Source organism: Phoca vitulina, unplaced genomic scaffold (assembly GCF_004348235.1).
Source record: "Phoca vitulina isolate PV1807 unplaced genomic scaffold, GSC_HSeal_1.0 scaffold40, whole genome shotgun sequence".
Taxonomy (NCBI): Eukaryota; Metazoa; Chordata; class Mammalia; order Carnivora; family Phocidae; genus Phoca; species Phoca vitulina.
Genome location: NW_022589743.1, coordinates 3,961,888 through 4,031,648, shown reverse-complemented (window position 1 = coordinate 4,031,648; position 69,761 = coordinate 3,961,888). Strand labels below are relative to the sequence as shown.

Sequence of the window (69,761 nt, the reverse complement as noted above, 5' to 3'; positions counted from 1 at the left end):
GCAGAGGGAGAGGGAGAAGCAGACTGGCTGCTGAGCCAGGAGCTTGACATGGGGCTTGATCCCAGGACCCTGGGATCATGACCTGAGCTGAAGGCTGAGGCCCAACCAACTGAGCCCCCCAGGCGCCCCAACACTAAATAAGCTTTGAGAAAATAAGACATCCTTAATCTCACTGCTGCCACAAAGCTACTTTTCTTTTTTGCAGAGTACCTTCCAATTTTTCACCACATGAGCACATTTTATTATTGTGGATATTTTTGTATAGATGTGCCCATTGTTTACATGAAATTTCATATTTTTACATATTCTCAACATGCGCCATGTTTCTCTATGGTCTTCATAATTGTGATTATAATCATTGTGTGACGTTGCATTGTGGTACTGTGACATAATGTGCTCACTCCCCTATGTGGGATTATTGAGGATCTTTTACGTAAGATAACGCGGCAGCAAGCGTCCGTGTGCCTCTGCAGGTCTCTTCTCTGTTTATGTCTGCCCCTTATATATCACTTTTTGTCTTTCCCCAAAGACTTACCCAAATGTAAAGTGTCACCATCATCATGTGAGGGTGCCAATTTTAAGACATTATTCCCAGAAGTGAGTGTTACCACTTAAAAAAATCCTGCAATTTGGGGCGCCTGGCTGGCTCAGTCTGTAGAGCATGTGACTCTTGATCTTGCAGTTGTGAGTTTGAGCCCCACCTTGTGTGTGGAGATTACTTAAAAATAAAAATCTTTAAAAAAAAAAAAGATCTTGCAATTTTAGTCAAAATGAAAACTGTGCCTCCAATGTGCTTTGGATTTGATTTCTGGTAAGGATTTACTTCAGTCTGCCGTATGTTTCTTTACTAGTTCTGTTTCCTCTTCCATGAAATCCTCATTACCCATTTCTCTACGGGGGTCTTGATGATTTTCTTTTTAAGTCTGAACGAGGGTCAGATAGATAGATGGATAGATAGATAGATAGATAGGTAGATAGATAGATAGTCAGATGCTTCATGTGAGCCACATTCGGTTCCGGAGTCAGTGTTATTTAAGAAGGCAGAACATCCGCTTTGTAATTCTTGCCCTAGTATTTTCTCCTCACTGTTTCGCTCTGGCTTTCCAGTGACCTCTAGGGGTAAACTCTTAGTCAAGAATGCACACTACTAGGGGCGCCTGGGTGGTTCAGGTGTTAAGCATCTGCCTCCGGCTCAGGTCATGATCTCAGGGTCCTGGGATCGATTCCTGCATCGGGCTCCCTGCTCAGCAGGAAGCCTGCTTCTTCCTCTCCCACTCCCCCTGCTTATGTTCCTTCTCTTGCTGTGTCTCTTTCTGTCAAATAAATAAAATCTTTAAAAAAAAGAATGCACGCTACTGAGAGAGAATGGCCCCGTGAACAGAATGTGGAGGTGACAGGCATGAAAGCAGTGAGGAGGCAGGCTCCCTTTTACCTCAGCAAGAGGTGTGGGGCCACTTTAAAAGCTGTAGTCACGCTTGCCCCCTACAGGAACCTTGAAGATGGTTCTATAGACAGTATTTTCCCAGGGACCTAGAAGAAACCGAGTCCCAGAAAGAAAAAGAATTCCAAAACCAGTCAAGCTTCAGGAGGATGAAAAATGACCCTGAATTTTGCCATTTGTAAACTGTGGGTCTTTTTATTTTGTTGGGAGATGCTTTCCCAGGAATGGGGGCTAGGAATGGGTCCCTGAGTCATTTACACATGCTTACCCAGTCTCCCTTGTGACTAACTGTAGCCAAACGTAGTCAACTGGCCGAAGTTAAGGATGCAAGCTGCAACTAGAAAAAACATTTCTCTATTTAAGGCAAACCAGCACATATATGGTCCAAACCCACAACCGTGGGCTTCTTACTCTTGCTCTAACCAACATCAGGGGCTTAGGATGATTTTTTTTTTCACTAGTCCAAAAATTACTTGAGGGTAAGTGGGCATCTGGTCATTTGCTTACCTGCCTTGCTTTGCCAGTAGATGTCACTACACCAAACCACATTCTCCAAAAATAGGATCAGAAAGAAGGAGAGGCCTTCAGAAAGGCTAAGTCCAACCATCATGACCCTCTTATCCCATGGTTTCCAGTAATACCAGTGCAGAGCTATCAAGGATATGTACCTGGTTCCAGACAGTACTGAGGCCTGAACTCAGCAGGTCAAAACCCCAGGTTCTGGGCAGTCAAGAGTTCTTATCCAGGGGCCTTCCCCAGATTGGGTGGGGAGAACAGCTGTACAGGAAGGGCAGCAGGGTGAGCGGGCCATTTAAATGGGGGGCATACATGATAGAGTTATCTGGGAACAAGAGCCATAGTCTTGGGACTGTTCCAAATGTCACTGTGGAGCCGATACCTCAGGCAAAGCACTCCACCCACCCTCCACCCCTGCTCCTCTGTCCACATGAGCAGGGGCCATCCCTTGCCTGAGGGCTGCCAGGGTGGGGCTGGCTCATGAGTCCTGGGCCTCCCCAGTGCCAGGCAAACATAGCCACACCATGCCAGGACACTGGGAAAGTTCCTAGCACTTCAGGCCATCATTACCATTCTCCTTCAAGATAAGTATAAGCAACTTAGTAATCTGGGGAAAAGAGCCATTATTAACTCTTCTGTAGATTTTTGTTTCATATGCTTCTGGAGAATAATGACTGGAATCCTTACCTGGCCTCTAGGGTCCTGCATGGTCTGTCTTCTGTTTAACATTCCAGCTCATCCCACACCACCTCATTCTCTGTGTTGTAGCCTCATTGGCCTCCCTGCAATTCTTCTGGAGTGCCCTGGTTCCTTCTACCTCAGGACCTTTGCACTTTACTCTGCCTGGAATGTTCTTCCTCATACACTTCTTCACCTATTTCCACTAATCCTTCAGATCTCAGATCACATGTCACTTCCTCAGGGAACTCTTTCCTAAAGCTTCCAAACTAGATCCAGACCTCCATTTCTATACCTTTAGGCACCCTGCACATTTCTTCATAGCTCTCGTCTTGTTTGTAGTTATAAATGTACTTGTGTGACTTCTGGATTCTTTATCTTCCATACCTTAACATATACCCCAGACCACAGCATCCTCAGTATCGAGCATGGTGCTTCGTAGGCACTCAGTTAACTATTGGATGTTTGAAAACACGGCCAACAGTTAAATGAAGGAAGTTAGAAAACATTGTGTTACCCATATACACATATGCATATAGCATTCGTATACAAAATATAGTGCCTAATTCCAGTCACTCGGCTCCCAAAGAAGACCTATCAGAGTCCAGAGAAAGGTCATGTAAATTATTAGCCAAGGGAAAAGTGGGGGTCACCCTATGAGGCAAACTTTAAAAGACTGTGGAAAGGGGCGCCTGGGTGGCTCAGTCGTTAAGCGTCTGCCTTTGGCTCAGGTCATGATCCCAGGGTCCTGGGATCAAGCCCCGCATCGGGCTCCCTGCTCAGCGGGAAGCCTGCTTCTCCCTCTCCTACTCCCCCTGCTTGTGTTCCCTCTCTCGTTGTGTCTCTCTCTGTTGAATAAATAAATAAAATCTTTAAAAAAAATAAAATAAAAAATAAAAGACTGTGGAAAGATGGAGGCTGAGGATCTGAGCCCCGCATATGAAAATGTAAGGGGGTTACCTGCCCATTGGATTACTAAATCCCAAAGCACAAAGGAAAATCTTTTGATAACTAGACCATGGACTCGGCAGAGAAGTGAACCCTGTGTGTTGTTCACCTCTATATCCCCACACAGAGTGTGATGCCTGGTACATAGTAGGAGTTTAAGAAATGCATGTGGAAATCTTTTGTTAAAGCTTAAAGGCGGTAGACTCGTAGACTCGGGTCTGGGGACAGGGTAGCGTGCAGTTATTCACTTGGGAAACCCCAGAGGCAAGAAAAAGAGAAAAGTACGAATAGGGTCAAGAAGGGTTCCTTTACATCTAGAGACAATAGCCATACAATAGACTGTTTCAGGGACATTAGGGCTATTCAAGGCCCATCCCTTGACCTTTTGAGATCACACTTATGAAGGGCAATTACCAGGCACTCTCATGGAAGGCATCTTCTTTCCCCCAGCCAGGACCAAACTGTAAACTATATAAAGCATGGGTCTCACCCTACCTCACGTTGTTATCTCCTTCAGTGCCCTCCAGACTGTTGGGCACGTGCCCTGTTGGTCCTCGGGGCATATTCTACTCTGGTTTTTGACCAGAGAAGGGAAAATCCCAGAAGGTGGTGCCCTTCAATCAGAAGTAAAAATGGCTGCATCTCTCAGGGCAACCAAAGCCTGGGCCTGGTATTCCCAAGCCCACAGCAGGGAGGCCATTAGCCCCGATCCCAAGAATCCCTGCAACCAGCATCTCTGGCTTTTAGCCTTCCATCCCTGGCACTTAACCCCCTGGCCCCTTAAGCAGGGACATTTCAAATAGTTTTTCTTGGAGCCGTGGAGGGTTCAAAAGAATTCTTGTACATGAAAAAAAATAAATCCTCCAAAAACACATATTGAGCTGCTCGACCTCACTGATTTCTTCCCTCGCCCAGCAGTATGAGGCTTACAGAACAGGCTGCAGATTTGGATGTATGTCCATTAGTCTCATTCCAGCCAGTTCCACGGGTCTCAACCTAGATGGTACCCGAGCCTTGGGCCCCAGGAGGGGTGAGGGCTGTCTCTTGAAACTGAAGGCACAGGCATCAGGAAAATACTTTGACTCTTGTCAGTGGTGTACTGATGCGTCATGGAAACTAGTCCCTAATCCCAGGGGCTTCCCCTCTCTGGCTCCCCCCCCTTCCTTCCAGCAGCCTATAAATCACAGAGTATTAAATACTGTCTGGAGGACCCTTTTTACCCCACCCCTCTCTGGGGCTCCCTGCCAGGCAGAAGTTTGCAGCAAACTAAGCAGAGAGAAAAGAGAATGGGCAACAGGCAGGGGTGCTCATCATTTATCAGCCAAACAGGGCCGTCGGTCAGGCACTCTTCCCTGCCCTCCCCCGCCCCCTGTGTTTTCTGGCCTCGGAGAGCACAATCCAGCAAGAGCACACCTTATTTGGCTGCCCCGCCCCAGAGTGGGGAGATAGAGTCAAGGGGTGAGTCCCTTCCTTTGGTGATTATAGTGGTTTCAGAATTAAAATACACTTTCGGTCCCGGATCAGTTCTTACCTCCTTGCCACCCTGCTCTGCCGAGTCTTCCCTAGAGCCTCCTCTTGTTGCCTCTCTTTTGACCCCACGAAGAGCTTTCTCACTTTATCTGCCACACTACAGAAATTTCTTGAGTCTTGGTTCCAGAGCTCTGGCTGTCTTGCTTAGAGAGCAGCACTAACCCTTCTACCTCCTTTCATTTTGCTCTCGTTTCTCCCAATGGAAATCCCCCAGCTTCCCCATCTCTCTCTCCTCCCCCAAGCTGGGAAGCTTGGAGGAAGCAAATGGATTTGATCCTAGGCTAGTCCGCTGAAGGAAAGACATGCTTTTGCCAAGGAGAAGTTCCAAAAACTGTTCAACTCCCACACCAGGAACAGCTGGAACCTGCCAGACTCACCTCCACAATTTCTGAGCACCGCTTCCTGCAATATAAACAAAGTCAGAATTCTAGAGAGTTTAGGGCTGGGGAGGTGGCAGGGAGGCAGGGGAGTGGGTGGTCTGATGGGTGGCATGACGGGTCTGGCCTGTATTCCTAACTCTGACCTTCGACCTCTGGGTAAGGGGTGGTGACCCCCCCAACCCCATAGTGGTTATACATACAGTCTTTGAAAGCAGGTGAACCTGTCACTTCTAGCTATATAATCTTCAGCCCATTTCCTAACCTCTCGGAGCCTCAGTCTTCTCAACCTGTGAAATGGGGATAATTATACCTACTGTATAGGGTATAATAACTATGACTGAGGATTAAATGAGATTACGTGTGCAAATTGCATAGCCTATAGTAAGCACCCAGTAAGTGGATGTTTTCTTCTAATGCTGTGTAGCCGGGGCACATGGCCTTTAGCATCCTGATTATATCACTTCTTTCCTGGGGGGGTTGGAGGGGCTGATGTTATTGTCTGCACAGGTGGTGCAGACTTCTTGGGAATTTTGAGGAATGCAGGCCCATTACTGGGTTCAGGGATCCCAGAATTTCTAGTCTGTCTTGGGAAGAATTCAGAGTTGAGTGTATAGGGCCAAGAAGTTGACAGGGCTAGTTTCTAAACCCTGGCTTGACATTCTGGGCAAACACCCAGGAGGTCAAAGAATTGGATAGAGCTTCTGGGTGGGACTTCCAAGGAAGGTGCCAACTTGTGTGATATTATCAGAGTGGCATGGAAGAAGCAAGGCCGAACTGCTTCCTACCCCAGCAGAATACAGGCTACTTTGTAGACTACCAGGCCTTTGCCTAAGTTGATTGGAAGCAGGGGTCACAAAGGCCACTGGTGGAATGTACTGGAACATTCCAGCCCCTTCCGCTGTACAACACAACTCCTCAAGTCTTTGAGCCATCGGGGGCTTCCAGGATTGAGCACAAGCTTCCCCCTCCCCTCCATGATGCACATCAGGAGAAACCACCTGCTCTGAAAGAACGGTTCTAAGTGCCATGAAGTTACTAAATGGGAGGAGTGTCAATTCAGCACTTTGGGACTTTCTCATGAGATAGACAGACTAGGCTGCCAAAGCCATTTTGTTGAGCCAGAGCCATCTTGTGGAATAAATGTGTTGGGTACAGGATATCCACAGGAAAAAGGAATAGACACCTCATTCAGTCAGGGCTGAAGAGTTGGACGGGATATAATTGGACTTCATTCTTTCAGTCAGAAACAGGCTTACCATGAAGCTAATGAAACTTTAAGAGTCTGAGCCCCTCACTTGCAGAGAACACTTCTAGGGCCTTGTACCTAATTCTATAATTTCTTTACTCTTTAACTTAAAGAGGAACCCCCAGATGATAAGCATTAGTCCTCACAAAACCTGGAGCCTTCCTTCCCTCCTTTCAGTTGTCAGGACTTTTAGCCCCAACTTCCAAGAGTGATCAGAAACATTCAAGAGCGATCAGTTGGAGAAACAGTCAGTTACTTAAATAACCAACACCGACTCACCACTGCCCAGTGCAGTGGGTCATGTTAGGTACTGACAGGAAATACGAGAGCAAGGGGCGCCTGGCTGGCTCAGTCAGTTAAGCATCCAACGCTTGGTTTCGGCTCAGGTCGTGATCTCCAGGTCGGTCATGGATTAAGCCCCACGTCGGGCTCCACTCTCAGCGCGGAGTCTGCTTCGGGTTCTCTCTCTCTCTCTCCCTCTCAAATGAATAAACTTAAAAAAAAAAAAGTACAAGAGCAAATGGTTCCCTTTGCTCAGAACTGGGGAGAAGGGACAAACATACATAAAATGACTTAGGAGAAGCAAGAAAGCTACCCATAAGCTAGTACAAAATAATGGGCTGCAAGCCGAACACTGAAGCTGAAGACCTAAGTCCTCAGGGAATCATCAGTGCCTGACCAGGTCAGTTGAGGAATGTTTGGAGGAAATGAGGTCTAACTGGAAGTGGAAGTTGAAGCAGATGGTGAAGAAGACAGAGTTGCCAGGAGGCTGGCGGGGCGGGGGGGGGAGGGGGAGGGCCAATCTCATATACCAAGGCCCAGAGAATAAAAGTGAGGAAGAATCTGTGGTGATATTTTGCAGTTATCTATCACAAAAGATACCTTTAGAGATAATATTTTGAGCTCTGAAAATAAGCTCTGGAGCCTATGCCCTGGGTCTAAAGGAAATCAGACTGCAGACCAACTTTCCAATCATACATTCCTTCTGTTATATTTAGAATCTTTTTCAATTGGATCTCATGATACTTGATGCCTGATTTGGTGCATGGTGTGAGAGGAAGGGAGAGGGATTGGATATGGAATCAGATGGAGAATGTTTAGGGTGTTGTAGCTTATTTGCTCCCAGGTAATTGTATTTTTGAGGCCAACTTAAGGTAAATGGGAAAGGAAGAGGGAAGTCAAAGGGGCTGAGTGTCGCCTGGTTGGCTCAGTAGGCGGAGCATGTAACTCTTGATCTCGGAGTTGTGAGTTTGAGCCTCACGATGGGTATAAAGATGACTTAAAAAATACAAATCTTTAAAAATTTATTTATTTTAGAGAGAGGGAGAGAGAGAGCTCAAGCGGGGGGAGGAGCAGAGGGAGAGGGAAAATCTCCAGCAGACTCCACGCTGAGCATGGAGCCTGGCGCGGGGCTCAATCTCACAACCCTGAGATCATGACCTGAGCCAAAACCAAGAGTCAGACGCTCAACTGACTGAGCCACCCAGGGGCCCCCCAAAATACAAATCTTTAAAAAAAAAAAAGGGAGCTGAGACTCTGCAGTCTCCTGGGAGGGTACATAACCCAATCCGTCCTCTGCAAAGACTCTGATCTCTGAGAAGGCCTGGTGTGGGGGTACACAAACTGTTCCCACCAAGGCACTGCTCTAGTTACCAAATGGTTCCTCAAGGCACCTGTGATCACGTGACCTGACAGAATTCAAGTTCATTTTTGTGAGGCACCACCAGGCATGCCAGGCACAGAGCTCACTGAGTAATGAGAGCGATGACCAAGACACACCTGTTCTCCTGAGGAAACTTCTCTATTTTAGAGAGGAGGACATGTGTAACAATTGAAAAATGCCAGCCTGGGTGTTCCATAGGCCAAAGAGCCAAATCTTCTGTCTCTCACAGTGACCTTTTAAAAGGGAGATCACGGAAGTAGCTCTCTTTGTTTCCTGAGACATTCCCTTAAAAGAATAGCAGGGCTTGCCACACATCCGAGATCCCTCATTCGTACACATATCTAACTCCTTTTTTTGGGAAACAGCTTGATTGAGGTATAAATTACATACCACAAAATTCACTTATACATGTGTAACTGTGTGATTTTTTTTTTTTTTTTTTTTTTGGTGAATTTCTAGAGTTATGCAACCATCACCACATTCCAGTTGTGGGTCCTTTCTTTCTTTCTTTCTTTTTTTTTTTTTTTAAAGATTTTATTTATTTATTTGACAGAGAGAGACATAGCCAGAGAGGGAGCACAAGCAGGGGGAGTGGGAGAGGGAGAAGCAGGCTTCCCACAGAGCAGGGAGCCCGATGTGGGACTCGATCCCAGGACCCTGGGATCATGACCTGAGCTGAAGGCAGACGCTTAACGACTGAGCCACCCAGGCACCCGTTGTGGGTCCTTTCTATCCCCCCAAAAAGTCAGTGTGCCTGTTTCCAGGTAATCCTTGTTCCCTGTCCCAACCCTAGGCAAGCACTGATCTGCTTTCTGTCTCTATAAATTTGCCTTTTCTGGACATTTCATATAAATGGAATCCTATACTATGTGGTCTTTTGCGTCTGGCTTCTTTCACCTAGCATCATGTGTTTGAGGTCTAGGCATGCTGCAGCACATATCAATAGTTGTTTGTTTTCATTGCTGAATAGTATTCCATATAAATTCTTTTAGAAGTTATTTATGTTTTGAGGCAACACTGAATAGGATGCAGGAGTCCTGGTCTCCTACCCTGTCTCTGATGTTCTGAGTGGCCTCTGACCAGCCCTTCTCGTTTGGGCATCCATTTCCCCATCTGTAAAATCAGAGGGCTGATCAGGTAGAGTCTCTAACATCTGTATCAATTCTTTTTTTTTTTCTAAAGATTTTATTTATTTATTTGAGAGAGAGAGCATGAATGGGGGGAGGGGCAGAGGGAGAGGGAGAAGCAGACCCCCCTTTGAGCAGGGATCCCAACGCGGACGGAGCTCAATCCCAGGACCCTGAGATCATGACCCAAGCCAAAGGCAGACGCTTCACTGCTGAACCACCCAGGTGCCCCTCAATTCTTAAAAAAAAAAAAAAAAATCTATTTTCTATTTTTCATGGAGTGCCAGCAGGACCGGTATACCAATATTTTGATGTCTCTGATCCCACATTTACCCTTTACCTGTTTTAGAACTTCCACCATACCCCATATTGTTAAGGATAAGGAATCTTCATTTTTAAAAGGCTGCAGTTCAGCAGGAAAGTTTGATTCCCACTGAGAGGAAACGAAGAGTGAAGGAGGGAACGTCATCCGGTCTGAAAGAAGGAAAATGAGCACGTGAGATAAGTAAGCCAGAAGACAGGAAGCGGTGGGCTGCAGCAAGGGATGGAATGTGTCAGACACAGACCCGAAGGTCGAAATCCAGGCCATCTAGTTACCTTGGGAGTAAGAGGGAAGGAATAGAGGGAGAGAGAGGCCACCAGCGTGGGAGAGATGTTGAGGGCTGGGACCCCTCCCTACTCTGTTCCCATAACCTCATTCATTCCCTCAACCCTCCTTCCCAATCCCTCTCCGGCTGCTCTGCTCCTTCAGTTCTGACCCCATTTCCTCAGGATCTCGTTCCCTGAGGAGCCGGGCCTGACATTTCAGACAGAGGCTGAGGAAAGGAGGTAGGTCGGAAAGAGACACTGTGTGTCTGCGTCATCTTATTTTCTGTTTTGTTATTTTGGAACCTGAGGGCCAAAGACGTGAGCACTTGGACATTTACCTGGAAGTACAGAGACAGTCCCCCAGGTACCAAGGAATATCAAGAGCTCTCTATTCTCTGAACAATTGCTATTGAGGGTCAGGTTTGGGAGAGTAAGAATGGTGATCTGGAATTCCCGTGCTTGTTGGTAATTGTGGCAAAAACGCATAGAGTGAGGGTCAAGGTGCCCTGGAAATAGGGCCGGACATCACCTTCAGAACTAGAAGGCCCTTCTTAGCTATGAGGACCCCAGCCTTCTCCTAATTCAGTAGCCAGTAGGATAAGACGTCCTTGTTGATCCTCTGATCTGCCAGAATTCCCTACAGCCTTTTGTCCGTGGTACTCCGTCTGACTCCTGCAAAGTATTGACATACTTTGTGTATGTACTCTTCCACTTTTGCTGTTTCTGAGTGCCTGCCTCTGACCCAAACTCCCTGAAGGCAGGAACCACTTCATGTCTCAATCAGAATGGCATCTAGCCCGGTACCATTTCTGCATACAGGCTTCAAGGCCCGCTGGGCTATGAATTCCAGGGTAGGGAGCATGTCTCTGAACGTTAGTGTCATTCCTTAGTGCCTAGCTCTCTGTCCAGTACATAGTGGTCATCTGAATAAATTTGTGCTGAATGAATGAATTAATGACAACCATGGTGATAAGGATGACAGGGGGAACAGTAACAAAGGTTTTTGTTTGTTTGTTTGTTGTTTTGCAAGCTACAAGATGCTTTGTAAGGCAAGGCATCTCCCTTAGCAGCACACAGCCTCCCCAAAGCCATGGTTTTCTTTCAGTGGAGGAAAAAGACAAGAGTTTATCTTCAGATGAGGCCTTTATCCCCACCATCAAGCCCGTGCCAGGAGAAGCTATCGGTGATAGAGAAGGGAATAAGAGACAGCTGCTTGGGCATGATACCTGTGTAAGGAGAAGACAGGGATCTCCTATGCATGCTTGCCTTCTCACTCCTCCGGCTAGGTCAATTCGAGTGTCTCCTGCCAACAACTTATCAGGAAGGACCATGACTCTCTGGACTCAGAAGATCCAATTCTTCAGCTGTGCCACCTCCACTGGCTCTTCTTCCACTGTCCAGGTCCTCGATTCCTGGTACCTTGGCTTTAGAACAAAATTTATTTTTTTTTTTTAAAGATTTTATTTATTTATTTGAGAGAGAGAATGAGATAGAGAGAGAGCATGAGAGGGGGGAGGGTCAGAGGGAGAAGCAGACTCCCTGCTGAGCAGGGAGCCCGATGCGGGACTCGATCCCGGGACTCCAGGATCATGACCTGAGCCGAAGGCAGTCGCTTAACCAACTGAGCCACCCAGGCGCCCCTAGAACAAAATTTAAACACCATGTCCTTGAGGCTACCCACATTACCCTTCTCTCCAATGGAAGAATGCTGCTATCTAATACTGTGCCATTTTATCTTTAGAACCACTCTGTGAGATTAATGGAGGTGACTCTTGCATAGAGAAAGGAAGCCACCTGCCCAAAGTATTTCAAGATTCCTCATTCCAGGGCTTTTACCTCTAACACACGCCGTATGGCTTAACCAATAACAATTACCCATCATCTCCTAAGAATGCCTGAGAATTTACATGTTGAGGGGTCCTAAAATGGAATATGTTGTCAGGCAAGAACAGATTTCAAGAGATCAACTAGCCATCCTTTGGCTCTTAGGTAGGCCAATTGTCTAGAAGTTGAGTGTTGGTTGGGAAAGTACTTGAATTTGGAGTCCAAAGACCTCCGATGTAAGTCCTGGGTCTGCCATTTACTGAGTGGATGATTTGGAGCAAGTCACCTAACATCTGTGACTTAGCCTTCTATAAAATAGGGACAATAATGTCTGCGTTTTTGTTTTTGGGGACTTTTTTGTTTGTTTGTTTTTACTTTACATGCCTATTGTGAAAATTAAATGAGATGATGTATGTGTACTAGGCAGTGTTAACATCTCAGGCAAAGTTGCATCTTTGGAGACTCTTTATGTAAAATATAAATAGTAATCCTTCTGTGTTCATAACAAAGTTTTACAAGAATAGGAGTTCAGCTCTGGTGTCAGGCTGCCTGAATAACCTTGGTCATGTTATTTCTTTCTGAAACCTCATTGAAGAGGAGATAATACCCATCTCATAGGTGTGGTCATGAGCATTAAATGAGCGAATGTACACACAGTACTTAACATGTACCTGGCATAGAGAAAGGAACTCAGTGAATGTTAGTTGCTACCATCACTGATTTTATTAATGGAGAGGTGGGGCAGGGTGGTCCAATAAGATCTGATAGAGATCTGAGCTACAGATCAAAAGGACTCACTTTCTTGGCCTCGGTTTTCCTACTTGCTCTATAATAAAAATCTATGGTTTTCTTCTTCCAGATTGTCATGAAAATTTTTAAAAAAAGCATATGAAGACTTTGAACTAATTGGACTTGAGGAACATAAGTTGCAAGATATTTTTGAAAAAAACTGAGTTAAGTTTATAAAGACTCTGACTTTTTATCAGTTCATCAGTTTTTGTTCATCCCTATCTGCCTGTGTTAAAGTTGTTCTCTTCATGGAAAAGGAATACAGCATTTCCCAGCCAATAAAAAAGATTTCAAATGTCAGATCTTGACATAAACCCTTCAAATCTGCTAGAGTACATACACTCTTCACAAAGAAAACCATACTTTAGGATGTTCCATTGCCTCAAATTTGTTCTGTGTATGTAGGGTGATTTTAATATTCAACCAATTCTTGAATTTCCACTTTGGGTATTATCTGCTTTCAATACGTAATCACAGAATGACCTCTCCTTGCCTTGCAGGATGCTCCCAGATTACCTCCTTTTCTCTGATTAACTAGGATGGCTTCAGGGAATACCTTCATTTTAACATTAAAGTGGGCAAAAACAGAAATAGAAAGATAAATCTGTAGCAAGATCAAAAATAGAATTCATAGCTAAATATAAATCTGGAGGGAATTATCCAATTATTTGTATGGTCCCTTATCGCAGACGATCCAGGGTTGATTGCCTTCTGCTTTTTCCTTATGTGGAACAAAATGGTTAATAAATGCCAAGAGTAATTTTTTTTTCTTTTGAAGAGTAATAGTTTTTAATAGTAACTTAAATGCTGTTTTCTTTCCCAGATGTCCTCATATATATTATAGCATGTGATTTTTACTGCATGCATTCTCTTTGGGGACCATCTCATCTCATTTTGACTTGTAGGTCAGAGAGCTTTGAACTGGGAAGACCAGGAGTTGTTAATGGAGTCACTGTACAAATTTGGGCAAGTTTCTCAGTCACTTTGTTCTTCCACTCTGCTGAGCTAGACTTGGAATGGACGGCTCTGAAGGGAAATTCCCTGCTCCTTTTCAGTCGCAATATAATTTACAGGCTAGCAGCTGGGTTGTTTTTTTGTGGTTTTTTTGGGGGGGGGGTTGGACCCACACCAGCTAGGGACTTGGAAGCGTGGAGAAAGACAAATGTGGGTGTCACATGAGGCACGGTAGCCATTAAGTGCAGGAATATAATGCAAATCGCATGCAAATATATGCAAACTTTGCATTAATTTGTAGAATCTTACGTTGGAGCTTGCGAGCAGCAGTGAGATCCTATGAGGGTTCACAACTAATATTTTTAGGTTAAATCAAAAGTAGTGCTTTTTTGAAGTTCTCGCTTTCTCGATGCTTGCCGGGCTCAACTGCCGAAAGTTTGACACTCCTCCCTACCCCCCATAATGATTCCACTAGTGCTTGATTCCATCTTACACCCGGCCCCACCCCCGCTTAGCCTGACGTCACGTGACAGTTTATTTGCATACTACCTGGGACTGGGTGTGACGCTCCCCTTTTCTGCGTCTTCTCATTGGCGGCACCGGAGAACCGGCCCTCTTCCGGACGGACCAATCGGCGGCTCCTCGGACGGAGGAAAGCGGGAGGGGGCGGGATGAGGGTGGGGTCTTGGGTTGGATCGCTAGGCATATCGACCAATCATCCTCTGGAGTGGGAAGAACAAGCCGTGGATTGGTTGGGGGGAGGGGTCTGGGGCTCTGTAGGCCAATGAGAGTTCTGGGCTGAGGGGGCCGGTCTCCGCCCCGCACAGCAGATAAGCAGCCGCAGCGGGGGTTGGGGGGCTGTGTGGGGCTCGCTGTGGGGCCGAGGCAGGCAGGCGGTCGGGCGATGGCGGGGGCCGCAGCGGGCGGCAGAGGCGGAGGTCCTTGGGGGCCGGGGCGCGGAGGGGCCGGGGGGCTCCGGCGGGGCTGCTCTCCCCCAGCCCCCGCCGGCTCCCCCCGGGCTGGGCTGCAGCCGCTCAGGGCCACGGTCCCCTTCCAGCTGCAGCAGCCGCACCAGCGCCGGGACGGGGGTGGCCGCGCAGGTGAGCCGGGCCTGGAGCGGGTACCGGGGGGAGGAGCCGTTGGGGGAGGGGGGGCGCGTGATGGGGGGAGGGGCACGGGGAGAAGCGTGAGGGGAAAGTGGATGGGGGCGAGGGGAGAGAAAGGGGGTCGCGCAAAGTCTGCGAGGGCGGAGGGAGCGAGAGCGAGGAGCGGTGAACGCTGGGTCCACCGCTGGGACAGAGTGTGCAGGCAGTCGGGGCCGGGAGGTGAGGGGAGGGACAGGGCAGACGGAGGCTGTCTTTGGGGGCGTAACCGAAAAGTGGGCAGAGGTGTCGTGTGGGGGTGAGTGGAAGATGCAGGGGTGGCAGCGAGGTGTGAGGAAGGAGTGAGTGGCACGTGATGGGGGCGCCCTGTGCTGGCTGGCGCTGGAGCGAGGAGCCGGTGGGCGCTGGACGTCTGCACGGGGAGGGGGAGGGGCATGGAGGAGAGCCCCGTGGAGCCATGTGTTACTTCTCCAACTTGAGTTTGGTTCCAGCATCCCGCTCTACGGCTCTGGAGTTCCTTTCCCCCCCACTTAACGTGCACTTCCCTTTATGCCACCTCCCGGAGCTGATTTTATCCGAGCCGTTGGAATAAGTTAGTTTAATGGCTTTTACTACGGTACAAACGCTCCGCTCCGATTCCCTACATTCCTCTTGGTGTGACCCAGAAGTTGTATGTTCCCAGATCATTGACCTGCTTAATATGGCTGTCTCATTCCAACTATCGTGTGGGTGTGTGTATAGGGCCTGGGCAGTGTGCCCCCTGCCTTTCTCTCCTACCCCCACCAAGGCTGTTTAGTCCGGGGCATTGCCAGCCAACGTGGCAGTGGGGTGAGGGCTACACTCAAGGGCAAATACCCCCGCTTTCTGAACAGCCCTGAAACGGTGTCTTAATAGCAGCTTGATGTGGTGGGTGTGGGGAAACTAGGGAGGAGCAAGATTAACCTTGCTTTCACACTCAAAGCTGTGATGGATCCCCCACAAAGGCAGGCAGTGAGGAATGGGAAAAGGAACCTACTTGCATGAGGAGGTTGGCAATAAGTTGAAAGTGAGGCTTGCATTTGATTCACACCAGATGTGAAAAAGATCATTGCACACTTCCAAAGCCTCAGAGTCTACCAAATGTACAAAAGTCATGGTCCCCACCGTCTAATGGTTAATGACATTCTCTACACCAGAGTTTCTTGAGCTTTTTGTGATTACTAGGCTTCATTGCGGCACACCCCCCTCCTGAAAGTATAGCTGCTACAGTGCCTTTCTAGGTAGGAATGGGATTAAGGGTCTCTGAAGTAGAAAGTCCAAGTCTATCTGGACCTCATTGTAAATGTTAACATTGCATCTTGGAACACAGAAACGTGGTCAAGTCTGGTAGCAAGATGGTGACCAACTAGTCAAAGTATGCCTATCTGGTGGTGTAGAGCAGAGCAATGCCCAAACTCATGCCTATCATGAGCTATAAAGCAAACCACAAGATTATAAACCTGTTGGTTTTGTTTGGACTTCCTTGGAGTCCAGGGGAGTTAGTAGAACAGCAAGCACCAGAACCTTAGTCACTTTTAGTAGAAATCAACAGAAAGCCTGCCTATGCTATAGCTGGAAATCTAATAGCAGTCATATTTTAAGAGCAGTTATTTTATGTCTACCATAGAACTAACATTAAAGGCACAAACACTGGTGGGTGCTGTGGAATGGAGAAGAGTGTAGGTTTGGATAACTGGGTTCTTTACGTGGCCTCTTCCTTTTTAGAGGGCCAGGGGCCCAAAGATCCTGGTAAAAATCATAGGAAGCTAGAGTTCTGCATAACTATTTGGATGATTTAGGGCAAGTTGAGTGGTCCTTTGTGTATGAATTGGGCTGATGGGTTATCCCTCCACCTTTTAGTATCCCAGAGGCATTAATGAGGCACTTATCTGCTATATGGTGGGATTATCTATAGATTTTCAGTGAGGCAGGAGAGAGGAAAGATAGGAAAGAGGGGTCTGAGCCTGTGGACTTCTCTGTGAGCAGACATTAAGGGGCTGTACCTGACCTTTGGTTTGGGAGTACATCGGGTCTTCTATGTGTTAACTTGACTGTCTATGTGTGTTCAGATTGTTTCCATTCCTTGCACTTGAGAAGCGGCAGGAGTGGTTTCCTCTACAGGCTAGTGGCGTACCTGCGATAGGAGGAAACGCCTTACATTCATAAACCCTTACGAGAATCCTCCTGGCTCTGGGTCCCAGGATTCCTGAATTTTGATTCCAGGCTCTGCCATTTACTAGCTGTGTGGCATGGAAGAAGTTTCTTAACTTCTGTGCCTCAGTTTCCTCATCTGTTAGAATGTGAATCATAACTATATCCTGAGTTAACAGTTATAAAGTCTGAGGCACCTAGAAGGTGCCATCAGTGTTTGCCACTGCTTCTGTCGTTACTCTTCCCTCCACCCAGCCACGGTGAGAGCACTGTTGGCCAAAACCCATTGCCTTTCAGGCTTCAAAGAGCAAACCCATGTTGGTCTGAAACCAGTACTGCAAGTTTCAGAATTTCAAGGCTGCCTCTTGCAGTTTTATTCCCTCATCTTTTAAAATGAGCTTTTCTAAACAGGGCTCCAGAACCCAACTGTTTAAAAAGGCATGTGAGCTGGGACTGGGTTTCAGGGACAATTAGGTGCCGTCACTGTTTCTTTCCCATCCCAAAGTGTCGTAGTGCTCAGGGCTGTGCAGTTATCTCTGCCACATGCCCTGTTGTGGTCCTGACAAGATATATTAGACCTTGTAAAAACAGGGTGATGGTGTAAAGAACAGGATTTACCTTCTGTGGCCATTCATCATGAGGGATGTCTTCATAAAATGAGGAATGGCTTCATTTTTCTGAGCCTGGGCTAGGGGTGTGGAAGGCAAAAGAGAACAGTGAGAAAAATGAAGGTCAAGTCTAGGAAAGCTAAGATCCACCCGTGGGGAATAGCAACCCAGGATACATTTCTTACAGCAGTTTCCCCTTTAATTAAATTCTCATTTGTGTCTTACGTCAGTTGGAGGCTGCTAACTTTTATGTTCTTCCAGGACTACTGATGGACAAAACGGGACTGGGAGGTGAATTGTTCTGGGTTCCAGTCTTAACTATCCTGTTCAGTGTCTCTGTCTCCGTATCTCTAGAATGAAGATAATGTTTAATCCAGCTTTGCAAATTCCTCTCTAGTGGACCAGCCCCACAGGGGTCAGCTGGGTGCTGGGGGAGCCACGGGTTGCCTCTGACCTCCTCTGCCCAGCAGAACCTTCTTTAACCCAGGGTTGGCAGTTATGGCCTGCAGGCCAAATCTAGGCCTCTGCCCGCTTTTGTAAATAAAGTTTTATTGGAACTCAGCCATGCTCCTTCATTTAGTATTGTCTGTGGCTGCTCTTTCACGACAGTGACAGAGTGGAGTAGTTGTGATAGAGACCATAAGGCCCACAAAGCTTAAAATATTTACTACCATGGCACTTTACAGGAAAAGTTGGCCTACCCTTGTCTTAAACAGTGTTCCTTACCATTATTCCTATATAAAGGTCAGTTTCAATGCATGTGGTGTACACCTCCTCAGAAAATTCTAAGGGAGTAAAGAAAAGTAACAAGCCTGTATCCCCACTCATGTTTTAGGCGAAAAGAAAAGGGGGGGGTCATCAGCTTCCAGTCAGTTCTCAGTCTTTGTGGAGGATCAGCACATGTGAATGGAGGCTGCCTCCCTGCCCCCCCGCCCCCACCCCCTGCGTTGTCAGGTGGCATGTGTTCAGTAGACATAAACTAATTTGGATTTACATAAAAGCTTGACTGTTAGGCAAATATGCACCTCCTCCCCTCATAACCCCTCCCAAAACACCCACAACTGCAGTGAACACATTTCAAATCAGTTGGAAATGGCTTTAGGTTTATCTCCTGTTTGGGATTTTTCTCGATCACTGACAGCTGGCAGTAGTCGGGGCTGCCTTAAAACTGGCTTCCCCACAGGGACGTAGGATGGGTTTACTTCAGACGTCCATTCGGTTCTCCAGGATGGCCGTTTCAGTGAATATAAGGCAGCATTGTTAATAGCAATGCTATTGGTAATTATTAAACTCCTTTCCTTGCAATGCTTTGAAAACTTAGTCCTTGGGGGATGGGTGTTTAGATAGGTCTGGAACCACATTAAGGAGGTCCCTTATTAGGGACCTTGAGAAAAAGCCCTCATCAAATCATGGTCCTCCTGGACGCTGGTGTCAGAAGCAGTCCAGCTTCTCAATGCCAAGGAGCCATCTTGCTGTAATGAAGCCTGGGGGTGCAGTTAAAATCCTTTAAGAGCTACAGTCGTCCTTGGATGCTCTGTGATTGAGGCACCCTCTGGGAAGCATTAAACACTGCTTAGCCTGATGCTGCTAACTTGCTTTTGACAGCTTTGCTTGCCCCAGGCACGTGGTCCCCAAAATGTACTGCTGAAGTCTGTCTTAAATGTTATCACCAGTGACAGCATCCTTGAAATTTGGGGGTCACAGTGCCTAACTGCTTTATCCCGTCGGTCCCTAAAGGAGCATGGGTCCATGTGTTCTTCCATGTTTGGGATAGCAAAGGATTATATATATGGGAAGTTCTCCACTCATGTAACATAGAGCTAGGATATTTTAAACCGTTTGAGGTCAGTGGAGGAGAGATGAGAACAAAAGTGGGTGTGGTGGTAAGAGGACATCATTCTCTCTGGTTCCAAATATAGATGGATCTCCAGAAAATTTGGGGCAGGATTGCAAAACTTCCAGTTCTGGTGGCCATGTGAGTGTTGCCAAAGTGGTTGGTGGGCTTTAATAGCAGAGAACACTTTACCCATATTTTTGGCTAGTTTATACTGAATGGTGTGATGGGCACCCACGCCACACTATTCTTTGATCTTGTTCTTTTTTTAATTAAAGCATAATTAACATACGGTGTTATATTAGTTTCAGTTGTACAACATAAGGATTCAACAATTCTGTACGTTACTCAGTGTATTCCTTGATCTTCATGGAACTGTTAGAAATCAAGCGTCCTCGGGGTGCCTGGCAGGCTCAATCGGTAGAGCACATGACTCTTGATCTCCAGGTTGTGAGTTTGAGCCCCACGTTGGGTGTAGAGATTATTTAAAAAAAAAAGAAATCAAACATCCTCCTCTGGATTTTTATACCTCTCACGTAGAGACTTTGTGCCATAAGGATTCACACTTTAGGGTGTGACATGTTCTGGAGGCGGGTCTGGTTTTGAAATCTTACTGACACTATCACACTTCCCAAATGCTATTTGACACCAGCTCCAATGCTTTCCTAGTCTTGCCTGGGCTTACCCTTACTCTCCAGGCAGTTTGGAGCCCTTTCAAGGAGCTGGAAGGAGAAACCTTGTGTTTCCTTTCCAGTTCAGAGTGAAGGTGGGTGCCCACCAGCACGTTTGTTGAGTGGGAGTGGACAATCTCTTTGTGGGTTACTAAGTTTTGCCCCACTTTGAGGTGGATAGAAGAGGGGCCAGGAAGAGTGGAAACAGACAAAAGATGAGTGAGAAACCTGGTCGCCTTCCAACCCCGCCCCGGCTGAGGGCTGAGTTGAGTCTTCATAGAGGGCTCCATTATTTGGTTTGCAGGGTTATGAATTAACCAAACACGAGCCGAATCTATTCACATTGTTAGGTCAAAAACAAATCCCGATCTCCGAGAGAAAAGAGTTTTGGATTATATTTGAAGTTATAAATTATCCGTGCTCCAGTTCCTCTCCAGCGGTGTGGAGCTTGTGAAGGGGCCCGTGTTCTTGGGAACAGCTGGATGGAGGGAGTTTCTCTACACTGGCTCCCCACACTCAGGCCTCCAGCTCAGGGTCCCCACCAAACCTCCTGGGTTTGAAAACTCTTCCTGGCACTTTGCTCTCCTCCTCCACGCTTTTCCTCAGGGTCACTACAAAGCTGCATGCTCAGCTTGGAGTCATTTAAATGTTTATCCTCAGGCCCGAATAAGCCTCAGTTGACTTTTACTGTGTCAGAAAACCACAGCCAATCAAGGGTGGCTTTAATGAACTCGAAAGAATGCTATCAAAGTATTTCATAATAGGGAATCTTTTAGCTCTAGCCCTTGGGCAACCTGGAACTGAAGTTGGGGCTCTGGACACCTCCCCTTCCCTGCTCACACGCCCCGGCTGGCTGATATTGGGGATGGATGGAGGGCCTTGGGCTCAGCACTGCCTGCCCATGAGCAGTTTCTGCTCTGCTTCCAGCTCCCTCATAAAAGGGTCGGAGGTTGGGGGAGGCCTGGGAAGATTCCTCTGAGGGCTTTGGTTGATCTGAAGCAGCGGGTCTGTGATCAGGGGTGGTGGAGTTTTTCTCTGAGGCCGCCTGGATGTGGCTTCTTAGTATTTGGCAGGGCAGAGTTGTAAGTCTGGGATGCCTCTTCTCAGACCCTGAGCTCCCTATCTTGTGAATGGAGGGTGGCTTTTTAAGCTGGAGAGAACTATGCCAATAAGCATAGGTCTAGTTCCTCCCCAGCTCTGTTACCTGAATCCCCTGTCATCTGATCCTCAATGAAAACATGCAGGAGAGCACTGAGGTCTCACCTCCTTAAGAGGGAAAGGTAGGATAAACATAGGACTCTAAAAGCAAATGACTAACATGTCCACCAGTGGATAAAATTTAATTCAAGCTGGAGGAGGCATAGAATAAAGGAATATTTATTCCTTTCGTGTTACGTAGGGTTAATTGGAGAATTAACCGGGATATTTCCAGTAAGCTTTTTTCTCCCCCACCCAATTGGCCAGTGTATTATTCTCCCTAAGGTTAAATTAAGTTTTTACTCTTCTCTTTTCCCTTCCCTTTCAAAAGTAGCATTGGTGTGGCCGTCTGGTCAGCTGTGTTTCTTCACTTTCTCAGATCTCTTTAGTCCCTTCAGCCCATGCTGCAAATTGTGTGCCTGCCTTTTTAAAAGGTAGGCACCTCATGTTTCAAGTTCAAGTGCAATGGAACTCACCCTGCAGCTTGAACAGATTTGAGTGTTTTTGCAGAGGGAGGGCCAGGGCAGATGGGGAGTGTCGTGCTCAATAAATACTTGTTGGATTGAGTTGCTGGAAAGGCAGCAGGGGTGGGGAGAGTGAGCCACACTTCCCCCAGTCTCACTTGAAATGGTTTTTCCCACTTCTGGTCCCCACACACTGTGCCCCCTTTATAATACCTCTCTGCAGCTACTTCCAAGGCAACCTCCCCCCACCCCACCCCCACCCCCCGAAGTGTTAGTGTTCTCTCTCTCTTTAAATCACTGGTCTCCTATTCATCCTGGTCATTGGGCTTGAAGCCCAGCTGGTGGCAAAGACGTGGCATTTCCATGGATGTCATTGCTAGGCCTGTAGGTTCCCTTCCCCTCACACTTAAAGCCAGAGGGTGAGCTTGGGCAGTTAGTTACCAGGTGGATCCATGGAAACAGCCAACATTTAGGATTTTGTTTAAAAAAAAAAAAAAAAAAAAGCCAGACTACCTGGCTTTCGGCTTAGAAGTGGATATGGTGACAGGCCAAGGAAAGTGAGATGAATACTGCGTGTCCTTTCACTCCAGGCAAATTTACACCAAATTCCTAGTAGGCTAATGTATAGCAAAGGGAAGCAGAAAAATGAAATCTGAATCAGTGACTTTTCTAGGCTAGGGAGCAGAACTGTCTACGGGCTATGGGCCCGAATGGGGCTTCAGGCTTCATCTAGAGGTGTGATCAAGCTGGAAGCCCCCTTTCCCAAGCCAGGCACCATCCTGTTTCTCCTTCTCTCCCCACGCCGCAAGTTGGGAAATGCTGGAAAGAGATGCTCATTAGCATTCCCCACGCCCTGGACACATACACTGTCATCCACGGAGCCCACGTTGCCCCTTTGTTCAGGTTGCCAACCATGGACCTGGCGGCTTAGTCAAATTGTTTTCTAAACCTGTCCAGCTGGGGGTAACTTTGAACAGAGTAAAACTGCAATTGAGAGGAAGGAAAGACAGCTTCTCTTACCTCGCCCTCCCTTCTCCTCTTCCCTGCCCCACACACTGCCTTTTCTTTACCAGTTTTCTGTGCCCGGTGCGTGTTTGATCGCCCACACCGCTTTGAGAGAACCAGCACTGATAACACTTGCGCTCCCTGCCCCACACCTGCAAGCTGGCTGAAAACCTGCCGCACGGCCTCTGTTTGGGGATTGTCTTTGTAACTCATACCCATCAGAAATGACAAGCCAGGGTTGAGGGTGGAGCTGGATGGCATTTGGCGAGACCGAGGGGATGCAGCCAGAGTCCGATGCAGAGATTGGGAAGAAGGCAGTGCGAGTCACACCCATGTGGTGCATGCACTTCTTACTGTTGAGAGTAGCGCCTGGACTCTCTCTCACTGGAACCGCAACCCTGGGGAGTTCTGTGTTCGCAGGAGAAGGCAAAAACAGCTGCTTCGGTGGAAAGAAAGAGCCTGGGAATCCCAACAAACTTTTGTATTTTTCGGGGAAGTTGAGCATATAGATAGCTTTAGTTTTAACAGTGTGTTCCATTCATTTAGCTCTCTGTTGCTCCTGGTCGGGATTCTAGAACGTTTCTCATTCATCTGCCTGACGGTCTTGCAGGTGCAGGTGGCATTGACTTGTTTTCACAGATAAGTTTGAAGTGAGACCTAGAAAGGAAGTGACTTGCCCAGGACCATGTGACTATAAAGCCCTTTTGCTCCTGATCCCAGGGCTTTTCCCACATATGTGTGGCGAGTCCATTGTGAATTTCCTCCCGGGCTGGCATCCTCTATGTCACCTGCCCAGCACACGCCCAGCCCATGTTTCCCTTCGGCTTGTATGCCTGTATTCCAGGAGCAAAAATTCATCTGTTCAGTTGACCAAAACAAAATTGGAAAGGAAAATGGGCTGCAAAGAAGTCTGTTGTTTCTTCAGCACCCTCTAAGTGACTATTCACTTGGTGTGGCTAATTGGAAGGTGACGGTTATTACGTTAAATGTGTGATATGGTGGCAGCTTTGAGTACCTCCCACTGGTTTGAGAGACGCAATTTCCAGGTAGAATGAGAAGCTAACCAGGGACAGACAGGCCCAGGAGGCAGGAAGGTTTTTCCTGCTTATAAGTGGGGTCATTGTCATGGTTACTGGGCTTGGGCCCACGTCAGGAAGATACCTCCAAGATGGAGCTTATAGGAAAGGGTGTCTTTCTTATGTGTGACTATGTGGAACCCCAAAGAGCACCTGGGAATAAATGTGGGTGGTGCAATCCTCTGCTGGGGGGTAGGTTCAGGTGGCATGGCATTATGATGACAGCTTAGTCTTCCATGTAGGGAACCCCTGGTGCAAACTACCCCCGCCCTCCCTGCCATGCTCTATTTGACTGTCTCCTCCTCCTAGCTTTAGGTTAAGTAGGAGTAGAGTCACTGTGATACATGATAATGCTTTTATGAGACAAGTGTGTGCCCAATAAAGGGGACTAGCGGGGACTTGAACTCAGAAGAAAGCTCCATCTAGGGACTTTGGTATCATGGAGAAATTGCCTGGCCTGTTTCACAGAGGTTACCTAGGCCCCCTCCCTGCCTCCCCGAGAGAGTTCCAGGCAGCTCTTTACCCACTTACCTCTCTTATAAAATCAGACTTTGAATTCTTGAATGTCCTGATAACCATATGCTTATGTGTATCCTTTCTTTGCCTGTTATTTCTCAACTTCATAAGATAAAATCCCATTATAACAAACATTATAAAAAACAATTCTGTATAATAAAGCTATTTCCATGGTTCATATCAATGCTTTGTTGTTGTTTTTTGTGTTTTTTGTTGTTTAAAGGAGAGTAACCAACTCTCTTCTTCTGTGTCAAGTACTTTTTCTGGTCCCTGTCCATGTAATGGTTCATCCCTGAGCCAGGGCCCCAGCACTAGCCATCTGCCTTGGGGGCAGGGAGGAGGGAGAGGAGCAGTGGACCCATCTCGAAGTAGCAAGGCTCCCCTTTGTTGGCATTTTATCTCGAACCTCCCACCCTCCTGTACGTCTTTGTTTTCAAACAGAACACCACACAAAAACCCAACAAAGGACAGTACGCGTGTTTATCTGAATGTGAGTGTGTGTCTTGAGTGTGAGTGAGCATGTAGGTGCTGAGTGTGAGCACGTGTGTGAAAAAGTGCACGTGAAGGAAAGCAAATGACAAAGCAGGTGGGACAAATGTTTGCCCAAAGGCAAATCTGGGTCAAGGTTATATGTCCTGCTCTTGTTCTCGTATCTGGACGTTTGAAATTACTTCCAAATAAAAAGTTTAAAAGATGAGTACATGCTAGACTAATTTGACGGTACCAGGAGTTCTTGAGAGTGTAAGTTCTCTTCTCTTCCTCTTATAACATCTCTTATTCTCCCCGTTTAACAGACAGCAAAACTGAAGCCCAGAGAAGTCAACTGACCTGAGTTCACGTAGCACACTGGGGCCGAGGCAGGATTTGGGCCCAGGGACTGACCACTGTGGTAGGCCACCCCTCAGGAGCCTAGACTGCGGCTTGCCCTGACTCCCTGAGCTGGACCAGGGGGGCATCAGATGCCAGGAACGATCGGGGGACCTGCTGTGGTGTGCCCACGCCCCATGCAGGCCCCGCACTGACCCAGCAGGGGGTCAGCCGGCGTGCAGCAGTCTGCCGAAGCACGCCAAGCACACTCAGGATGTCCAGGTACCTTCTCGGGACAGCTGCTTCCCTATTTTAAGGAACACTTTTACTCTGCTCTTCACTCATCTCTCTGCATTTCTTAAAGAGCATGAGATCAGAAGCCTCTTGTGCCAGAGCCACGGAATAATTCTAGTTTGAGTTTTTATGTTAGAGATGGATGGGCAAAAAGCAGTCAGGTTCGGCGTAGAGAGCAAGGCTAGAGTGTGGGCCCAGGCCAGACAGCTTTCTCAGCCGTGCACCAGTCCGCTTGTGGAGGGACAGGAGCCCGAGGGAAGACGTTCTTGTGGTTCCGTGTGACACGTCTTACCAAGTGGACGAGAGTTACAACTGTGTACACAGAGGTAGGACTCGCTGTCAGTCAGGGAAAACTGCTAAGCACAGGGCCCGGGGACGGATCTGATCATCCTGCTCAGCTGGTTGAGGGAGAGCTTCAGACACTGCTGTTTGTTTCCTGGTCCCTTTGCTCTAACACCAAACCACAAGTCCTACGTCTCTCTGTGCTCCTGGAAGGCACCTGAATCGTTCCTGACAGTTTCACTTACTGGTATGTCCCCCCAGCTTCCAGAATTAGGGTTGAGTGAATGATTCTTACTCTGCTTCCTAACAGAACAGTTTTTGAAAATCTTTCATTTTAGCATGTGTCCTTTCTCTGCAGTGCCTCCCGGGCAGCCACCTTAGAGCCATGAGATTGTGGTTAAGTTGGCTTCAAAGGGTTTTTTTTTCCCCATGGGCTCCAGCCAGTTATGGGAAAGAGACCTGTGAGCATTTACTATATTATTACCCCAGCTTATATATACTTAGATTGCTTGTCTTTAGGCAGTTATCATGTTATATAGGCTATCGCCACAATTCTCTGGTTCTTCCTGGCTCTGTCCTACCCCAACAGAAGTGCCGGGTGGATGACATCCAGGGGCAGAACACAGTGCAGGAGGATGAGGAAAGGCTGCCCCCCTGATTCCTGGTGGGTCGTGTGCAGCATGGAGGTGTGCAAATGGCCAAAGCGGTCTACTTAGGACGGTAGCAGTGGCATTCCGGTTCTTAGACATATAGATAGGATGTCTTGGTAATGAACCTCCCACACTGTTTCCCTGGATCAAATTCTCCTTTGTTTCAGGAGGCCAAGCCTTTTCTTTGCCTGACTTGTAAAAGAAGAGACTAGTACTGTTAAGCCCTTGATTTAAGAGCAGACACGAAGCCCTTCGTGTACTTTGTGGAGGGGGTGTAACTTACCCTCCAGTGATGTGTGTTGTCCTGTCCACCTCTGCCTCCGGAAGGACATGGAGAGAGGTGACCTGACAGGTGTCCTGCTCTGAAGTCCTCAGTGGTCTCGGGCGTACACTGATGATAGGAAAAACCTTCCCAGTGTCATACCTTTCAAGGCTGTTTCTGGAGAGGCCATCTGATCTTGCTTTTCAGAAGAGGTTTACCCTGGAGGCACTGCATCACCTTTGAATCTCGGAGCAACTGGCAAGACCAGGGGCTGCAGCAAAGGGGCTGCCCCGGAAGGTTGCCCGGCACGCTTTGGCGTTTTTCCACCGCTAGGACGACGGCCTGGGAATTTGCCTGGGATTTGAAGTCAGCCTGGGTCAGGTCCAGGATGTCAGAGGCCAGGTAGGGAACCACTAGGTGGGATGTAGCGGACTCTTGGGTGTCTCCGGGTGCAGCCGGGGACACAGTAGAACTTGCAGAAGGAGATGGAGGTAACCAGAGAAGGCTTTCTGCAAGTGGGACAGCATGGTCCACGCAGCTTTGCAAGGGTTGTCAGGGCTGGGCAGAGTGACCCTAATACGATTTTAGACCCTGAAGGCAAAGCAGATCCTGTGACCGTAACCTCCTGGTCCTGAATAATTGAGCAATTGCTTCTTATGAGCCCACCTCCCCGCCCCTCAGCCCCAAGCAAAATGAACCTGAGTCAGTGTTAAGAGCGGAGAACCTGACAGGTTCCAACCTAGTGAGGTGTAGCCGGTGAGCAGACCTGCCCTCTGAGCTCTGATGTCTGCTTGCCCAGTCATGGGATCAGCCCTTCTGCCTGTGGCTAGCCACAGGTAAATTGAGCGCTGTTTATACCCTCCTGCTTGGTCTGGGAGCCCATAGCACAGCTGTCTGATCAGCCTAGGTAAGGCAAATCTCCTTTTGAATTTGTGCCTCCCCCACCTTCCCAGTGAACTTACTTCACCCCAGATAATAGCATGGGCCCTGAGCTTTCCATTTAGCTGAATTGGTCAGTGGCCATCTCTTATTTACCCTTTAATAAGAGCTGGGGAATTCTAGAACTAGAGGAGGCTCAGACTCCTCTGCTGCACTTCCCTGTCTTCCAGGGGCCGGGGGCAGGGGGGTGGGTACTAATGAGACATCAGGGGCATGTCATTCTCTCTCCCCAGAGCTGTTCAGGGGCAGACTCCACATAGTCTTCCTCATCTGATTGTGATCAGCAAGGTCTTCCTTTTATCTAGCTGGACTCTCTCCTATTCTAACTAAAGTCTGTTTCCTTCCCTTCATTTTTGCATCCACACAGAAGAAGACTGATAAATTCTAAGTCCTTTCACCGTTCCCTGGGACCTACCTACCTTCCTGTCAGCCATGTTTACCCATCTTCTGTGAGATCTCACTGGTTTCTGCATTCCTGTGGCAGAGCAATAATGGCCAATGAATGCCCAGTGCTAACTTTGCTGGGCATAGCCAAGGTTCTGTCCAGTTGCAGCTGTGTTTCTGGACCTGTAGGAGCCCTTTCATTCTGCCCACAGTCTTGGTCTTGCTCCCGGGATGACGTGACCTTTCTTAATTTAACATCACCTCCTTCATTCGGTATCTTTATTCTACCTTGTCCTGATTTACATCTTTCAATTCCTTGCTCAGATTAAGCTTCAGTCACTGTTTTGTTTCTTCCTGCCCACCTTCCCTTTCCCCAAATTAGAAGTCCAGAGCAGTGACCCAATTGAATTTGACTACAACCTGCCAAGATTGAAACGCTAAAGGGTTTAGATCCTTGCTGAGTAGTGAATTGAAATTTCTGTCTTCCCAAATTAAGCCAGTTCTTTTTTTTCTCTCACAACTTTATTTTGGAAGAATTTCAAACCTACAGAAAAGTTATAAGCACAATGCATACCCATTTATCTTTCACATAGACTCATCGATAACTTTTTGCCTACAGTTGTCAAATTTCTTTTCTCTCCTTCTGGGTATTACATATGTGTGTGTCTAGACTTATATGTGCATCCATATGTGTGTTTTGTTTATTTGTTTTGAACTGTTTGAAAATAAATGGCAAATACCATGACACTTTTTGCCCTTAACCACAATGGTATCTCCTGAGAATAAGGCCATTCTTCTACATAATCATGATATCATTATTACCCTGAAGAAATTATCTATAATCCCATATCATCTAGTATCCAGTCCCTTTTCAAATTTCCTCTCTGATTGCTCTTTTTTTTTTTTTTTTAAGATTTTTATTTTTTTAAAACAATCTCAACACCCAACATGGGGCTGGAGCTTACAACTCTGAGATCAGGAGTCACATGCTCTACTGACTGAGCCAGCCAGGTGCCCCTTGTTTTTGTCTTTGAGCCAGAATCCAGTAAAGACTCTTGTTTGGTTATATCTTTTTATTTATTTATTTTTCTTAAAGATTTTATTTACTTATTTGAGAGAGCAAGAGAGCACAAGCAGGGGGAGCGGCAGAGGGAGAGGCAGAAGCAGACTCCCCACCGAGCAGGGAACCCAATGCGGGGCTCAATCCCAGGACCCTGAGATCATGACCTGAGCCGAAGGCGGATGCTTAACCAGCTCAGCCACCCAGGTGCCCCAGTTATGTCTTTTTAAAATGCTTATCTAGAATTCCCCTTCCACTAGTGTTTTTGGTTTTTAATGACTTTGAAAAGCACGGACCAGTTCTGCCTTCTAGCTGTCCCACATCCTGGATTTTTCTGGCTGTTTTTTCATGGTGGCATTTAACTTGTTCCTCTATCCCCTGTATTTCCTGCAAATGGATAGTTAGGTCTGGGGCCTGATTTGATTCTGGTAAAACATTTCTAGCAATAACATTTCGTGGGTGAAGTTGTGTACTTTATATCACTTTAGGAGATATATTAGGTCAGAGTGTCCATTACTAGTAATGGCTAAACTTGATCACTTGAGGTGGTGACCACCAGACTTCCCACTGTAAAACTACATTATTCTTTTAATAAGTGGTTTATGGGGTGATACTTTGGCATTATTTAAAAATTCTGTTCCCTACAGTGTTTGGCACCCATTGATGACTCTTCCTAAGAGATTACTTTGGGGTTGCATAAGGCTGGTTCTGAATTAGCATTTATGGACGTGAGTATGGACATGAGAAGTTCAAAAGAGGAATAAAAATTTTTTTCTTTTGAGTTTTGAAATCATAGGTGGGGGGGAAGGCAACAAAACGGGGTCAAATTCTGTCAAAGACTAGGTATGTTGTGTGACTTGGTATTGATAATTGAGTAATAGTTGCTTACACATATATTGCTGTCTAGCAGTTTGCTTCAGGTCAGGGGGAAGGCAGGCTGGATGGAGCTAAAAATAAGTCCTAGTTGGTTCACAAAGCAGAAATTATTTTGACTATTTGGGAGTTAGCTGTAATTCTGTTCCCATTTCCTTTTCTTCCTTTCACACAGTTTCCACTCTCCTCACTAAAAAAGGAATCTCTCATTTTTTAATTGTTTTCTTCTCCCCCTTGACCCACCCAAGATGCCCAGTGGGTAAAACAGTGTTCCTGAGACCCAGGAATGATCACCCTGGTTCCTAGCAAGGGAAAGGACTAGAACTCTTCCAACCCGTGGACTAGTTCCTGAACCAAAGCAGCCAGGTGGTCATGATGATTGAGTCTGACAGTGGAACACAGGGGTGGGGATTCTATTCTCACAAGTCTTCTGGGGAACAGAGATCTGCATCTCCGTTTGCTCTGTGGCCCTGGAGAAATCAGCTCACCTCTTTACATGAGGGTGCGTCACAGGCCCCCACCTGTGACCCCTTGGAAGCTCTGCATCCTCTTCCATCGATGAGTTCACGAGAGTATAGGGTGCACACCTTCAGAGCAGGAATCAGCGAGTTTCAGTCACATGTGTCCTCTCACAGGGTTTATTGTAGATGAACCACCTTGATCTCTGGTTCTTCCTCTCCCTCACTTATCTTACAAGACTACCTGAGAGCTGACCGGATGTTGTGATTTCTTCTTGACTTGATAGGAATCAGACTGTTGTGAGAAGCGGAGATACTGAAGGGTTTATGCCTGTCCTCTGAGTTTATAGGCCACCCAGAGATTCGTCCCTCCCAAGTAACCATGGGTGGGGATTTTTTTTTTTTTTTTTTTTAAGACGGAGAGGGCTAGGCTATGTGCTATTTATGCTATTCTTGCAGAGGCCAAGTGGCTCCCAAAGGAAAGCATGCTCCAGTCACTAACTGCTAGTATTTTGTTTTGTTTTAAGAATGTTGAAATCCTACAGAACTCTTCAGAGAATTCAGATAAAAGGTGAAAAGTTCACACCACTTCCTTTTCTTCTAACTGCAGCTTCTTGAGAATTGAACAACTGTCTAAGTAACTGTTGTCTACTCTTTATACACACACGTGCGCGCACACACACTTGGGATCACCCTTTTCCCTCCTTCCTGATGCAAAGAGCATATTCTTTATTTTTTTCTGCACAGTGACCTCTCTAGATGGGTTTCTCCTGGCCCTTCTCTCCAGCTTCCCATAGATGTGGTCTGCGTGCTGGGAAGTCAGACACAGGGCCAGAAATGCTTTCACGTGAGCTGCACACTTAACCGTGGAATTAGCAATTAATTGAGGGCCTGGCTGAGTAGTTTTTCATGCGTATACAACTATCATCACTCTTGTCTCTTTAGATAAGCCTTCTTGGTCAGGGAAATGTGACGTTTCTCTTCTTTCCTTCTTTCTTTTTAACTCTAGTTTCTGTAGCTTTTTCTCCCTATTGTGGCTGAAGTGAGCTCTCTGCTTGGTATTGAAAGAGTTTAAAGCCCCAGGTGTAATTTTCCCAGCTGGGATGGATGGGGTCTCCTTGGGCTTTCCAAGGAGGTCTTCTGACTCTTGTATGGTCACATTGGGGATTTCAGTTTGACCACAACTTCCCTCCCAGACCCACACGTCCCTGAGTTAAGCAGCTCAGCAGCGCCGGACCACAGGTTGCTCAGAAGACCGCCTGCAGTGTTTAATCCCGACACACAGACTGAAATGGAAAAAGAATCCCTATCAAGCTGCTGGAAGGAACTTCCCCTCCTTACTGCCAATCTGTTATTGGGGAAATGTTTAGAAATTCTGATTCCCTGGTTTACTTGGCTTCTCTCCAGATTAACATATCCCCCTCCCTCCTGGCCCCCAGCAGAAGTGCTGCATCACAGCTGGGGGGGGGCAGGGACAGGGCAGGGCCTGCTCCCTTGATGGCCAGACTTATGCCCGGCCGCAGCTTCCTAGACTGCCCCGCCCCTGCCTGCTCCTCTTTCTGAAGGAAGATCAGTGACGGAAACAAGCAGAGTGCAGAAAAACACGTATAATAGGATCTCATTTTATTAAAAAGACGCGCATACATGCGTGCATGGGGAGAGATCAGGAAGGATGTGGACAGGAGGCGATCTCTGGGCCGGGGACATGCACAGTTTTAACTTTTCAGTTTTTGCTCATCTGCATTTTCTTATTTCCTCCAGTATAGCTCCAGCTTCTGGTACTGTGAGCTATCTCTATTTAAGAGGAGAGGTGGGAGACTAGTGCTAATAATGCTTCAAAGCCCAACAACGTGAGAAAGTGACTGACTCGTAGCTCATTTGTTAGACTAGCTAGTTGTTGAGTTTGGGCCACGCGTATGATCTCATCGGCTGTCTTTCTGCCTTCTGCAGTCCTTCTTGGGTATTTTGGGATCTCTAGGCCTCGTGTTAATGGAGGGTGGGGGAGAGTAGCCTTGTCTCATTTCCCAGGCTTCTTCATTGCTTCAAAGGTGGTAACGTGAGTGACGTCGCCCACCCCCCCACCCCGCGATGCCCAGCTGGGACCCTTTGGCCAGCGGCTGCTTTCTCCTTGTAAGCTGCCAAACCTCCACCCCACACTCTATCTCTGGCCAAGCTGAGAAAGGCAGCCACAAAAGCCTCACTTCCTGCATCATCTGCTGCCTTCCCCTGACCCCCTCCTGCCCTTCTCCTGAGTGTTGTCATCCTCCTCCTTTGGGTTCCTGGGGTGAGGGTTTGCTGGTGTGGTCAGGCCTGAGCCAGGGATAGGAGGGAGCCGCAGAGACGGTTTGGTGGTCCTTCTGAAGTGGCATTAGCTGGGGGGACCCCCAGGAGCTGTGTCTGGTAGCCTGGCCCCTAGGGATTACAGCAGCCTTGCACACTTCACCCCCGTGAGCAGCTTCAGGTGCTCCTCCTCCTGTATCACTTATAGGTGCTTATAGGTTGGCTCGGCCTGGGTGCTCAGAATCTGCTCATCAGAGGAATCAGCCCGTCCATGGTGGTGCGCCAGGCCCCTCTTGGCCGCTGTCGGTCCAGTGTCTTGTCTGCTCTTTGCTTTCTGCCCTATGGACTCCTCCCCAACGCACAGACACCCGACTGCTGGCCCTCTGCCCTCAGAGCCCCTGTCCCCACAGCCATACAAATGCAGCAGTTGGGAAACAGAACCGAGTGGCTCTGGAAGATAGCACCTAAGGCTTCTTATCTCCGGTGTGTGTCGTTTTGTTTTGTTTTTTCCATTTGCTGTTGCCCAAGAACACAAGCATCCGCCACTGCTCAGCTGCATGGTGAAATGGCCTGGCCCCGTGCCAGGGTACTTCGCCAGGTGGTTGGGCTGTGGAGGCTGCTGCATGCGATGGGCCGATAATACCCCACAGCGCTGTAAACAGGACACTCCACCCTCCCGCCGGCACCCAGCCGGTGCCCCGGCAGCCTGCTGCTTTGTCATGGCCCGTCATGATCTGGGCATCCCTTCTCAGATAGGGGAGCCAATTGTCCTCTTGCCCTCCTCCCCGTTTCCCAAATCTGAGAGGGGTACTTTCCAGAAATGAAACCAGTTCAGCTTCCAACCACAAGCAACCGTTGTGACTTCTCAGTGCTTCTTCGCTGACCATAATCACACAATGGCAGGGCAGAACCCAATCCCCAGATCTTTCCGGTATATCCATGAGGGAGAGGGCCACGAGCTCCCATTTCAACTACGCTCACTTGTCAGATTTCTTCGGGGACGTTCCCAGCTGAGCGAGGGCCCCCTGGGCAGCACAGGCACATGCAAGCCGTCTCTGCACCGTTTCCTCAAGGCGGGGTCCGTGCTGGGTTAGGCTGTCACCGGTCAAAACTTTGATGCTAAACAAGTACACCTTCCCAAGGGGCAATGTGGCTGGAACTCATGCTGTGTGTCTTTTCTGGGCTGAATCCTTTTCTAGGCTCCTTTACCCCACCTTCTATCCTAAAGAATTGTGGAGGAGGGATGGTTTAAGTGACATGAAGTGGTTCAACCTAATCTGTTTAGTGAAGACTTAAAAGCGGTTTTGCAACTCCCCTCCTGTTCTTAAAGGCATCGATAGGAAGTAACCGTAGGCTGGGATTGAGCTTCCGCTTGCCAGATGGGAGAGCAGGTCCAGGGAGGTTGGGTGTGTTGGCTGCAGGGCCATCAGGAGGAAGGTAGAGCCTCGGTCAGAAGTGGGTCCCTCACATCTGAGCCTCTTGTGGATATTCGGGGGCCACACTGCTCCAGCCTGTTGCCCGTTGGACGATGGCACAAGACCTGTCGCTGTCTGATTCTAGCTTTAGTTTGTGTTGCACTTGGGGGGAACTTGACACATCGGGTTAGCCCTTCATCGGTTTTGGCGCCCATGTTAGCAGGTGCTCTCCAAACCACTTAGGATGAGGTTTCTGAAATAAGTGCTAAGTTTTCATTTCCTATCAAAATCTAATTTTTCAAAAAGTGGCCCCCCTCATTTTCTGGGCATGAAGGAAACCTGGCATTTTAACTCTCTTCAGAGGTGTTGGGACATGCCAAGAATTGGGGGCTGGGGAGGGGAAGTGGGGACTTGCTGAGGTCTCTGAGACAGAAGGTGATTCTGTCACCTTGTGACTGGTAGGAGCTGTGCCAGCGGGAGGTTGTGGTCACCCTAGAAATAAGGCTGAGGCCCGGCTGCCTCCTTGAGGGAAAAGAAACTGAGGCAAGGCCTCCAGCTTGACTTGGATGCAGTAGGAGCTGTGTCAACGGGAGGATGTGGTCACCCTAGAAATAAAGCTGAGGCCTGGCTGCCTCCTTGAGGGAAAAGAAACTGAGGCAAGGCCTCCAGCTTGACTTGGATGCAGTGAGATCCTTGCAGGTCTGGCAGAGAGGAGGGCATCAGGGGCCACTGGTCCTGGATTGGGGTGCTCAGTTTCTCTCCATTCCTGTCTCCCGCCCCCGTCTTGTTTTCTTCCTTCCTTTATTTATTTATTTATTTTTATTGTGTAATTTTTTTTGTATATGGAAGAGCAAGTCAGGACCCATGACGCCCTCAGAGTCTTTGTGAATCGCTTTGGTCCAAGGTAGCCAGAAAGCATGTAGAGTTGACCAAAGTGGATGGTTGGATTCTCACCACGAATTCCAGGATTCTGGGTCCTCCTTCACCCCAGGAGTGCCGGGAGTACGGTCCCATCTCTGATGGCTGCCCTTGAGATTGGATTCCTACTGTAGCTCATGAGCGGGGTGGGATAGGAGGGGTAATGCGAACTGATACCAAACGCGTGTGGTTTAAATTGTCCCTGGGAGATAGTAGAATCCCAAGGTTTCAAAGACTTCAAAAAAAACAACCCAACCAACCCGAAAAACAGAAAGTCAGTACAGGCACCTGGGAAATGCCGGCCGTCAAAAGACTCCCTTCCCCGAAAAGGAGCTAAAAAGACAGTCCTTCCTGCAGGTGTCTAGGCAGGTGTCCCCTGCAACCTCCGAGAGCGTTCCTGATGCCGAAGGGCCAGGAGCCCGAGTGGGGTGATTGAAGAGGAAGGAGGCTTGGCTTTAGGCGTAGGACTGCCTCGGACCTCGTGGGCAACCGAGTCCAGTCAGAGATTGGCCCTTTCTGGGCCTCGGTTCCCTTACAATCCCCCCAAGCCCCTTTCGGGGCTGATGGGAGAGTAAAGACCCATATGAAAGGACTGTGCAGATGGGGTGAACCTTAAAAGTTCTGTATAAATACCGGAGAGCTCTCATGGTCTCAGTAAAAGAAAAATCTCCGGGAGGCTTTTGCTGCACTTTCTGCCGAGGGCTGGGCGAGGCTGTTCACAGAGATCCCTCCTCGCTGCTGAAGCAGCTGTCAGGATCACCGTGTTCTGGCCTTTATGGTGGCCTCTTGCTCATCGGCTTCCCACCTGCCTCTCTGCCGCTCTGTCACGTGTTCCCGTAAACTTGCTTTCTGGGGCTGCCGCCCGCCTCATCCCCAGGCTCTCCCAGACGGTTTCGGAGGCCCACAGGGCAGCAGTGTTGTGTCTGACCTGCCTGCCAGCATGCGTCAAAACCTCCCCAAAATATCTGGATCGACACCTTTTAAACCCAGGACAGGAGAAAGGGTGGTTGGCATGCTAGTGTGGGAGGTGAAGTTGGGGCTTGAACCCAGCGTGCCTGTCACTGACTTACTGGTGACAAGGCACAGGGAGGAGAAGAGAGAGGCCAGGCCTTCCTAAGCCAGAGAGAGGTAGAGACAGGCAGCCCTAGGGGCTTTACTCGTGGGGGGCGGGTTGAGCATGGATGTGCAAGGCAGACAAACTTCGAATCCATGATGTAATTAGAGCAGGTGTTCCCTTGTAGTAACGGTTTTTTGATTTTATATGAGTACTTAGGCATCTGCCAAACACCAGCCCTATGTTCTCAGCACTGTGTGGGGTACAAAGATAAATTAGAGACAGTCCTTGGCCGCAGGTTGTTTATTATCTAGGAGTTAAAATACCCATAATCCAAGAGAGAGGATTCTAAGTACTAGAAGAGTACAAAGTGCTGGGGAAAATCAGAAAATCCTTCCAGGGAATCCAGAAGGCTTTGTGGGTGTAAAGGCAGGCTGGCCCCAACGCATGGGGCAGATTTCAACTCTGGGCACCTATGCAAAACCTCAGAGGAGGGAAGACATAGGACATGGGTGGGAAATGGTTCATAGTACAGCTTGTCCAGGACATAGAGACCTTGAAGAGGAGTGAAATGTACAGGAAAGGTAAGTAGGACCAGAACATGAGGCCTTTGGCTACTGTCTTTGAAAACGAGCCTTTGAAGAGTTTTAACAGAAATGTTAAGATCTTTTAAAAGGATATCTTGTAGGTCAATATATATTATTTGGAAGAGGGTTCATGGTATAAGGTGAAAACATATTGCAAAACAATATATATAGTATGGTCCCATTTTTTATTTTAAAACCTACACAGAGCAGTCAGGCTGACAAGGATCTCTCTCATAGTATTGCAGTGATTATCTCTGGATGTTGAGATTCGAGGTTTTTCTTTTTGTTTATATATTTCCTGACCTTTCTGCAATTCACACTTACTACTTTTGCAATGTGTCATTTTCTTTTAAATGAACACATATGCTAGCTGAGGGAGAGGACTCAGAAATATGCCAGGAATTAGATAAAAACAGACTGAAAGTTATCCATGCAGTAACATTTGTGATATCTAGATTGTGGGCAGGGAAACCCCTCAAGTGGACAACCGTATACCAACCTAGGGGGATGTCATGTAGTCATTGGAAATGACAAATATGTAGATTGTTGATACCTGGAAATGGGTACATGAAATGGGTAGAACAAAGGAGAACATAATGTATATTTCACATTGGTTACTACTATGTCAAAATGTGTGTAAATACAAAGATGGATTTGGAGAATATACAGTGTTTTAGCATCTGCTTTTCTATCATGGTAAATGCTTAACATAAATTTTACCGTCTAACCATTTTAAGTTCATAATTCAGTGGCATTAAGTACATTCACGATATTGTGCAACCATCCCCACTATCCATTTCTAGAACATTGTCATCATGCCAAGCAGAAACTCTGTGCCCATAAATAATAACTCCCCATTCCCTTCACCCCCTAAGTCCCTCATAACCTCTATTCTACTTTCTGTCCCTATGACTTTGCCTCACAGAAGTAGAATCATACAATATTAGTCCTTCTGTGTCTGTTTTATTTCACTTAGTATAATGTTTTGAAGTTTCGTTGTATTGCAGAATGTATCAGAATTTCATCCCCCTTTGAGATTAATGATCCATCGCATGTATACACCACATTTGGTTTATCCATTCATATGTCGATGGACATCTGGTTGCTTCTACCTTTCGGTTGTTGTGAATAGCGCTGCTATGAACATGAGTGCGCAAGACCCTGCTTTTGGTTCTTCTGTATATTTACCTAGAAGCGCAATGGCTGGATTGTATGGTAATTTTATGTTTAATTTTTTGAGGAACTGCCAACCTGTTGGTGTCGTTTTAATATAAAGCTCTTAAAGTTTATTTATACCTACGATCCTAAATGCACACATGAATTATCAAGGGATTACTACAGATGTGAAAATGTTTTGCTCTGTTAAAGGAAAGAGGCTTTACAGATCTTAAGATAGTAGAATGTTTTGAATGTGGCCGTGGAAAGCAGGGTCAACCCAGACAGATGATTGAAACTTACAGATGATTCCAGAACCCTTACATTTTATCAACAGTCTCAATTTTTACCTTCTCCCAAAAAGCTTTAACCAAGGTAAAAATTAAATAGATGGATTTATAATTGCTTTATTTTTGTCCCATTTAGCCAGAAGAGGGGAGACAGAGGAGGGAACCAAAAGACTGATTTTCCTAAGCTGGATTCCTCCATCCCGGATGGTTGAAAGGAGTTCTATTGTTCTCTTTGTCTCAGTCACCTAGGTTCCCTGAGCTAACCAGTCATGAAGGAAGTATGAAGAGTCCTTCAGTTAATTGGGTTGAATTTGTGCAGTGCTTAGGAGCCCTGCGGTGGGTGCTGGAGAGAGGGAGAGCAAGGGATGAAAGATTGGTTTGGGGCCCCTTAGAGTTCCCTCGTTAATGATGGGAAACAGTCCTGCTCTCTGGAACTCAATCCGAGACTTAGGAGTTCAGGGCTCATAGTCCACTAGGAACAGGAAAAAGATAGAAGACATTTATAAAGTAACCCCTTGTCTAAAGTAAAATGATGTAAATTGTTTCCAGTGATAAAGGCCAGCTGGTTAAGTCAGAAAAGCTCTGGTCAGACTGTATTTGCTTTTATGGGCCGCTTCAAAGAATCTTTTAGGAGGGAGGTGTATACAAGTGAAGACATGGCCGTCAGGTGAGGCTTTCCTAGGAGACAGAAGGTTGGTTACCTCGTCTCCTTCCTCCATGCTGATGTCAAGGTGTGCGGGCTGTGCTCTCTTCCAGCCAGCGTCCCATGCTCCGTGGCCCCAGAAAAGTCAGTGTGTAGGCCTCAGCCACCCCAGGTCCGGCGTACATTCTCCCTGGACACCATCCTCAGCTCCTACCTTCTGGGCCAGTGGCCACGAGATGCCGATGGGGCCTTCACCTGCTGTACCAATGACAAAGCCACCCAGGTAATGACGTGCTCTCCTAAGGGGATAAGGATGGGGGGTGGGGGCTGGCTGAGGAGACCTTTGGTCTACTTACCAACTCTCGGTCACTGAAATGATCTGTCCTGGGTTTTGGCTGCATATCTTCACCATATGGCTTTTCAGCATCTGATATTTACCAGCTTGGTTTTCTCTGTAAACTTACGTGAGAACGAGTTTGCATTCCACCTGGCTGGTGGAAGAGAGAAGTCAATCTGGGTTTTCCAGTCTGGCTATGAGTATTCGTGTGTGGGTAAGCAAGAGTTGACTTTGGAATCTCTTCTAGGTTTTCAAAAATGAGATTTACCTTTCTAAAATTAAGCAAGCCAACATTCAACTGAGTTTGTATTCCCCAGACAACTGGGAGAGAGGCCCCAAAAGTGTGTTGAGCCTGGATAGATCCTGCTGGAGCAGTAAGAGTGGAAAGCTCTCAGATAATGAAGACTCAAGCCCTAGCCAGCAGCCCATGGGAGTCCACTGGGCCCGTTCGAGTCCTTTGGAGCCCAGGTCCTCTCTGTCAGTATTTTTCTTCCTGGCAGTCTTTTCTTTCTTTCTTTTTTTTTTTTTTTTTTATTTATTATTATTTTTTTTCTTTCTTTTTTTCTTTTTAAAGATTTTATTTATTTATTTGACAGAGAGAGACACAGTGAGAGAGGGAACACAAGCAGGGGGAGTGGGAGAGGGAGAAGCAGGCTTCCTGCAGAGCAGAGAGCCCGATGCGGGGCTCGATCCCAGGACCCTGGGATCATGACCCGAGCCGAAGGCAGACGCTTAACGACTGAGCCACCCAGGCGCCCCCTGGCAGTCTTTTCAATAAGAATCCTAAACTTGGAAGGAATCTCCGCAGATAATCCACCCAAACTCCAGGCTTCCCAGAGTTTTTGAATAAGATAGTGTTGACCGGAGCAAGGAGTCGTCTCCTGTGTAAAATTTTGTCTCTCTTTTTTTTAGATTTATTTATTTATTTGAGAGAGAGAGGGAGAGAGCGTGCCTGCAGGGGTGGGGAGGGGCAGAGGGAGAGAGAGAATTCCAAGCAGACTCCCAGCTGAGCACGGAGCCCAACTCGGGGCTCGATCTCACGACCCTGAGATCACGACCTGAGCCAAAATCAAGAGTCAGACACTCAACCGACTGAGACACCCAGGCGCCCCCATACAAAGATATATCTTAATCTGATTCAGGACTTCAACATTCTTAGCAGTTGTTCAGAGTCCAGTCTTTTCTCTTTTGATACAGTTTAAACCCATGCCTGTTTGACTTCAGAACAAATGAGTTGTTCTCAGAAAAGAGGAAACAGGGTGGGAAGAACAGGGGCTCAGAAGCGGCCCTGTATCTTGGGGGTCCTGGGCAAGTCGGCTCTTCCTTTGCAAGCCGGGAGCGTGTGCCCACTCTTCTTGCTCGCAGGTGGAGTGACAGCCAAGCGTGAAAGTGTTCCGTGCACTCACGTCCCCTACCTCCTCTTTTGTGCATGTCCCGTTGGTCCCCTTCTTTTATTTATTTATTTTAGTGAGATCCATTTTCAAATGTTGCTAGTGAACATCTAAATGCCCAGTACTGTTCTCAGCATGTCGGAATGAAGGATAAGGAAATGAGAACAAGATTTGGCCTCTGTGAGTCTGGATGCCAGTTCCATGAAGGCCAGTGAACAGACAGCCAAGGGATGAGATGGGGCCAAATGTTTGGCATGGTTTAGAGGAGAGGAATTCTCATGGGAATGCCCCACCTTGAACCAACAAGAATTTGCTGCAGCTGAGATCAGTGGCCCTCTTTAGATCTACAAACAGAAAGTGAAGGGAGGACAGACTCGAGTGGTGGACGGCGGGGGCCTGCTTCCTTGGAGCCCCAGGCACTGCTGTTTCCTGCATCCCTGGGAAAGGCTGAGTAAGATGGCTTCTGCTTTGCCCTCATAGGCCTGGAGTACACACCCCCTTCTCTTTGGAGAGTAGTGTTTAATCCAAACAATGTATCTAGTCAAGTAGGGCTTCCCGGAGGACAGGACCCGAGGCTGCTTCTGGTGTGCAAGCTCATGAGTGCATCCCCCTTTGTTGGGTGCGGGCTTCCCACCTCTCCCCATCTCTGTCACTTCCGGCCACCAACCTTCTAGGAAGCCTCTACCCCACTCCTTGGAGAGTGTTCTCTTTGTCAACTCAAGGGAGGGTTGGCCTCAGATGTTCCCTGGCGGGATTTAGAGGCCTGGGCTCTAGGCTATGTGTTTTTGCTCGGGCTCCAGCTGCAGGCCAGATCTTTTATATAACAAGTCTGGGCTTCTTGCCACAGCAAGACAGAGGTCAGCGATGCGCCTCCGTGGGTCTGGCAAGGCCAAGCTGTGCAGCTTTCCTCTTTTCCCGGGATGGGCTCCAGCCCTCGAGGAACTCTTAGCAACCTGTCAATATTGTGGCTGGAGTCAAGAGGTAGGAGAATTCTGATCAACGTAGGCATCCAAACCAAAATATGCGCTCTGCCCATCTTTCAATCCTGGTCTTCTGGGAATTTTCTGCTTCTGGATTTTGGACTCCAGTCAAATTCCTGTTCGAGCCCCCCCTAGCCTGACACAAACTACCTCCTTCAACACTGGCATTACACCAGGAAGACCTGAGGCTCTGCTGACCTCTCTCTAAATGATTGCTGTTCCTTCTCTCCAGAGCATGGGCATATCCCCAGAACGGGCTAGATACAAGGGGCATGGACAAGGGTAGAGGGAAGGTGGGGAGGCAAGATTTACCAAAGTCCTTGAAAGCTTTTATGTTGTTAAAAAAAAATAGATTGAGGCCAGCACCTTTCCCTCATTTCTCTGAGCCCTACCCCTGCTTCCTGCCCCTTCTCTTCCAGACACACCAGTGTAGCACTTCTACTGTGTCTGGCAGGCAGGCCCTCACTTCTGTCCTCCTGTTTGCCCTCCCACCCCCCACCCCAGAGCCAGCAGCTCGAGTGTGGTGTTTGGAGACCACGTCAGCCGTGGCGTTCCTGGGGACATGCCTTGTAGTGAGGGCAGCACCATAGTTGGGCTGAACCTCCTAGAGGAAACAAGAACCCTGCCCGTTCCAAGCAAGTTTCTGACCTGGGCCGCAGACACAGAGCACCTGCCATTTAGATAGCCAAGCGTGCTGCATTCTCGAGTCTTCCTCGCAAGATGGCTACCCAAGTTATTTGGGGCAGGGGAGGAAGAGAGGTGGCTGAGTCTTATTTGGGGAATTGGGTGTCCTGTGAAATTCTGCGTGTTCTGAGCCAGGAAGAGCAATGGGAGAGAGCTGCCCAGGTCTCCCAGAGACAAGCTTGGTGAGCCCAAGGAAGAGCTTGGGTGCAGCGGGAGTGGGGCACAGAGCGGCCAGCTGGGGAGGACTAGCAAGGCTCCTGGATGGAGTCCCCATCATCGGAAGGAGGTTCTTTGTGTCTTGGAGGACTTTGTCAGGATTCTGCAGGCCAATCTGAATACGTTTTCCCCTCTCTGGACCGCCCTGTCCCCAGGTCAGCTGGTAAACCCGAGCTGGCCACCAAGTGCTCTGGGCTGGCCCTGCTAGTGGCGGGCCAGGGCGGGGTACCATCTCCACCTCCTGTCTTGCTGTGCAAAGCACTCGTGTCTCCGTGCACTCTTCTGCAGGGAGGAAGTGGTCTCACCACAGCTGGAATGACTGTTTGAGCACAGTTCCCCTGCTGGTCTCATCCTGCAGACAGACGGGACCCTGGGTTCCCGCTCTGCCCGGCCCCCTGTGCTGCTTATCCCAGCCCTGCTTCCTCCACATGCTCCAGGGGAGGTGCGGAAGCCTCTAGCATGGACTTTCTTCTTTAGGCTTGATTTATCCGATGGAGGAAAAAAATAGCTGAAGTCCTTGACAAATCTCCGAGAGTGTCTTGTAGGCCAGAGGCAGAGGCGGCCTTCTTTGTTGAGGAGGACGTCCCTTTCTGGGACTTTTCCCTACTGTGTGTTCTTTCCTTTCATTACTCTTTTTCCCAAGCCAGTGCCTCGGCGTTTAGTGATGACACATGATCGAGTCTGCCCATCACAGGCTTGCTTTCTGGGTGTGGGGGCCTGGGCATGGTGCCTGTTTTCCAAACTGGCGAGCAGGACCAGTTGGTCAGCATATGGTTTGACAGCAGCACAGAATATTTGAAAATGGGTCCATGATGGAAAATCTGAGGGTTACATAGTCACTGGAGGGCCAGGGACGGTGGCCTTGGCCACCTCCAGCCGGAGTTCCTGGCTCGGGCCAGCGGACCACCCTCAGAGAGCCTTTTCCTGCCTGTGTTTCGCCAGAGTCCCCCAGGGGCTGATTCCCTGCCGAATGTCATGTTCCACACGTAGTTCCAGAGCATCTTCTGTACCAGGCCAGGCACCACACTGTTCTTGGTCCCTGCATAGGTATATGGGGCTGTGTTTCCAGGGCCTAACTGGCTCCACCAAGGTCCCTGGAGACAGCAGGGCCGGGACCCTTGCCTGGGAGTCCAGGTAGAAACTGAGTTGGGTTGGGGTCAGAGAAACAGGTTCTAGTTTGGAGGGTTTTTGGCTCCATCCCACCCCTGTCTTCTTGTTCTATCGGGCTGTTCTTTGGACAGCTGTCCTCCACCCCCACACCCACTTATCCTTCCGCATGTGGCTCTGAGAGCTCAGAAGCCCAGGCAAGGCTTCCTGGGTTTGACCCACATCCAGTTGTGCATAATTCGAGCGTCATCTGCACAGGTGGCTGATGTCACTCAGGGCTAGTACATGGTCCTGCTTGTCTCTCAGCTGCTCCCCTTGGGCCAAGGTGTTAAAATAAATCTGTTCCAGTGCATGAATCCCCTTGACAAATACGATGTTTTGATCTGCTGACCAAAAGCTCAAGCTCCACTCCACTTCCAAAGGATCATGTGGAGCGACTCCTTCCATTGCCGTCCTGCCGCATGGCTCGACCCTTATTGTGCCATAAAGGGGCACTCTTCGAAGGGGAGCCTTTCTGTGCCCCAGGGAGACCTTGGCTCAGACCTCTGTGGTGAGACCCAGAGGTGAAGCGGCCCGTCTACCCAGATGCACTGGAACTAGGGAGCAGGGCATGGTCCCCACTCTTGACATGCCCCGTTGAGTCGGAGGGGCCAAAGCCCACACCTGTGCATGAGCCTGTCTTACAGATGCTCAAAGCCAGCATGGACGCAGCTTCATACACAGGATGACCTACTGTGTTAGCTTCCCGGGGCTGCTGTGACAAATGACCTCAAACTTCATGGCTTAAAACAACAAACCTTATTCTCTCACAGGTCTGGGGGCCAGAAGTCAAATTCTGTTTCACTGGGCCAAGATCAAGGTGTTGGCAGGGCTGCGCACTCTCTGGAGACTCGCTGAGAGATCCATTCCTTGCATCTTCCAGCTTCTGTGGCTGCCAGCGTTCCTTGGCTTGTGGCCACATCACTCCAGTGTCTGCCTTTGTGGTCACATCCCCTTATCTTTCTCCGTGTGTGTCTGATTGCCCCTGTCTCTCTTATAAGGACACTTGTAATGGCCTAATTTGTCTGGATAATCCAGGATAATCTTCCCATCTCAAGATCCAAACTTAATCACATCTGCAAAAACTTTACCATATAAGGTAACACTTATAGGTTCCAGGGATCGGGACCTGGTATCTTTGTAGGGCCATTTTTCAGGCTATCACACCTACTGACCTCCTCATCTACTGCTTTGCCTCTTGCTCACTCTGCTCCAGCCATACTGGCCTCCTTATCATTCTCAAACAAACCAGGCTTGCTCCTGCCTCAGGGCCTTTGCGCTTGCTAGTCCCTCTGTCTGGATCACTGTTACCTTAGATACCCACATGGCTCACTCCCACATCCCCTTCACGTTTTCCTTCAGATGTTACTCTTTCATTGAGGATGTCCCTGACATTTAAAGTCATGTTCCCCTGCCCAGCATTCCTATCTCCTTTTGTTGCTGTGTTTTCCTCTTAGTACTTATCACTGTTTCAACTATGTCCCCAACTAGAACGTAAACTCAAAGGGGACAAGAATTTTTGTTGTTTTGTGCATTGCTGTGTTGCCAGCCCTGGAATGGTACCTGACACGCAGTGCGCATTCAGTAACTATACGCTGAGCGTGTGGACGATGGATACTCGGAGCCTATCTGTACGGAGGAGACGTGGGGCCGAGGAGCAGTCAGCACGAGGTAGACAAGTTAGACGGGCTCCCCGCGGGCAAGGCTGGGAAGTTGGTAGGGCAGGCCCTCTGAGACGGAGAGGCCAGGCTTGGGGTCCAGGGCAAGGGGAGAAAGGAGGCAGAGCTAGGTTTGCCTGGATGCAATGAGGGCCGGGCACAGAGGGCCCGTGGGATGGAAGGTAAAATGGCGCCATCTGTGACCAGGGGCTGGCCGAGTGTTGAGGCAGGACAATAGCCTTGGCAGCATGGTTTACCCAGAGGCAGCAGCGGTTGCGGGAGGATGTGGCCGAGCAGAGAGAGGTGAGGCAAGATGGACCGAGAGACACGATCCCAGTTTGGCATGAATTTTCACATCCTTTCTAGCCTCTGCTGCCAGCCCACGTTTCTCCTTCCACCCTCTCACGCATCTCAGAAGGAAGGAGGCAGTTGAAGAGTCTGCAAGAGATGTTAATAGAGCTGCTGACAGCCTGGATGGGGCTGTTGTGAGTGCGGTACCTTCCTAGTGGAAGGGAAATGGGCATCACCAGCTTAGCCTTCGCCATCCCTCCCCTGTGGCCTCGGCCACCTTCCAGGGACAGCAGGCTTGCGTGGAGCTCAGCTTGGATGAGCAGAGCTAACGATCTGTAGGGTTGGCTTTGGAGCTCCGGGAGTGGAGGCGCGTTTGTGTGTCTGCTGGGCCGAGGGGGCTCTGGGAGAGGGGGCCCTCCTCCTCACTTTGCAGTATGTGCGGCAGCTTTCCTCAGGCTCTGGCTGCCGGCACCCCAGTTTGGGGAGACGCAGGCATTTGGGAGTCGACCAGTTAGCCGCTTGGTTGCCGAATGCTGTCACAGCCAGCTTTACCTCGAGGGCTTGGGCTGCGGCCTGAAGGATGCGCTGCCTGCCCTCTTCCTGAAGGACGGGGGTGTGAAGACTGGAGCCCTGGCCCGTCTTCCTTGCGGCGTTGTCAGGGAAAGAGGGTGGGGCAGCGGTCTCACCCTGGCTGTGTCGCATGGCCCGGCAAAGGTCCTGGTCAGCAGCTGGGAGAAGGAAGAGCCAGGGAGACTCAGTCCCCTGTGGCCCCTCCATACAGCTGTCACACAGGGCAATCTGCCCCCCCCCGCCGCTCTTCTTCACAGCTGTTGGGTAGTGAGTGGTTGGGGTTCTTCTTCCCCCCCTCTTATCCTCCCCCTTTTCTGTTTGCAACAGCCTCTCGGGGGAGGTCAGCAGATCTGTTGGAGGAGATGGTTCCCAGGCCCTCATGGTTTGGCAGCTCATGTAGAGAAGTCAGAGCTGGTTCCCCTGGAGCATTCCTCCTTGGGCCCCTCCCTTGGAATGGAAGTAGGGGGTGTTGGTGGTGGGAAGTGATCTAGTCCTCCTCTAACTCATGCTTAAGCCAACAGCTTCCTCCCTCAGGTTGGGGCCCAGGAAGTGGGTCTGCAACTCCCCCTGCCTCAATCTTGGGCCCTTGGCCTTCTATGCAGCTGGGGAGTGGGGAGGAGGCGGGGGGATATGGCCGACTGAGAGGTCTGTTCTCACAAAGGGCAGCACAGGGCCCAGGAGAAGGAGCTGTGATAAAGCCAGAAAGGGTCAGGGTCAGGGCTGAGTTCAGAATTCTGGCTTCCTCCTTCCTGAGAATGTCCCCTCCCATGCCTATTCAGGAGGACTTCAAGTCTGTGTGCAGAGCCCCCCCTGAAACCAGCTCGAGACACTGTGCTACACAGAAGTCTCCTGCTTTGGTCGAAGATGGAGGACGGGGGACCTCTACTGACATTTTTCCTGTTTTACCAAGTAATAATGATTGCTTAATGGAGTCCCGTCTCGTAACTTGTTTTTCACGACATTCCCAGGAACCTGAACTTGTGCCGGACCCATAAAGGGTCCACGAATCGAGGATGCCAGGGGTCCCCCGAGCCCGTGTTCTTCTGGAGCTGGTTGGGAGAGGGAGGGGCAGGACTTGTCCCGTGGGGAGCACCTGGAATAGCTGGGGCCAGAATCCCTGTGTAAAAGTCACAAGAGAGTAAAGAGCAGGTTGGCCTTGTTGGCTCATCAGGGAAGGCTTCCTGGAGGACGTGGACTGGGAGAGTGACGGTGCAGGTGGAGAATCCTCAAAGAATAAAAGAGGCGGGCAGTGTTCAGGAGGCTGATGACCAGACGACAGAGACGCCTTCAAAGAGCCACCGCCTCTGTCCAGGAAGTGGCTGCTTCCCCGGGGCCTGCCCGAGAAGCTGCTCTGTCTCACGGGGTTTCTCCCCCTGCAGACGCCCCTGTCCTGGCAAGAGCTGGAAGGTGAGCGGGCCAGCTCCTGCACACACAAGCGCTCGGCGTCCTGGGGCAGCACAGACCACCGAAAAGAGGTATGTGCCCCCTTTGACTCCCTGGCCACAGCAGCTGCCTCCTGTCCACGCCCAGCACCGTGGATGTGTCTGCTCCAAAGTGGCCTCACATCTTCGGTCTCACTTGCCTTTTCTGGATGAGATGGCTCCTTCAAAGCTGCCTGTCAGTGTCCTGGTGGCCCGGCTTAGGAGTCCAGCCCCTTCCGCCGGCAGGGCCTTTGCCAGCGACCGCTGGTGCCCTCCAGCAGCCCAGCGCGGGGTGGGAGCCACCACTGTTCTCGCTTGCTTGGAGCTTGTATCCAGATAAGCTGTTCCGAGTGAGTTTCTGGGAACTGGAAGCCCCCAACCTTACCACCTACTGAACTGTGCATCCAGCCTTTTTTTTGTTTTATTTAAATTTTTTTAGATTTTATTTATTTATTTGACAGAGAGAGAGAGAGAGCACAAGCAGGGGGAGCGGCAGGCAGAGGGAGAAGCAGGCTCGCTGCGGAGCAGGGAGCCCGACGCGGGGCTCAATCCCAGGACCCTGGGATCATGACCTGAGCCGAAGGCAGACGCTTAACCGACTGAGCCACCCAGGCATCCCATCCAGCCTTATTTTTAGAAGAGAAAAATAGTTGTGTGTTCCCAAACACTTTTCACTGGCCCTCCCCCTCTCTCAGGAGGACTCCAGTCACTGAGGTTGAATAGAGAGAAACACAGACGGGGATTCCGGGCTCCTAAACCAGCTCCACCTGCCACTCCAACTGGCGGCCCCTGAGGGCCGACTCGCTGGGAGTCACCTCGAGCCTCTCTTGGTTGCAAGAACAGAGAAAATGTGAAGGGAATGCTCTACAAGTTAAAAGCTAGTGGGAAATATGGAGTTCGGAAATTTTAAGTTCGGAATGATCAGAGTAAGCAAGTTATTTACACTAAGCGTGGAGTCATGGTGTGAATGGTGCCCGATAGCAGATCTAAAACCACTTTCTTCTTGGCAGTGGTCATAACTTGTATGGCTATGGGCGGCAGATCTCCTCTCTGAATCCTATTTCATTGGGGCCCATATTTAAATAGATCTGCATCTCCTGAGCCTTCTCCAGCTGAGGGCGAGTAGGTGGAGAATTACAAATGTGACGGAGACAATAGTCAAAACCATTGATAATAATGCATAATTGTTACAAGATATGAAAGTCAGGACAAAATCTGATACTCCTTCTTGAGCATCAGCTCCTTGCTCAGTGCAGTTTACTTTAAAATGAGGGGAAATCCTTCCATCCTTCCTGGTCCCGGGGCCTTTGAGATAGCTGTGAATGTACTTTGAAGAGTGAATTCAAAAACATCATTTCCCATTTCTATTAATAGAGTAGTATTCCACGCCTTTGGAATCCGTGAAAGACAAAAATGGTTTCGGCATTGCGTATTTTGAAATTTTTGGAAACTGATCCATCTGATTCATATTTCCAACTGATCCGTAGAATACATGATAATTCAGAAACACCAAATATCTAGTTAATAAGGTCTCCAGCTGGCCTGATGAGCGTGTCATCAGTTCTGAACTCACCGAGGTCTCTTGGGAGGTTTTCCATCTTCCTTTTACGCATTATCATGGGCCTCCGGTGGGAGCCACGCCGGGGAGGAGGGACCCCGTGCCCTTTAGCTTTGTTCCACCTGCCTCTCCCCCCTCCCATCTCTGGGCTACCAGATTTCCAAGTTGAAGCAACAGCTGCAGAGGACAAAGCTAAGCCGCAGCGGGAAAGAGAAGGAGCGGGGCTCCCCCCTGCAAGGGGACCATGCAGTGCGGGGAGCACTGAGGGTATGTATGTGTCCGCCCCCTCCCTGGGCCCGCTCCCCTTGTTGTCGCCCGTGGCGGCCCCGTGTAGGCAGGTCCTCGCGGGTCTTACAGCCGCTGACTGAGCCTGCCACGCTGCCCACCCCATGGCCACGTGGCTGCCTAGGTGGTTTGGGCACAAACTGGGGGTCGCTGAGTGAGGCTGGAAGGGCTTTTTGCCCTCACGAATGGCTCTCCCCTCAACCCCCGCGCCCCCCTACAATTGACGCAGTGGTGAGCCCGCAAGCGCTAGAACCACGCTCTAGACTCCCAAAGCGCTAACCTCTGGAGAAAAACCCACTGAGCTTTCCTATTGCAGTCAGTCCCCGTGCCCAGATCCTCCTTTATTTGCTTGGTTCTGCTGTGTAGACATGACATTACCCCCTGGTCAGAACTAGTAACTCTACGGGGCTCGGGGGAGGGGGGGTTCCGTGACCGCTCCATCTGCCTCCTCCTCAGGCGTCCCCTCCCAGCTTCTCCTCAGGGTCACCTGTCCTGCGACTCAGCCCCTGCCTGCACCGGAGCCTGGAAGGGCTCAACCAAGAGCTGGAGGAGGTGTTTGTGAAGGAACAGGGTGAAGAGGAGCTGCTGCGGGTGAGTGGGGCGCGCCCTCGATGCACGACGAGCCAGCGGCTTGCTGAGTGTGGGTGCAGGCCGGCGGGACTCTGGCTCTCTGGGGGCTCCGGGCTGTGGCCACGTCAGCAGCGCGGTGCAAACGCCAGCCTGCACAAGGAACACAAATCGGGTTCATTAGATTCAAATGGACTTGGCCACCAGGACAGCAGAGCCGGGCGGTGGAGCCGGGACAGGCTTGTGGTGCTGGGCAGGAAGAGAGGGAGCGGGGCTCAGTGGAGGGGAGACTTCTCAGCCAGGAGGAAGGGGCTCGGCGCCACTCTTCAGCCAAAGCACCGGCTCCGTGCTCCCTGCGTCCTCATCCCCATCACCATCACTGTCCCCCTCCCGTGCCTCAGTCGCTTGTGTAACCACCTCTCCCCCCATGTCCACCTGGTGACCTGCATTCATCCTTCATGCCCAGTTGCCCCTGTGCAGCCTCCCCCCTCCCCCCACCCCCACCCCACTCCCAGGCAGAATTATTTGCTACCTTTTCTGCCGTCTCAGGCACATTTTTATACTGACACAGTACAATTGGAGAATGCCAGTTGGGCAGTATTAATATAATTCTAATGGGCACACTCCTCAGTTTATGAGTTACTTGCTAGTTGATTTTTAATTGATGTATATGTAGGATTTGATACCCACCCAGGCACCTGCTCGCAATTCGGTGAGCTGTGGGTACAACTACCATTGATGGCTAAGAAGCAGGGAGGGGGTATTTCATACGTGATAATGATGTGCATGCCTGTCCTGCAGTGGCTTGCGTGGTTAGTGTCCTGGTGGTTCGCCCCCTATCATGCTTCCCAAATGTTCTTCATCTTTGTGTTCCCGGAGAAGGTCCCTGCCCTCGAGGCTTACAGCCTGCTGGTGGCGTCACCATGATGAAACCATACAAATAAACATGTGATTCTAAATTGGGTCGCAAGGGCTAGGGGAGAAATAGGAGGGGCTTTCCCTTAACTCAGTGACTTGAGAAAGCCATGTCCTGGTGTAATTGTGTGTCAGGGATAGAGGCCAGAACAACAGCGAGGGGAGGAGCTTAAGGGTCACTGCCGCTCTCATGGCCAGAAGAGAGGGGCCTGAGAGTCCTTCCCCACCCTCTTCCCTGGCAGATCCTTGATATCCCTGATGGGCACCGCGCCCCTGCTCCCCCCCAGAGTGGCAGCTGTGACCACCCCCTCCTCCTCCTGGAGCCCGGCAACCTTGCCGGCTCTCCCTCCGTGCCCCTGGCATCCCCCCAGCCTTCGGGCCCGGCCAGCCACGAGGAACACCGGGGTGCTGTCGAGGAGCTGGCATCCATTCCCAGTGACAAAGGTAAGCTGAGGGGGGCTGGGGCAGCAGCCTGAGGTATGGGGGACCTCCACGCCCTTTCCCCCTCTAATCAGGTTCAAGCCTGGGAGTCCTCCTTACTAACCAACTAGAATATCATGGGTTGTCTTTATTCTGTATGCGATATTAGCAGTAGTAATGGTCCTTCACACAGATCCTGATTTATAATTTATATAAACTCTCTGCACCCGCACTTCTGTTCTCACTGGGAAGCACGGAAGCAGTGCCTCTCATCCTCCTATTTTGGCTAATGAGTAGAAAGCCTGTGGGTCTGTCCGGCTGGTCCACTGCACGCATTACCAGCAACAGGTCTCAAGGTGTTTGGGAAAGGTAGACAATAAGCGAATGTGGTCTCTTGCCCCAGGGTCACGCTGTTTGACCCGGATTGAAACCCAGGCTTTCCAACTCCAAATCTCTACTTTGTCCTGTGCCCTGGCTCCTTTACGGGAGGATGAGACCCAAGCCCTTCCTCCCCACGATAATGATCCTCCTGTCCCAAAGCACTGTGGCCTGCCTCCCCCAGTTGGATTCTCACAGCGCCCTGTGAGGTAGGCTGGTCAAGGGCATAATCTCACACTACACAGAGGTAAACAGAGCATAGAGTAATAAGGAATAAATGTGAGATAAATACAGATAAAGTCAATATTTGCAGCCTAGGCAAAGTACATTCACTGTGTGGAAAGGGAGAGGATTTTATCCCACAAGTGGGGTTGAGTAAAGACTGCTTCTCTGAGTTGGTACAAGAGCTCTTCCTGGAAGAAGGGATAGCTTTGCAGGGCTGTGGAGAGGACAAAGCTGTGGTGTGTTGGCAGCAGGGCGGTGCGGTCTTGGAAGAAAGCAGGGAGACGGAAGTTAGGATTCCTTTAAGTCAGACTTGGAGTCCCAGTTGTAGTCTACCTCCTGAGAATACAGAATTGCTATTAGACCTGATTTTTCCATCAATTCAACTGTATTTTTTTAAAAGATTTATTTATTTATTTGAGAGAGAGAGCACAGGGGCAGAGGGGCAGAGGGAGAGAGAGAATCCCAAGTAGCCTTCCCGCTCAGCATGGAGCCCAACGTGGGGCTCAGTCTCACAACCCTGAGATCATGACCTGAGCTGAAATCAAGAGTCGGTCACCCAACCGACTGAGCCACCCAGGTGCCCCTCAACTGTATTTTTTTTTATCCTGTATAACAAGATATAGGTTTTTGTAAGCCTTCTTAAAGCTATTTTAAGGTAAATAAAGCATGGACAAACAACCTGGATTAGCATAAGCACTGCCAACCCCCTCACCACATGTCCCAGTCTCGCCCCTTTACACCGAAGCCTGAGCCCAGGAAAGTGGAGAGCCTCCTTTCCTTCAGTTCCACTGGCCTCAGCCTCACTCTGTTTGCAGCCTCCTCTCCGGGCCGCCCAGCCTGCCTTGAAGACAGCAGCCCGTCTCCGGTCCTTGCCTTTGCCGCCTCCCCTCGGCCCAATCACAGCTACGTCTTCAAACGGGAGCCCCCGGAAGGCTGCGAGAGAGTGCGTGTGTTCGAAGAGGCCGTGTGAGTACCTCCTGTGGACCGTGGACCGTGGATCGTGGGCGGGGTGGGCGGGGTGGGGCGGGGCCGGGGATGGGGGTGAGCCCTGCACTGTTCTCTCTGACAGGCCCTTCTTCCATCTTGGGCTCTCTCAGCCTGGGGCCGTTGTCAACTTCAGATGATCGGGAGCACACTTTTGCCACGATCAGACTTGTCGACATGACCTACTCGGAGCCCTTCAATCTTTGCTTATTGTGATCTCTATGGAAACCTGCTCTCTGCCCACATGCCAGCCACAAGTGCTGTGGGAGCTGGAAAGGAAAGAGATCTGAAACCCGAGCCCTTTGTTTTTTCTATTTTTTTTCCATCCCTGGGGAAGGTGTGAGTTTGCTAGATGGTAATCGGAGAGAGAGAGAGCATGTTAGTAGTTCTCTTCAGGCAGAGATGGGAAGTGTTTTGTCCCCAGTGGAGTGGCAGGGGGACCTGAACAGCTTCCTCCCTGCTTCTGAGTCAAGTCTTCACCCTGTCGCTCTAGTGGTTCAAGGGTCATGAACTCCCAGACAGAAATTTCCAGTCCTTACAAGGAAGGACTGTGGAATATTCCAAACCAGGTGGGACAGTTCAGAAGCCGTTCTGATGTTGATTGACTTCTTCACCACGGTTCCCTCCCATTAGCAGAGAGGATGGAGGGCCGAACCTTTCCAAATGCCCACCCGGTCCCCCGTAGCAGGCACCCCAAGAGCTCATTTTCTTCCCCCCACCAGCTTCATAGTCAGAAGGGCAGATTCTCAGTTAGGAAGAATTGGTCCTCGTGTGTGAGCTGAGATGTAGCTAGGACAGGGTTTGAGCCTTGAGAGCTCCATTCACGTCGCAGGTAAGGGACAGTCCATGGTAGCAACAGAGGGTACAGCTAGAAGGCAAAGTGGGAGTTAGGGAGAAAGCCATGGCCCCGGGAGTGTTTGCTCCCAGCTTCGCTATGTAGCTCTCCAAGAAGCCTGGGTCCTCAGGGGTGGCATGGAGGAAAAAGACCAGATCTTGCAGCTTAAGCGGACTTGGGTCTCTCCCCAGTCCACGTTATACTTGAGCAGCCACCGCCTGGGATTGCTTGTGGAAATGAGGCTGGTGCCCATCCTGATTCTTCCACAGACTCACGATGCCAGCCGGGGTCTTCAAGCCATCTCCCCAGGCTTCCTGTCCCTGTGTTAATCCTTTGAGAGAGATGGTGACTCTTGGGGCCCTGGGTGGCTCAGTCGGTTAAGCATCCGACTCTTGATTTCGGCTCAGGTCATGATCTCAAAAAAAAAGAGGTGGTGACCTATGGATTGCTTTCCAAGAGGCCCTGGGAGAGAAATTCTCAGCTCATTGGGGCCTCTTCCTTGTATCAGCTTGCCCATTGGGAAGTTCTTGTTTAGCAATTCTTCTGTCACATTTTCCTTTTCCTAGCTGCTGATCCTATAAGATGGCCTGGATTTCCCAGGAGGGGAATCAAGCCATTCAGGGTCATGCCATTTGTCCTTCGAGAGGGGCTTGGTCTCCTGGGTCACCTTCCCCACGTGGGCATGCACACAGTGAGAGCATTCCCCTCTCCTGCCCATTCCTCACAGTCCATAAAGTGGGATTCTTGTAAACCCTTCTTGGTCAGGGGAGACCTTGCCGCTGTGGACTCTGCTGGGACCCCAGGCCTTCCCAGATACACCCAGCACATGGGTCTTCACCTCTTTCTTCCACCTCTCGCTCTGGGCTCACCCCTGCCCTCCTCCTGTCTTGCTCTTCTTCCTGGATTTGGAATTATTAGAATTCTACAGTTAAAATGGTCATCAATTTCCCATGCTATACCCTAAGTGCATTTTTCTGTCTATATATTATACATAAAGAGGAAGGCAGTCGAGGGATCCACTGGTAACAGAGCTTCACCATCACACCACACATTTGGCTTTTCCCCAGGAGCCCTCGCAACCAGCGGCTTCTCAACCGCTTCCCCTCAGAGCATGGCCAGACACTCCTCTTTATCATAAGGATTCCTTACTCTAGAACTCCCTGACCTCACTCCTTTTATCCTTCCATTTCTTCCACATGATTAGGAAGGTGGGGATGGTTCTTTCCACATTCCAGGTGAGGCAGGTGGGTCAAGAGCACATGGGGAGTTAGAGCCCAGACCTCCTGTTAAGGTCGGCCTGCCTTCCCGCCATGGTTGTTACTTTGCATCTCAGCAAGGGCTTTGAAAAATCACACCTTTCAAATGTGTTCAAGAATGAGACTCTTTAGGTCAGTAGATTTCAATGGGAGACATCCCCCCCCTTCCCCACGCCCTGGGGACATTTGGCGATGTCAGGAAACATTTTTAGTTGTCACAGCTTAAGGGGGACACAGGTGGCTCCCGGCATGTACTGGGCAGGTGCTAGGGGTGCTCTTAAGCATCCTACAATGCACAGGACAGCTCTCCACAACCAAGAATTATCCGGCTCAAAATGGCAATAGTGCTGATGCTGAGAAACCCTGCTTTAGGCTGTCCAAAGTCTTAGAAAATCATTTTGCCTGGGTCTCTGCTTTTAGGCAAGTGGTCTGCCCTCAGAACACTGTTTACTGATGAAATCTCTCAAATTAAAAGATCCCTTGGTCTCCTCTTCTAAAGTCCCCTCGTCAGGAAGTTCTCCTTCCTGTCTAGCTTCAATCCCTCCTGTTTCTAGCTGAAGTAGATTTCCTGTTGTTCAGCCATATTCCTAATAAATGGATTGCTGCGGGCCTAAAGACTGGGTGTTGCTCAGCAGCCTGTAGTTTTTTGGTTGAGTTACCACCCTGTTTGAACAGAGACCCAGCTCCCCTGCTTCCCTGATGCCATGACATCTCCTGTCAGTTCTCACTGGCTGTTTCTCCCCTTGTGTGTGTGTGTGTGTGTGTTTCTCTCTCCATTCTCCAGGTCCCCAGGCCCCGACCTGGCCTTCCTGACTTCCTGTCCTGACAAGAACAAAGTCCATTTCAACCCAACCGGCTCGGCCTTCTGCCCCGTCAGCTTGATGAAGCCCCTCTTCCCCAGCATGGGCTTCATTTTCCGTAACTGCCCCTCAAGCCCGGGGTCCCCCCTTCCCCCTGCCAGCCCCAGGCCACCGCCTCGGAAGGATCCAGAGGCCTCCAAAGCCTCCTCGCTGCCGTTCGAGCCATGGCAGCGCACCCCGCCATCAGAAGAGCCCGTGCTTTTCCAGAGTTCCCTGGTGGTCTGAGGGCCCCAACCCCACCACTTCACCATGGAGACCAGTGCCTTGGTGGCAGGCCCCTCCCTAGCTCCCCTGAGGTGGGGGATGAAGGAGCCCTTCCCTCTTGGCCTTCGAGCACTTTCATTTATTGTGTCAAAGCCCCGGGTCCTCTTTCTGAGGGACACCGGCCCCTCCGAATGTGAGGGGACCTGCCTTCTCCACTAGCAGCTGGGCAGCTCACAAGTCACACCTGTGTTCTTGCCGCCTCTCTCACTTGGTGGAAAACTCACCCGAAGGTCTTGGGTCCCCCACCCCTGGGTGTGAGTCCAAAGGACTGTCTATGGGGCTCTTGACCTTGTCATGGAGCAAGCTGGCCATGATGGAAGGAGAGGGGACACTGCAGATTTCCTTCCCTCTCCTCCACAGCCATGGAAGAGGAGACCCGAAGATAGATAGCCCTATCCTCTCAGCGCCCATCCCCGTGCCTCCCTCTCATTGGAGGAGCTGACCAAAGCAGCCCTAAAGGGCCCTAACGCTTGACCAATCCAGCTGCTGGCAGAGGGGGGAACCAAGCGTTTTCCCAAGTGGCATTTTCATCTCGCTTTCACCCTAAGATTGTCTGAAGCAGCCCAGCTTGCCCAGCCCCAGGTGGGTGGCGGGGGAGAGGGAGAGCTGGTATTCCTCCGGGTGGCAAGCGGCGACTCTATGCCCTCCGCCTGCCCCGGGACTGGGTTGGAGTAGAAAAATGCCTATTTTTCTTGTATCGATGTAGAAACTCTATTTTCTCCCAAAGACACTATTTTTGCAGCTGTTTGAAGTTTGTATATTTTCCGTACTGCAGAGCTTACACAAAATTGAAGAAGAATGTTAATGTTCAAGTTTTCTTATCCTGTGTTTAGAAGTTGTTTTTTGCAGATCTTGGTGTTAATAGACCAAATAAATAAGTATTCCCAGCAGCTTGAGGTTCTGTTAAACATTTTTTGGGGGGAGGGGATTGAGCGTGTGATATTGATCATCCTTGTCTTCAAGAGAGGTCTCTACTTAACACATAATGATGTGGATGTGGGTGTTAACGTGGATGCACAGAGTCCCTGTCCTCAGGTCGCCAGGCTTGGATTCTTTAGATGGACATCTAAGCAGTAGGGTCCACGGAAAAGCTGTCCAGAATGAAGGGGGTGGTGGAGGGTGGGGTGAAGAAGTCAGTGGGGCAAGTCATTTATTCTTGGATGAGTCTGGAAAAGCTCCCTAGGGAGAGTGGGTTTCCGAGGGGAAGTGAGGGTGACCCAAGTTTGACATTGTGGTGCACCGGCAAGGGGAACAGGACCAGGGAATGGTCATCGGGTTGAATCTCTTGGCACAGTTTTAGGGAAGCTTTAGCTCTACTGGAGTATTCTTTCCCTCTCGTGAGTACCCACAACACAGAGGGGTTTGCAGCCTCTCAGCTTTATCGTGCTGCACCTGTAAGAGCTCAGAGGCTTTGGGGAGAAATGGGAATAATCATCCCGACATTCTGATGGTGCTTTACGCTTTACAAACTTTTTCACGACATATTATCCCCACTGTATGGGTGAAAAGTTGACTACCCCAAGGGCAGTCATAATAACTACAATTGTATCTATGTCAGAAGACCTCGAGACAAACTCTTAAGGCAGGCTATCCCAACTACCATTCATTGGCCCGGTAAGCATCAGATACCCTGTTAGTGCTTGACATGAAATGTTATCGAAATATCACAACAACCCAATGAGGGAAATGTGATAAACCCCACTGTACTGATAAGAGGACAGAAAGATTGTACTTTCTTTACCCCCAAGACACAGATAGGAAGTGGGGGAGCTAAGATGGGGAAGCAGATCCCTTGAATCCAGTGCCCATGCTTCTAACCACAGTGCTCTCCCACTTGTTACTATTTTCGCATTAATTTCAGATGAGGAAACTAGTTTGACTCAGAGGTCAAGAGAATTGTTTGAAGTCCCAGCTAGTGAAGGGGCAGAGCTGGGACTGCAACCCAGGTCTCTCACCCCAGCTACTGTCTGGTGCCCTGGAATCACACTGATTCAGTGGAAAGAGCCACTGGGCGGGAGAGCAAATGTGGGGGCCCCATCCGCACTGATGTAAAGGAGACAGGGGCTTGAGGACAGACCCTATCTTCTATTTCTTACCCCTCCCCCTGAAAGATGTTTGGCCTACCCCCAAAGCCTTAGTGAGTCAGGCCTGGAGTGATGGGTGTGGTGCTGCCCTGAGTTTCCTTCCTTTGCCTGAGGCTGTGCCAAAGAAGTGGGCTGTCAGAAGCAGAGAAGGAGCCTCTACCCAGATAGCAGCCAGAGTCCATTGATTAAGTGGGGTTTGGGGGTTATAGTGGAAAGTCCTGGGGTGTTGCCCTAGCTCTTGGTGTCCGCAGGTGGAGGGCTAACACTTGGATGAGGGATGGGTCCAAAAAGGAGGTCATGAATGGGAAAGAATCTGGAGGGCAGCAGGAGGGTTTGTTGTATTGCTGGTGAGGTGTAAGACCCCGGAGAAAATCCACTTTGGTAAGCTTCCATTTCCACCTCCAGGATGTGAGGAAATAAGATCAGAGTTGAGAAAGTGTAATGACTAATGATACCTTAAACTTGCATAGCACACTTTACAGTTTTTGAAACACTTTCACAAACCTCAGCTCATTTAATCCTCAGAACAGTCGAGAGGCGACAAGGTGGTTGCTACTAATTGTCTATCCCAAGTTTCCAGGCTGGGAAAACTGTCGCTCGGAATGTAGGCGACACGCGTAGGTTACCCCTTTGGAAGCCTAGTGATGTGCCCTTAGAAGGAGGACAGCTCTCAAACGCCAGCCTTGAACGCTCTTCTTGCAGAAGGGGAGGCGCTGACGCGGGGCAGCCGCTAGGGGGCGCTGAGGGTCCACTGAGACTTCCTGGCGTTAGGACCCAGCGGAAGCCTGACCGCCGACTGGGGAAGAGACTGGGATTAACCCGGCCGGCCGCACCTCCTTCCAGCTCACCTGTCTGTCTTCGCACAGCGCAGCCAATTGGTGACCTCCACATCCTTATACGTCATCATTCCCCGCCCGCGTAGCTCCTAGGCCATCCCGTCGAGCTCTGGGTCGCAGTTGTCCTCGAAGTTGCCTGATCGGAAGACTCCGGGGGCACAGCATTAATGTCAGGGCGGGTGGCTCCCTCGGCCATCAGGGACGAAGCCGAGGTCCCAGGGCGGGTCTCCTTTCCTTGGAAACGGTTTCTGGGTCCCGAAGCCTTTCCCTCCCGGAGGCCCTGAGCCGGCAGCTCTGGCGGTGGCTGCTGGGGCCTACTGGGCGGCGGTCGCATGCAACTCCTATGAGGCCCCTGTCGCCGGTCGGCGATGTCCGGCTGGAGCTGTCGCCGCCGCCGCCGCCGCTGCCGCTGCCGGCTGTGAGCGGGTCTCCGGTCGGGTCGTCCGGGCGTCTCATGGCCGCTAGCAGCTCCCTGGTGCCCGACCGGCTGCGCCTGCCGCTGTGCTTCCTCGGCGTCTTTGTCTGCTATTTCTACTATGGGATCCTGCAGGAAAAGATGTGAGCGGATCCCCGGGACCGGAGCGCAGACCTGCCCCCTCTCTCGCCCCTTGGCCCGGTTGGCGGGCCCCCTGCCCCTGGCCCGGCTGTTCCTTCCTGCCCGCCCCCAGCCCCCGACACCTTTGCAGCCGCGGCTGAGCCTGCTCAGATTTCCCAAACGCCAAAGTTGGTCTCCGGATCCTCGGGACCTGGTTATTTTTCTTCTCTTGTTTTTCTGCCTAGGGTTCTAAGGGCTTGGGCTTCACAGGCTGGCAGTTGTACCCCGTTGCACACACAGGTTTCCTTGCCTGTGCCAGCTCCTCTCTGGTACTTCCAGATGTTTGCGGACAGCGGATTCTTTTGCCCCCGGCCTTGCTGCTGTAGCCCAAATCCCTTCATCTCATGCTTGGGGTACCTACCTCGTTTCACCGTCTAATTTTCCACGTTTCCTCTAGCTCCATCCTTTACGGATATTCTTTCCCTAAGCTACGGGATCAGTAGGCTGGGATGTCTGGCTTCTAGATCCAATAAAATCAGCCCCTTTTGTGAATGAGGCCAGTGAACCTTACCAGACTGTCCCTACATCCAGAGAAGCAAAATCGTTTTAAAGCTTTCGGTGACTCTAGACATACTAGATGACACTGAGTGAAATACACTAATGCTTCTCCTTTTTTTTTTCTCATCATTTCATTCTTAGAACAAGAGGAAAGTATGGGGAGGGAGCCAAGCAGGAGACGTTCACTTTTGCCTTAACTTTGGTCTTCATTCAATGTGTGATCAATGCTGTGTTTGCCAAGATCTGTGAGTACCTATCTAGCAATCTGTTGTGTGCCCCCTCCCTGTCCACCTTTAAGGTTTAACTGGCAGCACTCCCACCCTCTTTAGCGTTTTCAAAGCCTCTCTGTTCATTCAACTCTATTTCCTTACATTAGACCAACTTCTGAGTCAGAAATGTGCAGAGAATGGGTCTTCTGTGTGCCGGATCCCCACTGAGAATACTTAATTTTTTTCTTCTTTCTTCCCTTTGATTTTCTTTTATGTTTCCGCTTCAGACGTGTTTTGAGCTGCTCTCTTTGTTCCCTGGGGGCTACAGCAGAGCTAACGAGTCCCTTGAACTGAATGAGCCCCCATTCCTGCTCTGCATGTGGTCTTGTGTTAGGTGTAGGTGAGATTGGAGAGTTGAATAATCTTCAGAGATTTCCCAGTCTAAGAGGACAGAAATATCTTGTGCTTCTCGTCTTATTTGACACATCCCTTTCATGTGGCTTCAACTTTGGTTCAGTTCACCAAGTTTCTCTTATACATTTTTTGTCTCTTCCCAGTGATCCAGTTTTTTGACACTGCCAGGGTGGATCGTACCCGGAGCTGGCTCTATGCCGCCTGTTCTGTCTCCTATCTGGGTGCCATGGTCTCCAGCAACTCGGCACTACAGTTTGTCAACTATCCGACTCAGGTGAAATCTCAGGGTGTGATGAGGGTTGGCTCAGAAGTTGTTTGAAAAGACCTAAGAATTCTTCGCTCAAGTCTGTGACTTAAACAAAAGAGAATGTGTTGGAGAAATTCAGAGGGCAAAGAACCATAGATCTGAGGTCTAGTGGTGGTGGGTTGGCCATGATAGTCTGTGGTTTCTGGTGCAGGCCCCACGGTTACTTTTCTTAACAGAGCACCTAGCACAGTGCCTGGCACATCCCAGAGGCTCAGGTACTATTTGCTGGATTTTGTTTCAGGTCCTTGGTAAATCCTGCAAGCCAATCCCAGGTAAGCGGAAGCAGATGGTCTCCCTCTACCATCCTCACTCTTCCTGTAGCAGGCTCTCTACTCCTCTGCTAGAGCTGTGTATCCCTTCGGGGTTGTCATCTCATCACAGCTATCTCCAGAGCCGGCCCTCCATCCCTTCCCCCTGCCATCCTGTCCTCTGTATCGCTTCCGGTGGTGTTGGATGTGCATGGGCCCAAAGCTAGAGACCAACCTAGGCTGCTTCCCGTGCCAATCATTTTGGTGTCCTGGGTGCTTACATTGTCATTAGAGTTGAGTCCCATTTTGATTGTCAGTTTCTTCCTCTCAATCTCTCTCTCATCCACTGTCCCCACCCTTTCCCTGTTCCTTCTTGGATCTTTCACCTTTGTTCTCTGCCTTTTCCTTGCCTTCTACCCTTTGTTCCCCCGTTGCTCAATCCTCTCTATCCAGGTGCCAGCTTTGCGCCTTCCTCTTAGCTTCTGTAGGCCTTCCTTCTCAGACCTGTTTTCTCCCAGGAGTCTCCTAAGAGGACAGTGTTGGGCTCATCAATGCCTGTGGGTACCCGAATTTTCCACTGTTTCTTCCCTGTAGTCATGCTCCTTGGAGTTACCCTCTTGAAGAAGAAGTACCCAAAGGCCAAGTACCTGTGTGTGTTGCTAATTGTGGCCGGAGTGGCCCTTTTCATGTACAAACCCAAGCAAGTAGTTGGGATGGAAGAACACACAGTTGGCTACGGAGAACTGCTTCTGGTATGTGATCCTGGTGGGAAAGGCAGCCTTTTCCGGTAATCACAACCAAGGAGCATCCCACCTGGGTGTGTGAAAGGCCAGTTATGTGTCGAGAGAGAGATTGCGATGCTCCTTGCCCCCCATTTCTCGGCTTTGTCTCTTGTTGCATGGCCCCCAGCTCTCCTAAGGCCACAGTGGGAAGCCTGAAATATTGAACAACAACGCAGCTCTCCTGGGGAAGGGGTGACTCTGAGGCCTGTGTTTAAGTGCTGGTGTGAGGCCGGAGAGACATGAGAGCAAATAGGGAAGGAATAGCGTGTCACTCACTGTGGCTTTCTGAGAAACCTGGAAACCAGAGTTTAAAAATAGTACTATAATAGCTCTTGCTTACTGTGTATTAGGCCTTGTTCCCAGTGGTTTACCTATTAGTTGGTTAATTTCTACAACAATAACCTTATATATGTTATTATTTCCATTTTCCCTATGAAGACCCTGAGACACAGAGAGGTTAAGTCACTTGCCAGGGTCACACGGCTATGAAGTGGCAGAGGAAGTGGCTAGCTTGGCCCAGGCTTCTAGTCTGGGCAGTGTGACCAGAGAATCTAGTCTGGAGCGCCCCTCCAAGCCAGGAGGCTAACAGGCCAGTACCAGACGTCCTTTCTCTACTCTCACGGGAAAATACATGGCTCAGCACGGGTTCCAGGCCCCTGCACGCGAGGCTTCGTGGCACTGCCTTGGGAAGTGCTAGGCTTCCCATCCCACTCTGATTACATTACTGGGCGGCTCAGATAGGCTGTCGTGCTGGTGCCTGGGTGGGGCAGGAGGCAGTGAGCGTGATCTCTCCGGACCCTCCACCCGTGACCGAATGCTAGCATTTTGTTCTGAGGACTCTGACTTAAGATAGCGGCTTTGTGAGGAGTCTCAGAAAAGTGAGAGTCCTGTGTCCTGGGGTAGGGAGGGGCCCTGGTGGCCTTCTTGCTGCAGGGTGCATCCTCTCTTTTCCAGTTATTGTCTCTGACCCTGGATGGACTGACGGGCGTTTCCCAGGACCACATGCGGGCTCATTACCAAACAGGCTCCAACCACATGATGTTGAATATCAACCTTTGGTCGACATTGCTGCTGGGAGCTGGTAAGGAGCGGTTCTGCTGTTCTTCCGTGTGTCACCAGAGGGCAGACTGCCGTCGTCCAGTCGATCCCTAGCGCGGGTGCTGGTTGTTAACTTTGCCCAGGCCGGAGGCCTGTCTCGGCTGTAAGATGCCCTTCTGTCCAAGCCCCTGGAAAACCTTCTTGGAGAAACTTTCCCTGGCGGGCTCTGCTTGCTCCTCATGACTGGCACAATCATGGGTAGACCTGTGCCAGTTTCCTTGGGGGGACACGCAGTAGTAGGTCACGGGGGTACCTTGGGAACTCACCTTCTTCTGATAGCGATGACATACTGGTGTTTGGTGTATGCTGACTGTAGTGTGAACACGAACGCATGTGCTTTTAAATCAGTGCCTCCCAACCTTTGTTCAAATCTGGGCGCACGCGGGAAGCATTTTTGGTACAGCACAGTGGGGTTCACGGAGGAGGCTGCTGATGGCTGGAGGTGGCCATGCGTGGGGCTGCCTTGAGCTGGGGATGTGTGGGTCAGTATCTCCCCAACATCTGAGGATCTCCGCTACCAGTAACTTTGGCAGAAGTAGCTAGTCGAGTCCCAAGCCTCTCTCGGGAGAGTCTTTAGTTAGTTTGTCTAATCAGAAAACTAGGAGCAAGGTGCCTGCCTGACAGGACGGTGTGAACTCCGTCCCTGCACTTCCCGACGTGCTGTTCCGTGGAGAACTGTCCTGGGCTGCGTGTAGGCACGTGCGCTGACGCAGGCACACGGGGTGCGCCATTCATCCTTTGCCGTTTATTCCCAGGAATCCTGTTTACTGGGGAGCTCTGGGAGTTCTTGAGCTTTGCCGAGAGGTACCCTACCGTCATCTATAACATCCTGCTCTTTGGCCTGACCAGCGCCCTGGGTCAGGTGAGTGCCTCGAGACCGGGGAGCTTGGCTTCCCCAAGGGAGCCCGAGCCGGCTGGAAGAAGAGGGCGGCAAGCCCAGCCCTGATGTCCTGTCACAGACTTTGACCTTGGGGCGGAGCTTTCTCACCCCGCTTTCTTGGTCTCTCTAGAGCTTCATCTTCATGACAGTTGTGTATTTTGGCCCCCTGACCTGCTCCATCATCACCACGACTCGAAAGTTCTTCACCATTTTGGCCTCTGTGATCCTCTTCGCCAACCCGATCAGCCAGCTGCAGTGGGTGGGCACCATACTCGTGTTCTTGGGTAAGTTCCGCGCGGAGCTCACGTGTCTGGGCGTGTGCAGCAACAGTCTCGGGGCTTGCTTTTTTCTTTTTTCTTTTAATTAATTAAGTTTTTGAGAGAGAGAGAGAGGGAGTGGGGAGGAGCAGAGGGAGAGGGAGAGAGAATCCCAAGCAGCCTCCCCGCTCAGTGTGGAGCCCACCTCGGGGTTCGATCTCAGGACTCGGAGATCCTGACCTGAGCAGAAATCAAGAGTCGGACGCTTAACCAACCGAGCCACCCAGGTGCCGTGTGAGAGAGCTTTAGATATTTCTTTTCCTGAAATGTATATTTATGAAAGTGATTTAGTTATTTTATTTTATTTATTTATTTATTTATTAAATACAAATGCTCTTTTTTTTTTTTTTTTTAAAGATTTTATTTACTTATTTGACAGAGAGAGAGACAGCGAGAGAGGGAACCCAAGCAGGGGGAGTGGGAGAGGGAGAAGCAGGCTTCCCGCCGAGCAGGGAGCCCGATGCGGGGCTCGATCCCAGGACCCTGGGACCATGACCTGAGCCGAAGGCAGACGCTTAACGACTGAGCCACCCAGGTGCCCCTATTTAGTTATTTTAGAGAATATGTTTTTAAAAAAGGAAAGGAAGCATTGCCTCTAATCCACCCTTCCCAATGAGCATTTCATTTTATCCTCCAGTGACATGGGCTTCCTCAGACACTGAACAGGATAAAATTGTTAAACTTACTCCCTACCAAGTTGTGCTGCCGTGGATGAGCTGAGAGAACTAGCTGAAGTTTTGACATTTTTTCTTTTAGTTCTACTGTATTTTATTATATATACATAATTACCTGTGTCTTGGTGATTTTTCTCATTTGATGCCATACTTTTTCTCTGAGGGAGTTCTATAAAACCAGTGTTTGGAGTTAGTTTTCTTTAAAGCCCCAATTTTGGAGAACCAAGGCTGACCTTCCCCTCCCCCCATGCCACTGTCAAAACCATTGGTAGGTTTCATTTTTCCTCGTAAAGCTAAGCCCATCTTCTCCCTTTTCATAGGTCTCGGTCTCGATGCCAAGTTTGGGAAAGGAGCCAAGAAGACATCCCACTAGGAAGAGAGAGACTACCTCCACTTCAAGAATATTTAAGTTATTATCTCAAATATGGACATCTCTTGGGCAAATGGACACAATAGGGATAAAGGACTGGGTTCCAGTCTGTTTTTGGTTTTTGTGTTTTTTGTTTTGGTTTTTTTTGTTTTTTAAGAAAAGGAAGCAAAATCACATATTCTAAAAAAAAGCACTTCGATTTTAACAAGACAGAGTTGGCAGTTTCTGTTCTGGATGACCTGGAGCACAGCCTAACGCGAAGAGAGAAGGGGGAGGGAAGAGGCAGAGCTTGATGCTCTTTGCCCAAGCTCCCTCTCAGGTGTAGGAAACCCGGTTGGGTGGCTAATTCCCCCAAGAGCCCAAGCATTGTAGGGAGGAACTTGACTAGATTTGCATTTGGGCTTGTGGCCTCTGTTCCCACAGGTGAGGGTCTAAATCTGCCAGGACAGGTGGCTGGCTGTTGGAGCCAGAGAATGTCAAAATCACTTTATCACTTCAAGCTCTGGTGGGCAAATATTTCTTTAAAAACTCCAGATACAGTCTTTCCTCAAGAAACCTCCCTTGAGGTTGGGGGGGAAATGAGCCCAGAGCCTCAGAGTCTGCTCTGCTGTGTTTTCACATTTCCCCACGGCCTCCTCTTCAGCCAGAGCTCAGACAAGCCGAGTGGGGACCCAGTGTATGTACCATGAACAGCTTGAGAAGGTCGATTCCCTCCCTCCGTCTCCGAATCTGTTCTCGGTCCACCTGGTCCCCTCCTGGGGAGGCTGGATTAATCCTATTCCCCTTTTCCCTTCAGTTGCTAAAGCATTGCCGTCCTCTGCCGCTGTGGCCGCGCCAAGGTGTCCCCATGCCAGCTTCTGCCTGTTGAAAGGGATGCTGGCGGAAGGCATGGTGGCTGGGTGCTGGCACAGAGCCTCTCTCAAGTTTCCTGGGTGGCAGTGGGGGGAGAAGGCGGAGCATGGAGCGGAGCCACCTGCCCACGGCCGCCTTCAGAGCTGGAAATCGCAATCCTCCACGGACCAAACTTTACACATGAAAGTGCATTTCCACCAGCTGCAACTTTCACTCCATCTGTTCAGCAGCCCCAGCCCCTTGGCTCTCCAGCTGGGAGCCCAGCCTCCTTCCTGAGCGGCTGCCTCCCCACCCCTCCCCAGCCTTTCAAGCCAGCCTCACTGGCACTCGTGTTGCTCTCTAGGGGCCCTGGTGTCGCTGCAGCTCCGCCCCCAAAGGTCCCCTCTCATTTTGAACTCCTCCTTGAGAGAAGAGGTTTTAAGTACATCTGGCTGAATTTCCTTCCTTCTCCACCCCTCTCCCCTCTCTGGTTTTTTTGCTTTTTGTTTTTTTTTTTTCATCCCAAAGTTTGCCTCGATTAGCCCCTTCCCTTCTGGATTGATAGTTCTTCCAAACTGTCTTCTGTGGATTGGATAGGTGGTCAGAGCGTGTGACCAGTGCCAGGGGCCTACAGGCCCGTTCCCCTGACCATCAGACCAGTCCCCTCCACCTCCAGCCCCTGCCCTTCCCAACGAGCTGTCTCAGAGATGCCTAATGCTAGGCACCAAGAGCAAGACAGAATCTTCGAGAGCCCAGCATGGCTCTCACCTGCCACCAGGTACGTCCTGCCTACTGCGTGCCAAGAGCCCGCTGCTGGTGTGTCTGTTCAGCCCCCCGTCTGCCCGTCTAACCCATCACTCCTGTGTGGAGTGCCACATCCTGTGCACTTGCTGGGAGTTCAAAGCTGAGTAGGACCAGTACTTACCCTCTGGGGGGGGAGTCACAGCCTCACGGGGAGCCAGGTAAACAAATCAGTGCATCTCAGACGCGCAGCGCCAACAACCAAGTGTCTGGGCAAGGCGAGGCTTGAGCTGCAGCATGTGGGAAGATGAAAGGTGCGGGCGGCGGAGCCAAGTGGGAAATGGGGTTTTCAACTGCCCACCTCCCCCCCGCCCCCATACTCCTGCCGTCAGTCAGGTCAAGTGGGAGCCGGGGCTCTGCCCTGAGGCGGTCGTTCAGCCCGAAGGGGAGACAGGTGGAGATGTGGCCTGAGCTGCCGCCGCACCTGGTGGCACGCTTACCTCCCGGATCGGGGGGACCCGAGCGTGCCAAGTTTGACAGAAGTCAGCAATGCTCTGTCGGGGCATAAGGGCTGATAAATGTGAAATACCAGGCAAGTTCCAACAAAAGGGAGTGTTGATCGCTAACCCTGGGCGGCCTGATGCCTCAGGTTTCTCAAGATCAAAGGACTTTTCATCTGTAGTTAATTCTCAGCTATGTGTAGAGGGGCGGGAGCCAATACACAAGTCTCCCTGAACACTATGTTTTCAGTTGGGGGTGTACTGTACTGAACGCCTATTTTGGTCAAACCATCAGGTTGACCTCCGCTGTTGGTGCTCAGGCTCATGGAAAAGCGGTTTGTCCATCTCCTGGACACAACGTGGCCTCGTGCAAGGGCAGGGACCCACCAATGTGATTTGGGGTAACAACATGGGGAAAGCTATTCGGAATTAAACATTAAAAGAAAGAAAATCTACATTGTTTTTAAAGGGACAGTAATTAAACATTCCCTGTGGACCATCTCTCAGGCGAGGCATTTAGGAACGGATGATGTGTTTTCCCACAGTCCTGTGACACCCTGGCAGAAGAAGACCGGGCAAGCCCCTGTCCCTTACAGAAATGGGAAAAACAAGTTAGGGAAGGCTGGGGGACCTGTGGTAGGTCCTTGGGTATGTGCCTACGAGATTAATTAGAATTCAAGGTTCCCTGAGTCCTAGTCACATCTTGGACCTGTGCCCTCAGAGGGGGAGAAGCAAAGTTCCTCAGGAGACCCATTGCCCGTGCTGTCTGGTCCCACTTCTCGGTGGAACAGTTTGCACATTTAATGAGTGGTGGTGCTGGTCACTTTCTCCAGATGCCATGGCAGAGAAATTATCCTGGGTCTCTGCGGGATCATTCAACCCCTCTCACTGAAAACACACCAGCTGTCTTCAAGAGCCACAATCTCATATGTTTATGGAATTCCTTTCCCAAAGCTCTTTAGTTCCTGAAAATTTGTCCTCCCAACACTCCTAGGGAGAGCTTAGGCCAGGACAAGTCTCCCCTTTTGTTTATATATATACATATATATATGCCTGAAACCCCCCAGAGCGCATCAGCTGGAAGTCCCATGGCTGTGGGAAGGCAGGGCCCAGAAGTGAGTCTCCACTTCCCACATGTCAGAGGTCAGGGAGCTAAGCCACTGGTTCCCAGCCATTTGGATTTCCTGGTCCAGTAGAATTTCCAAATAATTTGGAGGGCTGGCTTTCCATTTTTTTTTTTTTTTTTTTTTAAGTAAGGACATTAAAAAAAAAAAACCTATCACCAATATGACTTACAAGTCATTTTAACTCTAAAAATTTTAGGAAAAGCTCAGAATAAAGGACCCTTCTTCCAAAGAAATTATAGTTGGAAATCATACCGCAGTGTAGATGAGATAATTTTTTAGTTACAGAAAATGTTCAATGTAAAATGTTCTATGTAAAATCGTAGGATCTATCCTTACGATTGTTCGCTCAATACAACTTGGGTCAGTTTGGGGGCTGTATTCCACAATGCAGTCCACTGACCCTGGAATGTCACACAAACATGCTGACAAAGATGGAAGCAACCGACAATGAGGTTTTTACCTAATTTAGAACATTTGGAGAGCGTCTGAAAACAACATCCCCCTGGACTGGGTCACTTCTGCCTTCCCTCTATAGGGTTGGGAGGAGAGCAGGCTGTGGGGATCAGAGAGCTTTCCAGTAAGGGCCGTAGGAGGGAGACTTGGAGACTTGGAACACCCTGCTCCAAGATCTGCTCCCAAAATGTTCCAGCCATGGCTTTGATCACCCAGCTCAGAGCATCCAGAATTTACTCTGGAAGGTTTTCACCTACTGATTAAAGGCAATTTCTGACAGACGTAGCCCTTAGAACCAGTAGGCTCTGCCTGCCCTGAAGAAGGGCGGGGAGGGGAACAAAGAGGGTCTTGGAATAGGGACTGATTTCATTCAGTGCCTTCCTGAATGAGGCGGAGGCATAAGTGCACAAGGGCTGGTGGGTCTTCTGTCCAAATAGGCCTGATTCCCTGTTGAGAAGTGGAAGAGGAAAGAGGTTCAAGGCATTTGCGAAGGGGAGGGACTGAATGTTTCTTGCTGCCCACTTCTGGGTTTTGTCATGTATGTGGGTGGCCAGAGCTAGGAGAAGCGCCATGTTTCAGTTTAGGTTCTGACTGGACACCATTTCCTCCTACTCAGGGTCTAGAACTGCCACACTGAGACCACAGCCCTAGAAGGAATGTGTCGCTCTTATGTGAAGGCTTGGAACTCCCTGAAATTTTACGTCTCTGTGTGTGTGCATGGCACAAGCGCTCACACATGTATCAAGCTGGTAAGTTCATTTTTCTGTAAGGGGTCCACAGCTCTCTTCCGATTCTCCAAGGGGTCCATACACAGTATCCACCATCATCCCGGGGCTCCATTAATGAAAAGCGATTTCCTAAATACAGCGGTGTAACTG

General features: G+C 49.7%; 2 protein-coding genes across 2 annotated transcripts; both read left to right on the top strand.

Annotated features, from left to right (window-relative positions):
- The first annotated feature begins 14,588 nt into the window (after positions 1-14,588).
- On the top strand, positions 14,589-56,809 carry FAM117A (family with sequence similarity 117 member A). Its single transcript, XM_032428861.1, has 8 exons — positions 14,589-14,784; positions 38,792-38,961; positions 47,331-47,426; positions 49,087-49,197; positions 49,672-49,806; positions 50,940-51,141; positions 52,536-52,686; positions 55,580-56,809. The coding sequence occupies exons 1-8, from the start codon at positions 14,589-14,591 to the stop codon at positions 55,878-55,880; spliced, it is 1,362 nt and encodes a 453-aa protein (XP_032284752.1). The 3' UTR covers positions 55,881-56,809.
- A 2,368-nt stretch (positions 56,810-59,177) lies between these two features.
- On the top strand, positions 59,178-65,436 carry SLC35B1 (solute carrier family 35 member B1). The gene is made up of 9 exons (XM_032429177.1): positions 59,178-59,397; positions 60,074-60,177; positions 60,699-60,829; positions 61,104-61,134; positions 61,705-61,862; positions 62,847-62,973; positions 63,746-63,852; positions 64,001-64,154; positions 65,182-65,436. Exons 1-9 carry the CDS (start codon positions 59,183-59,185, stop codon positions 65,232-65,234), a joined length of 1,080 nt encoding a protein of 359 aa, XP_032285068.1. The 5' UTR covers positions 59,178-59,182; the 3' UTR covers positions 65,235-65,436.
- Positions 65,437-69,761: the final 4,325 nt, after the last annotated feature.

What these genes read in the sequence shown, in the direction of transcription:
- FAM117A (XM_032428861.1), top strand. Translation starts at nt 14,589, where the DNA reads ATGGCGGGGGCCGCAGCGGGCGGCAGAGGCGGAGGTCCTTGGGGGCCG. An exon ending in GCACAGACCACCGAAAAGAG is followed by an intron (nt 47,427 to 49,086) that starts GTATGTGCCCCC and finishes CTGGGCTACCAG; the next exon opens with ATTTCCAAGTTGAAGCAACA. An exon ending in ATCCATTCCCAGTGACAAAG is followed by an intron (nt 51,142 to 52,535) that starts GTAAGCTGAGGG and finishes CTCTGTTTGCAG; the next exon opens with CCTCCTCTCCGGGCCGCCCA.
- SLC35B1 (XM_032429177.1), top strand. Translation starts at nt 59,183, where the DNA reads ATGAGGCCCCTGTCGCCGGTCGGCGATGTCCGGCTGGAGCTGTCGCCG. An exon ending in TTGTCAACTATCCGACTCAG is followed by an intron (nt 60,830 to 61,103) that starts GTGAAATCTCAG and finishes ATTTTGTTTCAG; the next exon opens with GTCCTTGGTAAATCCTGCAA. An exon ending in GCTACGGAGAACTGCTTCTG is followed by an intron (nt 61,863 to 62,846) that starts GTATGTGATCCT and finishes TCTCTTTTCCAG; the next exon opens with TTATTGTCTCTGACCCTGGA.